Source organism: Macaca thibetana, chromosome 10 (assembly GCF_024542745.1).
Source record: "Macaca thibetana thibetana isolate TM-01 chromosome 10, ASM2454274v1, whole genome shotgun sequence".
Taxonomy (NCBI): domain Eukaryota; kingdom Metazoa; phylum Chordata; class Mammalia; order Primates; family Cercopithecidae; genus Macaca; species Macaca thibetana.
In genome coordinates this window covers 39,726,666-39,798,754 of record NC_065587.1, presented here as the reverse complement: position 1 = coordinate 39,798,754, position 72,089 = coordinate 39,726,666, and the positions used below count along the sequence as shown (strand labels likewise).

At 42.1% G+C, this 72,089-nt stretch overlaps 1 long non-coding RNA gene across 1 annotated transcript; it reads left to right on the top strand.

Annotated features, from left to right (window-relative positions):
• The first annotated feature begins 25,390 nt into the window (after nucleotides 1-25,390).
• LOC126964004 (uncharacterized) lies at nucleotides 25,391-53,788 on the top strand. Its single transcript, XR_007729283.1, has 3 exons — nucleotides 25,391-25,580; nucleotides 41,546-41,635; nucleotides 48,671-53,788. It is a non-coding gene; the product is annotated as an uncharacterized LOC126964004 (long non-coding RNA).
• Nucleotides 53,789-72,089: the final 18,301 nt, after the last annotated feature.

Genomic DNA, 72,089 nt, shown 5'->3' with positions numbered 1-72,089 from the left:
TTAATTGTCCATCTCCCCTTCTCGAATGTAATGCCAGTGGAGCCAGCGGGTGGTGTGGGTAGTTGTTTTGTTCATTTGAATTCCTAGTGCTTCATACAGTACCTGACTCCCGGTAGATGCTCTCTAAATATTTTTTTTTTTTTTTGAGACGGAGTCTCGCTCTGTTGCCCAGGCTGGAGTGCAGTGGCTGGATCTCAGCTCACTGCAAGCTCCGCCTCCCGGGTTCACACCATTCTCCTGCCTCAGCCTCCCGAGTAGTTGGGACTACAGGCACCCGCCACCACGCCCGGCTAATTTTTGTATTTTTAGTAGAGACAGGGTTTCACCATGTTGGCCAGGATGGTCTCGATCTCCTGACCTTGTGATCCGCCTGCCTCGGCCTCCCAAAGTGCTGGGATTACAGGCGTGAGGCCCCGCGCCCGGCCTCTAAATAGTTTTTGAATAAAGAAGTGAATGAATGAGTGGATGATATGCAGCAGTCACTTGGAGCCCCCACTGTGCACCAGGCACTGTGCTAGGACAAGAACCACACTTGCCCTCAAAATGGTTGCCATCTATGGGGGCTGGAAGTGAAGTCAACAGGAAGTTGCATGAAGCAGGTTGACTCTCTGGTGGGGCTGTTCATGGTGAGGAAGCAGCACAGGGAAGTGTGCCTAACCGGGTGGCAGATGGGGAGGGCTCCTGAGAGAAGTGAGTGCAAGCTGAGCTCATACCCTGGCAGTCTTTTCCTGTGTGTAGTGGGTGATAGCTGTGCGGGAGGCGTGATCTCCCTGGAGCATCTGCACAGTGAGGACAGACCGCCAGGGAACTCCAGGAATCCTGAGTCTCTCTCCTTTCACTGAGTCCTCAGACCCAGTCCAAGGAGAGAAAGTGAGCCAAGGGCACAGTCAACCACGTGACCTGGTGCTCAGCAGGCAAGAAGGAGCAAGAGAAGCATGGCCACTCCTGGAACAAGGAGGCTGTGCTGGGGGCCGGGTGGCCTAGGCCAGACCGCCGTGCAGAGAAGAAAGTGTTAAAGGCAGAAGCAGACACAGTGAGGTTGGGGGCTCTCCAGGGTTGGCTGACAAACTTTTCACATGGTCTAATCCCCACTTGACCCAGTTGAGACCGAGGCTGCTCAACTGGACGTAGGTCGGCCTGGCTTCGAAGCACGAGTTATGTCACTCTGAGAGTAGGTCCTAAAGTACAGATGTCTTTGGGTGATACTTTCCAGTAGCCTGTGGGCATGGCACCAAGTGACAGTGACTTCTGTGCCTGAGGAGTGTTCTGAATGCGGAACAGGGAGCGCCTCCTCCGGGTTGGGAGAGATGCCTCTGCCCCACCTGCCCAGGGTCTGCCTCTGTGCATGGGAGTACCAGACTTTCCTGGAACCCGTGTTTCGTGACAAATGGGGCTGGAGATGAAGTCAGCAGGAAGTTGCATGAAGCAGGTTGATTCTCTGTTGGAGCTGTGCATGGCGAGGAAGCATCAGCCAGGGAAGTGTGCCTGACCGGGCGGCAGATGGGGACGGATCCTGAGAGAAGTTAATGCAAGCTGAGCCCACATGTGCACTGATAGGCTCCTCACCACTCTACTGGGTCGAACAGTGTCCCCCCTACAATCCATGTCCCCTCAGAACCTCAGAATGTGACCTTATTTGGAAACGGAGTCTTTGCAGATACAATTGGTTAAGATGAGGTTGTACTAGATTAGGGTGGATCTTAATTGACCAATGTCCTTGTAAGAAGAGGAAGATTTGGATGCAGAGATGGACTGAGAAGAAGGCTGTGTAACAACCCAGGCAGAGACTGGAGAGGCGTAGCTGTAAGCCATTGTTAGAAAAATGGAGTCGCTACATCAACCGTAGTAAAACGGGGTGCACCCCCCCACCACATGCCTGACTTATCACAAGACGTCCCTGCTTGTATGCCTATGACAGGAACTATGCAAGGAACTCCTCAGAAACACAAGATTCCAGGTACGGCACTTATGCATGCATATGCACTTGTCCAACACTGGCTGCTTCCACCAACGAGCTAACACCAACTCCCGCAACAAGCCCCTGTGATCAATGGTCTTCATTTCACAACAACCTACTATGGACTTCTCCCTTTTATCTTTAAAAGCTTCTCCGGGTCCCAACCTCTTTGGATGTGCCTATGGCTCACCAGAGAATGTATATCCTGGATTGCAATGCTCTGCTATTCCCAAATCAACTCTTTGGAAAGTATCTCTCTGTGTTGTTATTTTACAAGGCCAAGTAATACCAGGGATTTCCAGCAACCACCAGAAGCTGGAAGAGGCAAGGAAGGACTCCCCTAGAGTCTTCCGATGGAAGATGCGTGGTGGACACCTTGATTTCAGATTTCTGGCCTCCAGACCTGAGAGAGAATAAATCCCAGATGATTCAAGCCACCTGGTTTGTGGTGCTTTGTTGGCAGCCCAGGAAAGTCATATCATGCCTTTTGCGAATTGACCAATTAATGATTAAGAAAAATGGCCCGAGATGGTAAACCAATGAGCGTTTTGAAATTCACAAAAATTTGTTTTCACGTTTGTTATCCTGGGTGAATCTTCTGAAGCCGTGTGTTAAACACACAAGATTCCTATGTAAACCGTGATGTCTTCACAATGTGGAGCATATTTTATCTTTTAAAAAAGTAAATTACCCATCCTTGCACAAAAAAAGTAGATTTCTGTTGATCTATATTTTTATTTAGAATAAATTTGATGAAATCAGGTGGTGGGACAGCTGGCCCAGCTTGGAATAATGATCCCTCTGGATATATCCTTGTCTTGTTCTCATTTACAACATTTGAGGCATAAAAGCATATTTTCAAAAAACCAACGTTTCTATATGAAAGCAGATTTATCATTCAGATCCATCATTAATTTCCCAATGACGTTCTCCCTGCCCATAAAAAAGACTTAGAGCTCGTTAGGAAAATTTTATTCCAGAGAAAATGGTCTTGGGACATGGTTTGCACCGACCTCTTTTAACCTCTGGTTCCCTGTGTTATTATTATTAAGTAATAATGTTGCTTCCTGCCAACATAACTCTTCCCTCTTTGTACTTCAGGAATCTAGGGATGGTTTCGGTTGCGGAGGGCAGATCAGCACTTTGCCGTCGCCCTGCGCTCCTGGCCAGTCCCCATGCAGCTGCTTACATCATCTTTTATGAGTACATCAACTTATTTGCAATTAAGTTCAGATTGTCTAATAAAATCTGGTGACATTTTAGCTTACAGTTTATGTCCCAGTAAAAGGCTCCAAATGTTATTGCCGTAAGAATCTATGTGTCAACCCAACATAAACCTTTTATTTCTAGCTGGACAGCTGACTCTGCGTTTAGCAACAGGAAAGCAGGGAATTGGAGGACCAGGTTTGGTGGGGCGGTCGTTACTGCAGCCCCCTCCTGCGGGTTGTGTTTCCTCTGTCGGGTTCCCCTTCTAGTACTCAAAAGCATCCAGCACTTTCTGAAAAGGAGTCCTGGGAAATGTCTGGACATGTCTCTGTTGTGGGCTTTGGGTGTGAGCCACGGAAGTGAGAGTTGAGGAAACCTCAGAGACCGTCAGGCTTCCTCGTGGGATGGTTTTGGGTCTTTAGGAAATTAGGCCTTGGCACGCAGCGTAGGTGACTTCCATTACAGTCCTATAGGTGTCAAATAAACATCTGGCTTGGAGGTTCTCCACTGAGAGCCACCATGGGTCAGTGTCTGGAGACCTTTTTGGTTGTCACGCCTGGGGGCAGTGCTGAGAATAGTGTGTGCACATTCATCTAGTGGTTGCAGGTGGGATGCTGCTGACTCGTATCATGCACAGGGCAGCTCCGCCACAGAGAACGATCCAGCCCCGAATCTCAACATGACAGAGGCTGAGAAATCCTGATCTAAGTGATAGCTTACTAAGCAAGGCCTTGGCGTTCGGAAGTGGTTGCCTGACTTCCTTCTCTTTCCCTTTTGAGTCATGGTTTTTGTTGAGTTCTTGAAAGTGACAGGCCTGCTGTAAGTAAAATCACTGGATAAGGTTGCGAGAGTGGGTGGCCAGCCAGCCTCCAACCCTTGCCTGATGTTGGGGGCGTGGCCGGCCAGACTCCAACCCCTGCCTGACAGGGGAACACAGTGAAAAGCAAAAAAAGCACCTGGTGTTTTTAGGAGACAGGAGACACAAGAACTGAATATGTGGGCAGATTTGGGGGAAGAAAGAAATGAGCCCCAATCACCTGCTTCAGTTTTCTATTGAAAGAAATGCAACTTGGAAACTTTTTTTTTTTAAAGCACATCCTTTAAAAAAAATTGCCCAGTGCATTTGGAAGTAGCCTCCCAGAAACCCGTGGGATTTATGACCCCAAAGTATGCTTACAGGTGCTCCCAATGAACCTTTAGGTGTAATGTGGATGAAGTGTGGAATGTGCCGTGACTCCTTTCTCTTAAAAGCTTACAGATTCCAGAAATGAAACCAGTTCATGCATAAAATACCTTCTCTGAGAGCACGGTCATTTTCATGCTTCCCCTTGTGTGGGGATCAGGGTTATAAAGTATTGTGGTTATACCAGAAGATCCTCAACTGTGTGGAAAGAGGCTCCTCTATTTATAGCTCTCCCCATCGTGACTTACAGCATATGCGTTAATCTCCCTGTGAATTCTGAGCTCCCAAATGCCAAAGGAGATATGCTAAACCCTTTCCCCATGGCGTTCTTCCAGACAGAATTTAAGAGACACCAGAGGATGGCACATTTATACTGAGCTTGCAGTTTCCTAAACATGAAGAAGATGAACGGCTCTCAGTTAAGCAGCACGGGTCAGATAGGAGCTTGAAATTGAATGTTTGAGCTGACAAGGGAGAGAAATACTGTGAGTGGCCCCATGAAGTTAGCTGGATCTCTAAGCTTCCTAAGACACCGTGATTAGAAATAGATTGAGGTCAGGGTATGTGGTCCTATTTGAATTAATGAAAAGCCAAATTGCTCCTCAGAATGCTGGTTTTTGTACTGCATGTCAGACCACTGGATTTTGTGGGGGTTTGAATTGCCCTTTGCAGAGGTCGGGGGACCAGCTGGGCTCTGTTCTTTTCTTACCTTTTGCCTTCTATCTCTTATAATTTGAGATTCCTAATATGATTTCCTTGGAAAATAAAAAAAAAAAGGACTCTGTTTTTAATTCAAAAGGTGAGGCATGGTTAATTAAAAGATTGATGTGAACTGTTTTAAAAGAAAAAATAAGTTGTTTACTTTTGAGTGCTGACGAGGCTTGGCAGAGTGGAAAGTAAAGGGCTTTGCTATTGATCAGACCTTGGTCAAAATCTATGTGCCCCTTACTAGTCCCATGACCTCAATCCTGCTGATTCTAGTTTCCTTGTCTTTAACAAGGGGATAGGAATTAATACTTTCAATGGGCACTGGGAGGTCATAAAGAATGACACCCACAGCTCCCTTTGATGGCAGCTGTGGCAGAGGGTCCAGGCGACAAGTCTGCTTAAACAAAGAGCTGGGTAATGATGGCAATTGGTGAATGGAGGTCTTGGTTCCCCCACCGCAGGTCCCTTCTGACCTTTCTAAGCCCTGAATCGTTTAGAGGTCTTTGGTAGCAAGCAATAGAAACGAGTTCTATTTTAAGCAAAAATGAATTTGCCTACAGTCTGCTGGGTGGCTGGAATGGACAGGAATGCTGTAGGATCAGGCTCTCGAGCCAGAGAGAAACCAGGGCAGCTCCCTTCAATGAGCGGAACAGATGAGAGTTTCTTGGGCATTTCCAATGGAAACAGGCTGATGCCCTTTAGTTTCTCTTTCTTTCCTGACCTGACTGCTTCTGACTTTGTTTGGGTCACAAGCCTGGTTCTTAAGGGAGGGAAGAGCACTTAGACTAAAATGCATGAAACCTGTGCACAGTGGGGCAGAGGTGAGCTCTGCAAGTACACCCAGATGTTGTTAGGAAGTGGGAAGGGATGCTGGGAGCCAAAATGCTAACTGTGCACTGCAGGCTTCATCTGTCCCGAGCTTCAGAACACCTTGCCTACCCAAAGCCATCCTCCTCTCTTAAGTTTGCTTACTTAAGCCACCCTTGGCTGCCAACTGGATACAAAGTATGGTCAGTCCCAAATCAGCTGCCCCTGCTTGTTTGTCGGAAGTCAGGATTTTACAGAAGCATTGGCTGCCAAGGCAAATATTCTTGTCAACGCCAGGCAGGCAAGTGGCATACGCTACCGTCTCAGGGAGTTAGGGAGTCTTTCCAATGATGCACTCCAAAAACTTGATCTGAAATCTCAAAAGTTTCCAAGTTAATTAATAACCAGGGTCCCCAGAAACGTGAACAAACATTCATTCCCAGCATCTTTCCTAAGTAGGCCCTCAATATGTGGATTTGGGATGAAACCTGAATAAATGATTGGCATGCATGCTGTGATGCAAATGCCCAGCTCCCCTGTGTGTTCCCTGTGCAATGATAGCTTTAGTATTCTGTTGGAAAACGCCTCAGATTTGTTTTAAAGGTATCTTATTCTGTAAGACAGTAGGAAGCAATCTAGGAAAAAACGAATAATACAGGCATATAGGCTAATTAAAAAGAGCTTGCAAAACTAAGAGAAACAAACAGCCTCTGAGTTTCATGCTTATGAAATATTTATTCAGTGTCAAAGAAGACACCGAAGTCGGAAATGAACTTTGCAAAGTAATTACTTTTGATCCCGGCAAAATCCATTCAAAGGCCTTCAGGTAAACATCATCTTTGACGGGCGGAAGTTGGGTTGTAAAGCAACATTATATTTTTAAAGGAAACAAGGAATGTGTCCAAGTAAGCCACTTGTCCAGGGCACTGTGGAAACTGTTCCTGGGCGGAACTTCCTAGATGTGCTCCTTGCTTGCCGCGCAGAGATATAAATAGGAGGAAGATGAGATACGAGCAGATGGCAAATAAGAAAGCCACAGGCAGCAAGACCATGAGAGGGGCTTCATCCTTCCTTAAAAGACTCTAAATGATGCACACATATTTTAAAAGAGAGTATGTGCCACTAATTTTGATATAGATCTTTAAAATGACATTAAAATGGAAATACACTCAAACTAGGCACCTCCTGGGAAAATGTCAGTAGTTATATTACCTTTGTTTTCCGTTTCGTTCCAGTGCTCCTGTGAAAATAGCTTTATCTTCAATACTCCCAGTGTGGGAGAATATAGTTGTAGGGGAGAGGGGAGTATTCATTTTTTTTTAGTTTTAAATGAATTCTCCAGGGAGGGTTTGCTCTGTGTGATACGTGCAAGCCTTTTCGAGGACCGAACTCACCTGGATATTGATTCCTGTGTTTGCCTGTATTCTTTTATCTTTAGATTTTAGGCCCTCTTAGAGGAGGCCAGGGTCTATTCCCAAGCTTTAGAAGTAACATCATTGACCAAAGAGCCCTGTAACAAAACAACCCAGGGTTCTAAGTTCACATGTGGTTTGTACCCCATAAGACTTAGTTTCCCGGCTCTGAACCAGAGTCCAGATGGAGATGACTTGACAGCTTCAGGGGATGTCTCAGGGCTATTCATTTCTCTTTAAAAATTTTAAATCTATTTATTTTTTTCGAATTGACAAAAATTATATATGTTTACCATGTACGACGTGGTGTTTTGAAAGATGTATATGTTGGGGAATGGCTAAATTGAGCTAATTAACATATATATTACCTCACACCCTTATCAATTTTTGTGGTGAGAACACTTCAGATCTACTCTCTGAGCAAGTTTTCAAAGTCCAATCCATTGGTATAACCATAGTGCTGTGTTGTACACGGGGACACTTCTTATCTAGGTTCACGTAGCCACCACTTCACCATCTCATTCCGGGGGCATGTCAATGTCAAGTCTAATGGAAGTAGGTTCCCATCTATAAATTCCCCATAAAAAAAAAAAGAGTAAAACATTCGAGCCCACCTCTTTGCTTTCATAAAACCTCTAAGACATTTTCTTATAATTCGAAAGTCATTTCTAGAATGCTGCTCTTGAAACCCTCCTGCTGAAATCCTGGGGCAGCACTTAAAGAAAGAAAAAGAAAAAGAACAAGAAAGAAAGCCGAAACTCTCTTTTCCTCCTCAATTCATAGGAAGAAGTGAAATTCTGCCTAACCTTTTTAAAAGAAGAGCCTGGAACTGGCCTATCTGTCTTTTTCCCGGTTGGATCACAGAGTAGAAAGGAAGGTGAGCAATGGTAATATTCAGAATAGGAATAATAATAGTAATAATAATTCAGAATAGTAATAAAGGTCAAATCATCCTCCAAAAAGGGCTCGAGACTGATCTTGGCCTTTGTAATTGGAGCAGTTTTAGATTTTGCGGGTGTGCTTTGGAAGGTCTGGAGACAAAGCTGGAGCTGTTTTCTTTGGGGTTATCCCATAGAGCTGATCCTCGCTACTCCTTCAAAGTGGAGAAGTGGTGAGGGCAGCTTCCGTCATGTGATGAATGCCACTGAATGCCTAATGCAAACCAGCCCTGAGCACCAGCTCTGTGCCCAGAGGAGACATTAGGAAGCTCCCAGGGGCTACTGGTGGGGGATCGGGGCAGTGGGACAGAGAAGGCCAAGAGGCCAGCCAGGGTGGGATTTGCAGTTAGAAGCAAAAATAGGAAGAAACCTGGGAGTGCAGGGCCACAAGCAGAAACAGTCAAAGACCAGAGGAGATCTGGATACATCTCCTATACCAAACATCACATCCTAAAAAGACAGCCAAGGGTAAGAGGCAGGGCACCCTCGTAAGAGCTTACATTCTCCCAGAACGTCCTCTGTGGAGCTTCTGTGGTATGCAGGCCACTTGCTGTTCTTGATACTTTGCCCCCAGCCCCCATCCTCCTGATACTGTGAGGTAGGTCTTGCTCTCACCTCTCACAGATGAGCTAACTGAAGCTAGAAGGCTGAAATCACATGCCAAAGGTGTTAAAGTCCCATTGGTCTTACTGGAAGGGCCCCAGCCTCTGTGTCCCACCACCCTGCCTTTCAACTTCAGCCAGATGTCCTTTAGGCATTTTGTTATAAGACTCTTGGCAAAACCCATTTTCTCCCTGAGATTAAATAGATTCTCTCGCTCACCTTGCTACTTCGTATGCTTTGCGGAATCCTGGATTGTGTGTTTGACTACATCCTTCTCTTCCATGAGGAAGACAGGAAAGGACCCCATTCTCCCCCAGCAGATGTGACAGTCTTGCTAAGTGACAGTGAGAAGTAATTAGCACCCCGAGTCCCACTGCCTGCAACCTGTCCGCAGCGGTTCCCACGCACCCTGTCCAAGGGGGCTTCTGAGCGCGTGGATAATTCATGGTTACGTTCTGCATACAGGTAGAGATTCTGCTTCGGTTGTTATCGGAAAAAGCTCAGCTTAGTGGGTGAGGCAGGTTTCCTTCTGAAAGAGGGTTTTGCACATAGAGCTCACAGGCTGATGACCAGCTCGGATGGGCTCTTTGGGACACACAGAGACACCCCAGCAGCCAGCCCAAAGCAGAGCCCCAAGAAGGGCTAAATTGGTTTGGGGGTTCCCCCGTTTGTCCTTAAATGTGCTGTGGTAGCTTTTCCGGTTTATTCATTCGCCCAGCATGTTTTTAAGGAGCATCACGGAATGAATGATGAACCCGGGACTCTGCTCCTCAGTCATCAATACGGACAGACAGACATCATCTCTTCTTCACTGGGACACTCTGTATTTCTTTTACTTCTCTCGGGCCCCTTGCTGTTCACTGCCTCATGATTCAGTTGGTCGAGTACCTGTCTGTTTCCCTGTGGCTGTGTATATATTCCATCATCATTATCCTGTCACTACTGCCCCAGCCTCTGCTCCTCCAGGTCCTCCCAAGCCACATTGTAGACATGGTCTCATTCACCACAGCTCTCCCTTGGAAGGAGACCTATCACCATCATAGGTAGCCTAGGAGACTGAGGCCACAGTCCGGATGGAACTTGCTCGAAGTAACGTGGTAGCTCTGAGATGCAGTGAGGACTTGAACCCAGGAAGTCAGCTCCACAGCCCACGCCATTTCCACCTTCTGCATTGTCTTTCTGTGCCCAGCATCCTGCCAGGTACGTAGGACACATTCAAATACCTATTGACTATAAACAAGTCTATTGAGTATAAACGAGTCTGAGTTACTGGGTCTCTAAAGGCTAACATGTTACCCTTCCTAGGGCTCTCTTGTAGGAAGTGATTTGTTTGTCAACAAAAAAACAAGGGAAGGAAATGAAGAGCTTTCCCGGTAAAAATTACATGGGATCAAACACATCCTACATTGTTTTTTTGTTTTTGGTTAAGTCAAGAGACTCCAACCAGTTGCCTGTCATTAAGCACTGAGTCTGGGCCAGGCACGGGTGTGCTGTTCACATTCCTCAGCTCAGCTAACCCATGAGGTCACGCTGCTACCATCACTAGACACATGAGGAGGCCGGGCTCAGAGTGGTCAAGCTGGCCCAGGTCCTACGATCAGTAACGGCAGAACTCAGAGTCACTGGAGCTCTCCCCTTGGCATGTTCATGTATTGACCAAATATTGATTCAGCTGATACTATGTGATAAGTTCAGGGACTATAGGATCAACTTAGTGTCAACACCTTCACCCTCTCCCAGGTGGGCGTTTGCGTTCTGGGTGTTGTCCACGCTGGACGTGCCAGCATCTCCCACTAAGCCAGGTCTTCCAGAGCTAAGGCCAGCTTCATCTGAAGGCACAGCCCTACTATATCGTGTGTGTAGCAGGTAGTTGCCTGCAGGTCAGGGGGCTTATTTTCTAGACTCCTAACCTGTGAGTGGGTTGGTAGAACATCTGCCTGCAAATGTATTGAAAAGCTTTACCTAGATAAAAATGGAGTTGTAACATACACCCAATACCTTTCTTCTCTGTCTCACTACCTCTAGATTAATCAGATGCCAAGTTTTTGGATGTTATGACTGTTTAACCTTTTATTTTTAATGACTGTTTAACCACAATGAGTAAGGTAAATGTTCTTGAAGTCATAATTCATAGTATGGTTGTTTTCCCATTGGAAGGGTTTGATCTTCTTATTCTTTCTTAGATAAGCATCAATAAGAAAAAATGGGCAACAGAACATTTCTCCTTAAGATTCTGCATGGTTCATACTATGGGTCACATTCTCAATGAGCCTAAGTACAATTTCCTCCACTTAATGTTCTTGCTCATTGGTTGTTATTTGGAAGAATAATGATGAGAATTTGAGAAGTCTTTCAGATGGAACTTAAAAATTCACATTTAATATTTATAGTGTAGAAAGGCCTAAATTGGAATTTCCAGAGTCAGGGTATATAGGAATGTAGAAGCTGATTCTGGGCATTGTTCAATCTGATATAAATCAAAGTGGATGCTTTTTTTTTTTTAATTGTGCATTTCATCAGGATGCAGGTTGAACCCAGAATAATAATGTGAATGCTTTACACTACTTGCTGACTTGAACAGTGCATTTCATTTACTTTAAATATTCTAGAATTCAGAGCATAGACTTGATACTTATTTATGTTGCGCATTGTATCATTTAGTTGCTTTTTCTAGCTCACTGAAAAAAGTCTGAGCTCTGAAGCCATGGGCTCAACTCCTGGGTCAGTTCCTTAAAAACCCTCTGATCTTGGACTGCCTCATTATCTGTGCCTCAGTTTCTCCATCTGTCAAATGGAGATCATAACCATATCCCATTCACAGGGTTATGAGGATTGAAGGAGATAATTTGTGGGAGGAACCCACGTTGTGCCAGCACCAACCAGGCCCTGAATCAAACTGCTTGTTGTGGTTATTCGCTGGAGAGACTAGACTTGTGTAGAGCAAAGAAGGGGTGGTTGCAAAATGCTGTGTGTGAGATGGACCAGTCAGCGTGAACAGGAGAGTCTGGGAAATTACTTCTTAGAGAAGTTGAGGTTTGTGGAAGAACTGGAGGAATAGGTGGGATTTAAACCAGCAGGGAAGCGGGGGCTAAACTGGGCTCAGTTCCAAGCACAGTGTGGGTGGTGGGCAGAGCACAGGCCATGTCAGTAGGTGTGTATATTCCCCTCTGCATTTCTATTGTGCAGGATGGCTGATTTGACTCAATGTACATTTATCTTTTTCCTTGAGTCACATGGCCCCCACTCTCTCTGCATTTTGAACATGTGTTTCTGTTCATTTGTGTTCTGCATACAGAGACCTGGCTCCAGAAAAAAATTCTGTATATTGGTTGCCTGCCACATGCTGGTGAATGGGTCCGTCAGAGGTGCAGGGGTCAACCTTCCAGGAATGGAGAAAGAGAATTCAGGCTGTGGTTGCAGATGCAGTTAGGGTCTTGTAGAGTAGAGGCGGGGCTCTGTGCTGGGGGTGGAGGAGGGGGTGCTGTCTCTAGAGTCTGTTTGTTATTCATAGAGGAAAACAAAATTTTGCAGAAATAAGATAAATGTTCCATGCAATTGCACAAGTTTTCTTGTCAAATTAAAAACACAAGTGGTGTAGCAGCAGCCTAAATATTTTCTGCTTGTTGTGCCACCTCCAGCAAAAAAAAAAAAAAAAAAAAAAAAAAAATGAGGATGGGATGAAAAGGGGAAAAAAAGAAGTTCTCAACACAGGTGAGACTAAGCTTGTTGGCTTCACAGATCTACATATTCTGTTCCTGTGCAGCATGGCAGGCTGCCAGGAAAGGTGTGAGAGGGTGAGATTGTTTTTGAAAATAATCTGTCGCAGCTTCTAAGAGCATTTTGGTGCTGTTTGCTTTCATTATGCTGTTGGAGGTGAGAAAACTGTGATGCAGTCGACTGGCACTTAGCATTGCCCCTGTCTAGAACATCTGCAACCTGGATCTGTTCTGATGAAGTAGAAGCTGCAGATCTTATCCGGAAACAGGCCAGGTGCAAGCATCCTCTTAGAAGGGATCAACCATGGGATGCGTCATCGAGAGAAGAGAGAAGGACATCCTTACAACTGTGCCTGTCTTTCAACTCAGTCATGCACATCAGGCTTTTATCAGTGAAAGTGCAGGCAAGAAATTTCAAGCAGAAAGGGAATCAGGTGCTCATAGCATTGCTGGCGGAATTGAGAGCGGCGGGAGCCGTGGGGTGGGGGTGCTGCCTGGAAATCAGGAAACTGGAGGAACCTGCTGGAACCTGCTGAGGAACCCATCGCTGCCTGTGGCCTGCAGAAGATATTGCCAGTGGACTGTGGGGGCCAGGAAGGTGCAGGAAGCCCCTGCTGCTGCAGGAGCAAGGATGGCGGATGGTTATCTTCCACCTTCCAAATCTCACGGGAGCACCTTTTCTAGGTGGAATCTGAACCGGATTCCTTCTGGAAAGGGATTCTGGAAAATGTAGTTCCTACACTTCCAGCCTCCGAGATAACCAAGGACAATGGCTGGAGGGGAGGGTGTCATTGAATACCAAGGAAGGATAGCAGGTGTAATTGCCCACATGGCCACTCAGCATCCATGTCGACATCCTACCCATGCTAATTTCCAAAGAACTATCATAGAAACATCATCATGCTTCCTCATAAAGAAGAAATGCTCACCTCCACTCCTAAAGAAAGGGTCCAGGTATCATCTCTGATTGATGATCACCCTCCATATTTAGTAAAAATCACCCTTGGACAGACTGTGGTAACCTAAGGGTACCTAGGTTACCAGGTCAGTATATCTTATATAAAATAAGAGCGGTGGGGAGAGCAGGGCAAAGAGATACTGGGTCATGTATGTAAAAACATACACAGTAAAGCAAACAAGAAACGATGTGTAGGTCCTAGAGTTCTCATCTCTGTAAGTGGTCACAAGGCTTTTGTGATGGGTAATTAGGTGTCATCTTGACTGGACTGAGGAATGTCTAGATGGTTGGTGAAGCATTGCTTCTAGGTGTCTGTGAGGATGTTTGCAGGGGAGATGGGCATGTGAGTGGACCGAGAAAGACCCCCCTCAGTGTGGATGGCCACCGTCCAATTGACTGGGGGCGCAGTTGGGACAAACAGATGGAAGGAGGTATTCTCACTTTCTCTTTTTCTCTCTCTCTCTCTGTCTCAGTCTCTGTTCCCCACTTCCTGAGTGGGACGCTTAGTGAGGATATAATTAGCTGGTGAGGATACAGAGAAACCTGATCACTCATACCTTGCCCGTGGGAATATAAAATGGCACAGCCACTCTGAAAAGCAGTTGAGCAGTTTGTCACAAAACTAAATATGCAATTCTCCTCCTACCTTTGAACATCACATTCTAGGTTCTCTGGCTTTTGGACTCTGGGACCTGCACCAGTGGCCTGGGAACCAGAGAGCCTTTGACCTCAGACTGGGGGCCACATAGTCTGTTTTCCTGGTTCTGAGGCCTCTGGACTTGGACTGAGCCACACTTCCAGCTTCTCCAGTTCTTCAGCTTGCAGACAGCCTGTTGTGGGACTTCTCTGCCCCTGTGATCATGTGAGGCAATTCTGCTAATAAACCCCTCTCAAATATCCCATGGGTCCTTTCTCTCTGGATAATCTGACTAACATAGCCCCGTCTGGTATTTATAAATCCCTGGCCAGGCACGGTGGCTCACACCAGCAATCCCAGCACTTTGGGAAGTCAAGGCAGGTGGATCACCAGAGGTTGGGAGTTCGAGATCAGCCTGGCCAACATGCTGAAACCCTGTCTCTACTAAAAATACACAGATTAGCTGTGCATGGTGGCATTTGCCTGTAGTCGCAGCTACTTGGGAGGCTGAGGTAGGAGAATTGCTTGAATGTGGGAGGCAGAGGCTGCAGTGAGCTGAAATTGTGCCACTGCTCTCCAGCCTGGGTGACAGGGTGAGACTCTGTCTCAAAAAAAAAAAAAAAAAAAAGAAAAAAAAAAAAAAAAAAATCCTCTTCCCACTACATTCCATGCTCTTGCTTCTCTTAGCCATTGCAGTTCCACTCAACATCTCATTCCTGAGGGGACTGTGCTCTCAGTGGTCTTGCCTGTTTTAAGATTGCTATGGTTTTCCATGTGCAAGTCCTAAGAAGAACCCCAGAGAGTCCCTGGGCTTACACTTTTCTCTTCCCTTCCCCCAGGGCAGCAGCCACGTTCCTGTCGTAGAACTACCCTCAGTGGGCTCAGCCAGCGTGGGGGAACCTTCTTTTGCCTTTGGAGGCACAAGGAGTCTCAGATTCTTGCACACAGTCTTAACTCCCAACATTGTTTCTTTGGAAACCAAGACCACTAATCTACAGGGTTGAGAGTTGCTGAGATAAGAGGTAAAAATCTGTTGAGTGGAGGGTTTAGTGTTATAGGGAGAGGGGCCAGTTGCATTTTCACCCCTTAGTTCCCAGATCCACTTATTCTGGTGAGGGGAAAAACACCATCACATATTGGTCACTGGTCCAGAGCTTACACTGCATCTTTTACAGATACAGACTTCAATTTGGCAAGGTGCTGCCTCCCATCGGCCTCATCACTGAGTCTTTAAAAGGCCATTGCTCACTCTAACTGATGATAAGACTTACAGTGTAGCTGCCATAATCAAGTCAGTGCGACACTGGCAGAGATATAGACATATGGATCAATGGAAAAGAACAGAGAACCCAGTGGTTAGGTCCACATAAATATGCCCAACTGACTTTTGGCAAAGATGCAAAAGCAGCTCGTAGGAGAAAGAACAGACTTTCAAGAAAAGGTGTGAGAGCAGTTGGACATCCATAGGCAAGAAGAAAAGAAAGATAAAGATAAAAAGAGAACCTCTACCTAAACCTCATCACCTTATGCAAAAACTAACTCAAAATGGATCATGGGCTAATGTAAAACTAAAACCATAAAACTTCTTTAAAAAAAAAAACCATAAAATAAAATCTTTGGAGTTGAGGGCTAGGTGAACATTCTTAGACATGACACCCAAAGCACAACCCATAAAGGAAAGAATGGATACATTGAAGCTCATCAAAATACAAAACTTTCATTCTGTGAAAACCCATATGAAGAGGATGAAAAGAGAAGCTACAGGCTAGGAAAATATTTAATAATTATATATCCAATAAAAGATTTATACTTAGAATAGTTAAGGACTTCTCAAAACTCAAAAGTAAAAAGAAAATCTAATTAGAAAATAGACAAAATACATGGAGAGACATTTGCTGAAGAGAATATACAGATGGCAAATAAGTATGTGAAAAGATATTTACCATCATTAACCATAAGGAAAATATAGATGAAAACCACTGTGAGAAATCACTCCATACCTGTCAGAATGGCTGAAGTAAAGAAACAGGGACCACACCAAATGCTGGTGAGGATGCAGAGAAACTGGATCACTCACACCTTGCCCGTGGGAATATGAAATGGTACAGCTACTCTGGAAAGCAGCTTGGGAGTTTCTCCTAAAACGAAATATGCAATTACTATACCAGACACCCAACAGTTGTGCTCTTAGGAATTTATCTGAGAGAAACGCAAACTTAAATTTGCACAAAAGCCTGTCCGTGAATCTTTACAGCGGGTTTGTCAATAATAACCCCAAACTGGGAAAAAAGCCATCTGTCTTTTAGCGGGTGAATGGTGAAGCAAGCTGTGATATATCAGATGGAATACGACTAGACAACTGAAAGGAATTAATTGTGGATAGTCATAAATGTGAATGAATTTCCAGGGAATTATGGGTGGGAAAAAAGTCAATACCAAAAAGTTATGTATTTTTGTATGCACGAGTCTGTTTATATAACATTGTTGAAATGACAAATTTATAGACATGAAGAACAGATTGGAGGTTGCCAGATGTTAAGGAGCGGGGTGAGGGTGAGAGGTGGGTGTGGCTATACAGGAATAGCTCCAGGGATGCTCTGTTCTCTGCAATGACTGTGACGGTGGAGACGTAAACGTGCACACGTGATGCAATTGCGTAGAACTAAACGCACACGTGCACACACACACGCACACCACCCATGCAGGAGCACAAGAAAACTCATGGAATCTGAGTCAAATGGATGGGTTATATCAACGCCACTTTCTTGGTTGTGATATTTCCTTTAGTTTTGCAAGATTTTACCACCAGAGGAAATGGATAAAGTGTACACAGGATCTTTGCATTACTTCTTGCAGCTGCATGCGAATTTACAGTTATCTCAAAATAATTTAATTTAAGAAAAAGGATGGTGAGATAGGTGGTAAGAATGGTCAACCTCTAAAGTGGCCCCAATGACTCACTTCTGCTATAAAAACAAAAAAATCAGTGTTTCAGTAGCTATTTTTTGGCTGGATGGCTGGATGGCCGGATGAATGGCCGTGGGAGGCTCACACCCTTCTCTCCCAGTGTCCGCCAGAACCGTGAGTTTGATCTTGCTGGTGGACAAATCCTGGTTGGTCTGCCCTGAGTTTTAAATTTGCTGTTAAGTTTAAATCATTTTGACAAAATAAGTGAAATATTTTTAAGAATAAAAAGTAAGTAATTAACTTGTATATATGAAGGCTGTTGACTGTAGTGTGATAAATCTCCTGCTGCCTTAAAGCATTACCTTATTATTTGCATTTCTTCCTTGGATATTCCTTTTAAAGGAGGTTTGTATGAAAATAACAGTATGGCTAGTGGAAATATAAATTTATATCCTTTTCTTGAGAGGTAACATGACAACATGAATAATAAAAAAACCCCTGAAAATAACAATAACAAAAAACTGCTTAGTCTAGCAATTCAACATCTGTGAATTTATCCTAAGAAAATAATTGGACAAGTGTGCAAAGATGTACGTGCAGGGTTACTGACTAGTATTGTTTATAATGGTGAAAAAATGGTAATAAGCAAAATGTCCAAAACAAACAAACACAACTTAAATGAGTCGTGGTACAGTGAAACAATTGAGAAGGAAATAGCCATTAAAAGCTTAAAGTATAATAAAAAAAAGAAAGAAAAAAGAAACAAGCGGAAATACATGTTCCTGAAACTCTCAAAAAAAAAAAAAATGGTACTGTGGTTCTGTATTTGCCAAAGTGAGAGGTTGTTTCAAAATAATGATCTGAAAGAATCCATCGTTATTTGCAAAATACAGAGGTCGTGTGTGGGGGGATACATAAGCTGAAAATAGGACATCATATGAAAGGCTAAAGACCCCACTGCAACTGTGGGCGGGGAGAGTTCAGCTAATTACGTAGTTTGCAAATGTATCCCTTTGAGTATTTATAATTATTTTCTGTAATAATTACTTGCATACATAAAAATATTAATGTCTCTTGAGTTATTGTGCATGAGGAATTTTTGTTTTGTTATCGTCTATATTTTCTAATTTGTAATAAGTTTACTACAAGGAAAAACTGAATAAAAACAGCAACATTTATTAAATACAATAAAGAAAGACAACCTAATTCTGACTTCAGAATGAGCCTTGCTGCCAACATCTAGCTGAGTCGGTCCCAGTTTCAGGCAGGTGTATTCAGGGGGCACAAATGAAGAGGTAGGGTTGATGTCCATTCCTAGGAGCCGGACATTTAGTTAGGCCAAGAGAAAAGGATGGGCCCAGAGCTCTTTGAGGGCAGAGAACACACCTGCCTCATTCACTAGTGGGTCCTTGTGTGGAGCTCAATACCAGGCTCACCAAAACGTTTGTTGAGTGAAGAAAAGAAATGATGTCACTTGCTCAGGATGGACTTCGGGCTGCCTGCTCTGTGCCAGGCATGGTTCTTTGTGCTTAGGAAGCAGCTGTGAATAGGGAAGCCATGGTCTTGGCATCCAGTGGGGAAATAAAGAGGCCAACCACAGAGAGAGGTATGGGAATAAACTACCCGGGGCGTGAGACAGACGGCAGTCCTGTGGGGCCACTACAGGAAAGGACTTTCCAGAGAGGAAAAGTTCAAACCAAGCTGGCCTCCTGAGTCACCACCAGACATGGGATGACCTTGGAGGGGCACTTTCTGGGGAAAGCAAAGAGAAAATGCAAGAGCTGCGAGGAAGAAACGACTTCAAGGCCTGGAAACAGGGAGAGGCCGGGTGTGGCCAAGGTGCTGGGGTGACAGATGTAGGCTGCACTTGGCCTTGTGGAGTCTGGGCAACTCCAGCAAGGAGCTGGACTTTATTCTGGGTGATACGGGAAGCTGTTGGAGAGCTTAAAAAATATTTTAATTTTAGAATGGTTTTTGGATTGACAGAAAAATTGCATATATAGCACAGACTTCCTACATACCCCTTACCCTGTTTCCCCTACTATCAACTTCTTACATTTATATGGTGTGTTTGTCACAGTTAAGAAGCTAACGTAGGTATGTAGCTACTAATGAACCCCTAAGCCTTATTCTGGTTTTACTCATTTTCATTAACGTCTTTTTTTCTGTTTCAAGACCCTGTCCAGGGCACCGCCTCACACTTAGTCATCGCGTCTCTAGACGCCCCTGGGCTGTGATGGTGTCTCAGACTTTCCTCATTTTTGATGGCCTTGACGGTTTCTAGGCATCCTGGCCAGGTGTCCTTCAGTTTGAGTTTGACTGATGTCTTTCTCATGGTTGGACTGGGGTGACGAGTGTTCAGGGAGAGGCCTACAGAGGTGGCAGGCCCGTGATCATATCCAGGCTCCTGCTGTCAACACGCCGTTACTGGTGATGGGAACCTTGGCCACTTTGCGAGTGAGGGCAGACATTGGAGAGATTTAACAGGAGAGGTGACCTGGTTTGCTACATCCTTTAAAAGGGTCAGTTGGGCTGAGCAAACTAGGTAATGTGAGTGAAGCATAGTAGAATGAAAGCAAAGCTGTGTTGGTGACAGTGGGTGACCAGGTGGACCTGAGACGCAGATTCATGCAGAGGTGTGTGCAGGGGTGAGTCAGTGAGAGGCTCTGAATGCCAGGCTAGGGAGTTGGCATTTTATCTCAGTAGATTTCAAACACGGGCCTCAGAGTTTTGCATTCAAATAGAACTTTACACAAACATTGCCAAAGACAATACAAAGCCTAAAGATGAATTTCCTGTGATGGAAAGTGAGGCCCTGAGTGCAGCATCACTGGAGGCTCTAAGACCTAAATGGAAGCTCCTGGGTGGCTGAGGGCAAACTGTCAGCAAGGCATGTGACGGGCACAGTGAGCAAGTGAGGGTCCTCCCCTCCTCCAGGTAGGAAGCACCTGTACCTGGATCAGGTGGGCAGAATGGAAAGTGTGAGGAAGGCAGGAAGGGCCGAGGTCAGTGTGCCTGTTGGCAGAGGTAGGGGCCAGGACAATGCCGATATTGACAGCAGTGAGAAGCCAGCACCCGCACATGGGGAGGGTGGTATGGGCAGCGAGGGCCCTTTAGAGGCAAATGTGGGACACCTCTGTTCCTGGGCTCCCCAGGCTTTGGGTGTCCTCTAGGCCTGGTCTCATTGGGTAGTTCAGGCTGGAGACTCAAGACTGCAGAAGACGCTGTGGCGGGGGGAGATCCACCTTTGTGTGGAGTTTGGCCATCAGTGATCTGTGCATTGAACTGAAAAACCACCTCCTGGACCCACGTTTCTTTTCACATGAGCGTTTTTGTGATGTGGTGGTAGACAGAGCCAGATAATGATCACAAATGATTGCTCAAGAGGCGATCTGTTAAATATTTAATGTGCAGTCACAACTGCTTGCTGTGGAGCTCCTTCTCCGTCTGAGATGAGTGGGGTCTGTTGGCAGGCAAGTTCCAATTTAGTAATGAGATCATTATAATCCTAACCTCCTTGGAAGGATCCTTCACACCAGAGCAAGCCACTTCTCCGAATCCTCTCCATCTCTTCCCAGCAGGAATTTCGTTCTCACAACTCTCAAAGGAACTCCCATTTCCTGTTTCTCGTCTACTCCTGACCTCACTCTCACTCCCCTTAGCAAAGTTGTTCCGTCCTTCCAGACTCCTTCACGATGCCTTCGCTTCGTCTCACAGATGAGACGCTGAACACCTGCTATGTCCACATACTGTGCTTTGTCCCTTCAGGGACAGAGCTAGAGCCTGGTTTCAGCTCATAAAGAGCTCACAGCCTTGTGCTGGTTCTTAGACCAACAGAGTCAGAAATAGCAGAGGTGCTTGTGAGCACATAGAATGTTCTGGAGCCCATCTCAGATCTTTGAATCAGACATTTTGGGGTCAGAGTCTGGCCTCCTCCTTTTAATACACAAGACCCCTGGCTTGGTTGGGGTTCACCCTTACACCAAACTCCTGGAGTGCTTGGTGGTTTCACCCTCTGTGGTGGTTGGTCTTAGGTGTCACCTTGACTGCACCTCTGGGTGCCCAGGTTAAACGTTGCTTCTGGGTGGGTTTGTGAGGAGCCTTCCCAAAGAGATTAGTATTTGAGTCGCTGGACTCAGCAGAGTAGATTGACCTGCCCCATGGGCATGGGCATTACCCAATTTGTTGAGGGCCTGAATAGAACAAAAGGTAGAGAAAGGAGGAATTCGCCCTTTTTCCTGCCTCTCTTCTTGAGGAGGGACATCTCGTCTTCTGCTATCACAATAGCATTTACATCTCAGCTCACCTGTGTCCTGCGTCTCATGGCTTTGAACTCCAATTATACCATGGGTTTTCCTGGGTCCCCAGCTCGCTGATGGCAGACTGTGGGACTTCTCAGCCTCCATCACTGCATGGGTCAATTTCTTTTTTTTTTGGAGACAGAGTCTTGCTCTGCCGCCCAGGCTGGAGTGCGGTGGCATGATCTCTACTCACTGCAACCTCTGCCTCCTGGGTTCAAGCGATTCTCCTGCCTCAGCCTCCCGAGTAGCTGGGATTACAGGCGTATGCTGCCACACCTGGCTAATTTTTTGTATTTTAGTAGAGATGGGGTTTCACCGTGTTGCCTAGGCTGGTCTCGAACTCCTGAGCTCAGGCAATCCGCCCGCCTCAGCCTCCCAAAGTTCTAGGATTACAGGCTTGAGCCACTGTGCCCGGCCACGAGTCAATTTCTTATAATAAATCTCCCCACACCCCTGTGTGTGTGTGTGTGTGTGTGTGTGTGTATGTGTGTGTGTGTATATATATGTGTATATATATGTATATATGTATGTATGTATGTATGTATAATATCTCCTATTGGTTCCATTTCCCTGGAGAACCCTGACTAAACCACCTTCTTGGAGAATCTAGAAAGTAGATCTTGCAGGAATATTTTCTCCCTTTTGCTAGGTTGTTTTGTCTTTTGTGAACCCTGAAAGAGCCTGTTCTCCAAAACAGCTTCTGAGCATCTAACTGGGCCGAGTTTCCAAACAGAGCCAAGCAGTCATTTGCTGACTATAGGTCACACACATACTCTGTTCCAGGAAAACTCACACCCTTGCAGTGTAACTTAGGGACATTCAGAGCTGTCTTTTCCTGTTCGTGCCACCTGAATCAGTAGCTGTGGGAAAACCTTATTTTGCCTCCTGGACCTGAGCAATAGACTGTGACAGCATCAGCCAATCAAAACTGACCAGTTTACATCCCACAACTGCATAAGCGGGCCAGAGTGGGAAGCTGGGTGGGAACTTTCTCTATCAAAGACAACTACTCTTTTGGTTCTCTCCAGGCCCAGCTTTGTTTTGCACTGAAGGCTGCATCTCCCCAGTTTGCAAACTGCTTGTGGAAATAAAGTCTCTCTTAACCTGATGATGCTTTCTCAGGTGTGTGGTTAACACTTGCACATGGTAGGCAATCCGTCCATATTTGTTGGGCAGATGTGTGCATGGACGGCGGCTAAACTTTCCCAGCCAGAGTGGGCATCTCTTCTGGGGTAAGGAGTTGGTGACATGCAGGCACCTGAGGCCCTGCCGCAGGTGCATGGGCTGTGATTGTCCATGGACCACGTTAACTGAAACTTCTGGTCTAACACACAGGGTAGGCATCTTCCTAGGAAACCCTGGAAAAGCAGCAGATAGGACTGGCTCTCAGCAGTGATGAAAAGAAATAAGAGGACAAAATGTGGTACTTTATATAACGGAGTACTATTCAGCCATAAAAAAGAATAAGAACCTGTCATTTGCAACAACAGGGATGGAATTGGAGGTCATCATCTTAAATGAAATAAGCAAGGCACAGAAAGACAAACATCACATGTTCTCATTTATTTGTGGAATCGAAAAATTCAAACAATTGAACTCATGGAGATAGAGGGGAGAAGGATGGATACCAGAGGCTGGGAAGGGTTGTGGGGGTGAGAAGGACGGACCTGGGGATGAATAAGACCTAGTGTTTGACAGTACAACAGAGTGAGTAGAGTCAACGGTAATTTAATTGTACATTTAAAGATAGCTAAGAGTATAATTGGATTGTTTGTAACACAAAGGACAAATGCTTGAGGAGATGGATACTCCATTTTCCACGGTGTGAGTTTTGTGCATTGCATGCCTGTATCGAAACAGCTCGTGTTCCCCATAAATCTATACACCTACTGTGTACCCATAAAAATAAAAAATGATGACAAGTCTAGATATAATTTTAAAAGGAGGAAATGTCTTTGTGCAGAGGCTGGCTGGAGACAGATGCTGCATCAGGCACTTGGCAGCCTGGTTTCCAGTAGCTTCTCAGCCCAGTGGAGTAGACTCTACGGCCCCATTTTACAGATGAAGAATGGAGGCTCAGAGAAATCACAGCTCCAGCTTTCTCAGGAGGACCATAGAGGTCCAGGGGCCGGAGGTCTGAATATTTAAGAGGGATTTGAATAACCATGGAAATTAGCTTGGAGAGAGATTTGGGAGGCAGATAAGCCTAGAGTTCACTGTGGGGGCAGATGCCTTCCCCATTTGTGCAGAAGATTGGCCCAAGTGGCCGTGATGACATGGCTCCTACCTGCTTCCTAATTAATGGACCTCAGAGAAATAAACAGCGAGGACAACAGCGAATGTTGTCTCTCGGACCTTCGAGTTTCCCAGGACTGCCTGACCTTTCTTTGTCCTCGTTCAGCTTCAAGTCAAGTCAGCTCAACCCTGATTGAGCCCCAGCAATGAGTCATGTCTGTGAAAGCGACATGGCCCCTGTCCTTGAGGAGCTTCGAGTCCGGTGACTGTCACTTCAACGGAGTTGGGCTGGACACAGTCATATGTATATGCCAGACATGAGGCTTTGTTCTCATTAAAATAATTGCCCTGCATGATTCTACCAATTAAGCTTCTTGATGTGTGTGGATGCGTGTTCCCAATTTTTTTCTGGCCTCTACCGAGCCCAATGTTAATATTTGATAGCAGTCCTAAAAATTAAACTTAAATAATTATACAAACTGAATTAGGATAGCATAATATTACCGATCAGAGTAATATGGCTTTGTAATCCAGTATGATGTCATATGAATCTACAAATTAGGAAGCATGTCAGAGGAGGAAACCACATCCTTTATTGCTTTGCCTTAAATAGCTTAAAACTAATCTTTTCCATGAGCCAACAGCTATCTCTCATGTTTACTAATGCTCCTCCCTGCCCAGATTAAGCTAACTAAATGATGTTGCCCCATGCACCTGCAAATGCCTGGTGCCAGGGCAGGGACACAGGGAGTGGCAGAAGGGGAGACCAGATGTTGGCTGAGGCGTTGATTTATGGGCACGACCTTCCACGTGCCCTGAGGATGGCTGAGACTGGGGTTTGATGAATGCGGTGCTCTGTATGAGAAGTTCTAAGGTGACAAGCAACGATTCTATCATCTGGAGGGGCAAGCCCTATTCTTAGTTTGGTGCAAAAGTAATTGCAGTTTTTGCAGTTGTAATGGCAAAAACAGCAATTACTTTTGCACCAACCTAATACCACACAGAGGAGGTGCAAGTGTATGCCACCAGGGCAGGTGCAGGTGATGGGGGCAGAGAAAACTCAGATGTCTCCAACCTGTGCAGAGTAGGGAAACAGAAAAAGCTAAGTGAGGAAAGTGAGATTGTTATCACACAGATGCATGTCTTAGGTGTTCTGATTCCATTCCCCGTGAATTTCATTAAGTAATCAAAGTGCTAGGCATGAAATGTGGGTATGCTGTCACCAGGTGGCGGCAGCATCCACTCTCCAAAATGCATTTTGTTCAAACCTAGTATGTGCTAGGTATTCTGAGCACATAGTGGAGACTAAGGCAAAGAGTCCCTGGCATTGTGGAGCATAGAGGCTAATGAGGTGGCAGGTGCTTACATTTTATAATCTGTTGTGAGGAATAGCTAGTGGTAGTTAAATGATATAGTGATAGTTAACGGAGAGAAAAGTTTTCTCTCACTCCAAGTTATATTTTTATTATTGCTATTAACATAAATAGAAAATAAATATTAAAATAGTTATTAAATAAGCAAAAGATAATATTGCATTTAGTTATACAATTAAGTAGAGGCTTTCAAATATTTTTTAGCTTTGTGCAACCAAAATTATATGAGAAAGCAAAAACCACAAATACAGAAAATAAGAACTTCTCTGTTTGAATAGAAACGAGGAAGCCCTTCCAATGCAGGTCAGACCTTTAGGGGCTCGACAGAATACAGCTGGAGAAACACCCACACCACGCGAGGTTTCACCTGCCCCACTTCCGCCCGGATGCCCGGATGGCTGTGTGCGGAGACTTAGGCTCGCGGGCAAACCTCTTCCGGGTTCCGGTCAGGGTGCTGCCTCCCCATCCGCTGGGAGCCGTTTTGTGTTTCAGATGCTCCCAGGCTCTCCCCCAGTTTAAGGACTTCAGCGTCTTTCAGGGCCTGTGGTTAAGCGGCTCCGAAAACACTGTTGCTGGTGGACCGGCTCGGGGTCTTGACTTCGCCATCCAAAAGAACTTGAGAGCACGTCCAAAGTAAAGGTAAGCAAGGGAGGTGATTGCACAGCGAAAAGTGCGCTCTGCCCTCTGATCAGAGTGGCCGCTCAAAGGCGAAGCGGTGCGGGCCCACACTGGGGAAACCCCCTTTGTGGGAGTCTTACATGATTATTCCTGAAGGACTGGGAAGGGGTGTTGCCATTACGCATGTTCTGGGCTGTCTCCCGGTGGCACATGTGCTGTGGTTGTGCTTGCTAGTACACACATCGCATGTCTCATTAGCATCGTAAATCTCCACCCAGTTCTTTAGTATTACAATGAGCACAGGTCAGCCCAAGGACACTAATCTTTGGTTTCTGCACTTGGATGAATTCGCGGATTTTTCCTTCTGCTCTTCTACCTCCTTGATGCAGGATGGTCTAACCACGAGCCTGGGATGAGGCTTGTGCACCATCGGGTGGCTTGTTCTCGCCATCTATTTAGCAAGTTTGCTATCCTCTAAGTGAGGCTATGACCACCCTCTCTGACCTACCTCAGAACCTGTTGCTTAGCTTCAGAAATCCAGCCTGGTGCTGGGCTTCCTTACAGCCTGAAGTCAAGCAATGTCCCTGAGACTTAACTGCCCTTGGAGACCAATTTTCAGCAACAGAAAAGAATGAAAATAAAGTTCACATGAGGGTTAGTGCTGCTGGCGATAAGAGGTCCTGTGACTATTTTTATTACCACTTCAATGAGAAGGAGGTAACCTTTCATTCTCATTTCTCTCTCTCTAGTATTTTGCATTCTCCAACTATTATCTGTAAGAACATCTAAGAGCATTTGAAAAGCAGAGAAAACATATAATAAAACCACAACCAACCACACCATCTTAATGATAGCACTATTATTTTGTTGTAATTTCTTCCAGTATCTTTGCCCAAGGTTTATTACTTGTTAAATATTTGCAATTGTCCTCAGTAAAATTCTGAGACATGATTTTTAATTTAATATATCTTAAGATTTTTATTTGCAGGTGGCTGAATTTTTTCAGAAAAATTATTTTAGAGGCTATTCAACACTGAGCAGTTAGTATTTATTCAGGTGGCCATTCTCTGACGCCTACATTTACAGATGGAAGCAATGCTTCCATCTGTAGGGAAATGAACCCAGTGGAGAATATTGTTTTTCTTCTGCTAACAACAACATCCGTTAGGACAGATTTCCACATGTCTGATTGCTGGGGCCGATGACACAAACATTGACAATAGCGTTTCACGCGTGTTGACTGATGATTTCCAAAAAGCTTCTTCCCAGTTGGCAGTTTGCCAGATGCTTCCAGAAATAGATGGGAATGCCAATTTCATCACACTGTTGCCAGCATTAGCTGTGTCCACTACATTTTAATGCTAGTATAATAGGCAAAGGGGACCTGCTGTCTGTTTCACCATTCATTTCTTTGCATGGCTGTCAGGTGGGACATTCCATTCTCCTGGAGCGGCCAGATCACTGTCTCCAGGGAGGCCCTGGCAGAAGCTGCTCTGGTGTCCAGCTCCTGTGTGAAGCCTTCTCGATCCTCTGGGAACAGACTTCTTTTCTGCCCTTTAAACACCCCTAACATCATGCGTGGGCCTTTGCTATGACACAATGGTTCCCCATTCTGCATCGTCTTGAGGCTGTCTACACACTTTCTCCTGGGCAGGGCTCCGGCTCTGCAGGGGATGGGGACGTCACCTGCCTTGTCCAGCACAGCATTGTACATGCCACAGAGGCCCCACAGAGTTTGATCATAAACTATGATTAAACCAAAATTATGAATGGATGAAAAATTTCCATCAAGAAACCTCAACATTTTAATGTTCATGAGGGGATATAGGGTAAATGCAACTGATAGTAATAACTTAAGCACACCCTTGAATGACCCTGTATGGCAGATGTGCCTAAATGTATGTTCCGCGCTAGAGAATCCAGGAGTGGCCAACCCGAGAATCATTCCATGTCTATGATAAACATCTGAGCCCCTGGCCTGTTCCGTGGAACATGGACCCTTCAGGGGATTGAGGCCCCGAGTCTGGGACTGGATGAAGGTTGCCAGGTGGAGGTTACCAGGAGGGTGTTAAGTGAAAATGCTGTGTACACGGCATGCTGTTCAGAAGAGGCTACGGTCTTCCTGCCCGGCCCGCCACCACTGGACTATTTCTGTACATGAGGTGATTTCCCTGTTCAGCCCACCACCACTGGACACTCTCCCTGCATGTACGCCCCTAATAAAACCCCATGGCTTGGGTGCTAGCTCTGGGTCTCTTTTTCAGCCTTCCTATTGAGCTTAGTAGGGGTTCAGCACAACCGTGGAACAAAGAACAACAAAAAAAATTGGGGATCTTAGCTCTAGTTTTCTTTCCTCCCTGAATCACACATGGAGTCATGTGACCTTTCAGCCTTATCCCATTTGAAAACAGAGGCTGTAGGATCAAATCTCAATCCCCTTAGTCCTATGTTTGGGAGTCAAACTCTAACTTGTTCATGGGGCTGTCATCAGACAGCAGAGCACACAGGGCAAGGTGGAGCAGGGAGCTGCTGGACGCTCTGCCTTCCTTATCCAAGTACTGAGGTTACATGGGGAGAGCTGTGGTCCTGAACTTATCGATTCACTTGAGTATTTTTTTTTTAGCGACCTACTATGGGCCAAGCATTGTGCTGCCTCTGATAGTGAAGGCAGAATGTGATCAAGAATAGGTGTGTTTCACAACACTGTTGTCTGAGCTGCTTATAATGTTAGAGCGTGATGTCAGGGAAGCCAGCTGATCAGAGTTGCCACTCAGTATTTGGCCTCACTAGTAATGTCTTCATTCTATAAAGCAGTGCTTCCTGTGCACTAGCAAGCATCAGCATCACCTGGAAAACTTGTTAAAACACAAATTTCTGGGCCCACTCACTGAGTTCCTGCTTCAGTAGATCTGGGGTGAGAGCTGACAATTTGCATTTCTAACACATTTGCAGGTGATGTTGCTGGTCTGGGGAAACCACAATTTGGGCGCCACTGCTGTCAATTGAAATAATAACAGTTTCCATATGTAGGTGATTTCCCTGTGCCAGGTGTTATGTGGACAGCTTTACTTGCCTTATCTCAATCTCCGGAGAGACTTACAAAGGAACTATTGATAGCTTTAATTTCTGAGATGAGATTTCTGAGAGCAAAAGCTGTGAAAACCCTACCGAAGCTGGCCAAGTGAGTGAGATTGGGGCTGAGCCCCCGTCTCTCTGGCTCCAGTCACTGTTATCCATGCTTGGTGCATCCACCCAGTTACCACGCCACTCTACCTCCTTGGGGACCCTTCTCTCCGATTACCAATGAGTCACCTTCAGATAACACTGTGCCTCCCACAGACAGTGCAGATGCCACCTAACAGAACATTCCCAGTTCCTCCCTCAAATTCTTGGGATGTTGTTGCCTTCACCCCACTTCTCCATGTGCCATACTAACTCAGTAAATTGTTCCTGTGATTTTAAAGGATTGTCTTTCAAAGATCAATAAAAAAGTTCAAGGATTATATTTTATCTTCATGTTTCCTTCATGATGCCCTTCCTTTCTTTATGGAGATCTGTATTTCTGACCTCTTCCTTATTCCTTCTCCCTGAAGAACTTTCAACAATTTTTTCAGAGCGGGTCTATGGGCTGTGAATTCCATCCAGTTTTTGTTTGTCTGAGAAAGTCTTTGTTTCTCCTTTACTTTTGAAGGACGATCTTTCTGGATAAAGAAAGGGTTTTCTTTTTTTTTCTTTCAAGACTAAATGTTTCATTCCATTCTCACATGGCTTGTGTGGCTTCCGATGAGAAGTCTGCTGTGATTCTTATCCTTGTTTCTCTCTAGGTAAGAGGTTTCTCCCCCTGCCTTTGTCTTGTTTCAAGATTTTCTCTTTGTCTCTGGGTTTTCTGCAGTTTAAACCTAATATACCTAGGGGTGTGTGTTTGTGACTTTTGTTTATTTGTTGCTTGTTTTGTATTTATCAGTTCTCTGGGTCTATCATTCATTTTGAAAAGTTATTAGTCATTATTTCTTTGAACACTTATGTGCTGTTCTCTCTTTTTCTGGTATTCCAATAACACATATGTAAAGCCTTTTGATGTTGTTCCACAGTTCTTGAGGATTCTATTGTTTTTTGTTAAATATGTTTTCTCTTTGCATTTCAGTTTGGGAAGTTTCTGTTGCCATATGCTCAGGCTCACTGGTTCTTTCCTTGGCTCTGTCTAGGCTACTGAAGAGCCCATCAAAGGCGTTCATCATTTCTTTTGCAGTGTTTTGATTTTTTGTATTTCCTTTTGATTCTTTCCTAGTGTTTTCTTCACTCTGCTTATATTACTTATCTGTTCTCGCATGTTGTCTAGTTTTTCACTGGAACCCTTAACATACTAACCATAGTATTTTAAATTATCTGGCTAATAATTCAGAGCAATAGGAACTGAGGTCAACAGGCCTTAGTGTGAGGGTTTATGTTCATCTGCCTCAGAGTTGGGCTGTGTTCAGTATTTGCTGTAGGTGCCAGAAGCCTCACCTCTTGACCTTGAGTCCTGTTCTTCAGAGCCTCTGTCTGGAGCTCTTTCAACTGTAATTTACTGCTGTTATACTGAAGCCCTGTTGATGAGGTGGTAAATTGCAGGGGAAGGGGAGTGTCCTATAATCATCATATTAAATCTCAGTCTTTCAGTGGGGCTCTGTGTCTGGCCTGTGATTTCACAAGTGTTTCCCCCAGCCTTAGGTGAGACTGGAAGGCTGGAGGGAGCTGCAGTAGAAAATGTCCTTCCCCAGGCTGGAATGAGGCTGAGAAGTTTTTCCCCTGGAGAGTGGGCCTTCCAGGGGAAAGGAGAAGGCTCTGGTGTATTTCACAAGGAATGCTCTTCCTTTCCCTACCAAAGCTAGGAGCAGCTCTTTCTGGGATCTTCACCATCAGAACCTGAAGGGCTCCTGGAGATAAAATCCACAAAAGCATGAGGTCTCCCCAAGGCTGCAGTGCCCAGTCTTACATTGCCTTCCTCAGTCTCACACATTCAGTTCAGAGCAGTGTGTCAACTTGATCCTCTAAGTGTTCCTACCAGTTTATGTCTACAGCGGCTTCTGCTCCAGGGAGGCAGAGCTCAGCCGTGATTTTCTGGACTCATCCAGAGATGGAGAGCTTCCAGATTTCTGGGTAGTGACTTACCCTGTTATCAAAAGGCAAACTTACAACAAGCTTAGAGGTCTTAATGGGCTTTTATTTGCAATTTGTCAACACCTCATTGTATAGAGTCCGTGTTCTAATGAGCTGAGCATAGGAGGTTGGCTTTATAGGCAGAAATGGGCTGAAGAAAGCAGAAACAGAAAGCAGACTGCTCACTTTGAAGATATTTTCCTTGTAGGACTAAAACAAAGAAAACTTTCTTATTACGCTGACTGGTCATTTTGAAGATATTTTCCTTATGGGACTAAAACAAAGGAAACTTTCTTATGCTGACTCAGGTTGACCAGAATCTCCCCTTTTATAGGAAAACTGGTTAATTTCAAAGTTCAGTTTCATTAGGTAGCCCTTAGTACATTGACTCTGTTCTGGTCTGCCAGGGGCCTAGTGCAGGAGGCCAGTCCTAAACAGTGGCCACCCATGAACTCTGTTTCACTGTGAACTCAGTTCTCCAATAGGTTCAAGAAAAGTCATTGATTTTCAGTTTGTCCAACTTTTATTTGTTGGAAGGACTGGAGTAATGACTTCCAAGCTCTTTATATATAAACTTGAAACCTAAACTCCCTTATAAGTAAAGGAAAAATGCCCCCTTTCATGAATATATCAATGTATGTCATCCGTCAACTCTTTGACGTAGTTTACATACTCGGAGAAACCCAAGTTTTAGCATTTTCTAATTGAGCAAGATACTTATGGTTTTTTTCCTAGGACATGTTGTGTTCACTTCTCCATTTCCTTGCATGAGATTTTTTTAGGGAAACAGGAGCCGAGGAGAGCCCAGGTGACACCATTTTAGAATTAATGCCATCTTAAAACCAGCAAGGCACATTCCTTGCCAATCACAACCCATTGTCATAAGATGTCCATGGCTAAGGAAGCAGTTTACAGTGCCTGCAAGGACAAACTCCAATGACAACAAAATGTCCAGATGCCCCAATATACATAATAATATATGCCTTCAAGTTAATTCTTATTATGCTTTGATGTACATATGCACTAAAATGCCAAGGACAGTTTTCTTTAAATCAGCAGAATAATAAATTTTGTCACGCTGTCAGCCCGTCTGCACATAGTCATAGCTTAGCTTAGTTTTGCATAGATAAGACTGCTATGGAAGGAAAATGTAAAACAAAGATGTTACGTTCCTTCTCTTGCTTTCTGAGGATCCCTACTCTAACTGGAGTAGCTTTCAATAAACGACCTCATTTTACTGTATTCTGTGACTCACCTTGAATTCCTTCCTGCACAAGATCCAAGAACCCTCCCTTGGAGTCTGGATTGGGACTCCTTTTTCTGGTAACAAGATAATACATGAGAGATGGAATTAATTCAAAATACCACTTGTTGGAGTAACATTAAGGGGTAAAGATCATAGGAAAGTTGGGAGAATCACTTCTTGCTTGGTCCAAGATTGGAAACACTGTCATCAAATGAGCCCCGGATATTTTCATATTATTTAAATGACTTACTTCTAGCCCCTAGATTTTATCTTCCCAGGAATGTATAAGTAACTTTAACAACATGCTGTATTAAAACACGTCGACACAATTATATTACAAAATGAGTGTATTTTTTCAATACATTGGGATTAAATACATGATCAAAGTAACAGGAATTTTTTCCACTCCTCCTTCCCCTCCTGGCAACCTCACCTCCAGGATTTGTAACAGAGCCTCTGCCCCGAGCAGCCCTGTCCTCACCAGTGCTTGCAAACTCCAAATTATATGCAAGTTGTTAAAACAGTGCCTGGAGGCCTTTATCAGTCTGCTAAGGCTTATACATGTTTTGTTTGGTTGAGAGGAATAAAGCAATTAAAATCGGATGCGTTCTGTTTATATGTGAGATTTAACGTAACATCACCAGTGCCTCTCGATGTCTTAAGGCACCGTCTGATACCAAGAACACAGAGCCATCTTCTCTGAACTTCTCCCAGGAAAAGAGTAAGGCCTCTCATGGCGTTTGGGAAGCGTCTCTTCCTTTCTCCAGAATCATGTGCTTTGTGGGCAGAGATCTTCACTAGATTTATCTAAACAACTGTGTGCAGTGGGAAGTCAAAGACAGTGGATTTCAGGGAATTAAATACCTGGGGGTTTCAGGAAGAAAAAGAAGGCAGTTTGAGGCATTTGGACCTAATGAAACTTACTCAGATGGTGACAGCAGCAGTTTTTTGGATGCACAATTGGCCACTGGGGATTCTCATATAGCATTTTTTTTAAGGACTTGGTGGCTTCCCAGACAGGAAGAATTTGTTTTGACTAATTGTGTTCTCTAAGGAACCCCTAAACACACTTTCTCTGATAAGCCCGATGAAGTGCTTCGCCTGGGAAAAGTCTTGGTGCTGATTTCCTCCACCTGGCTCTCTGGGGCGCACTTGAAGCTAGCCTGGCTTCACGCTTGCCAACTGATTCTCCTTCCTCCCCCAGACCCAAATCACTTGTTTCATGCTGGCCAAACGATTGACAATGATCCAGACAGGGCAGCCATAAAGCCATGCACATGTATCTTTGAAACCTTTGATGGTTGTACTTTGGCAAGGAATAAATTATTTGTATTACTATTGGATTTTCCATTCTTTTATTCCATTGCTTCACTGATCCATCTGGATGTCACACAAGCCCCAAATTTAACAAATGTGAAATAGAATGCTTAATGCTACTCTCTACAACTTATTTCTCCCCCATTTTCTCCATCTGTTCACCTACTGTTCCTCTTTCTGCAGTGGGCTTTCCCCAGAGTTTCAGATGGCAGGTTCCTTCTCATTCTTCAGGTCTCACCGTAAGTGTCACCATCCTAGAGAGTTTTCTTGACCACCTGTTATGGAATGAATTGTGTCTCTACTCTCCATCCCTCCACCATTCCTGCAACTCACGTGCTGAAGCCCTAATCCCCCAGTGTTACTGCATCTGGAGATGGGGCTTTTAGGAGGTCATTAAGTGTCAGGCCTCTGAGCCCAAGCTAAGCCATCATATCCCCTGTGACCTGCATGTATACATCCAGATGGCCTTGAGTAACTGAAGAATCACCAAATAAGTGAAAACGGCCTGTTCCTGCCTTAACTGATGATGTTACCTTGTGAAATTCCTTCTCTTGGCTCACCCTGGCTCAAAAGCTCCCCCACTGAGCACCTTGTGACCCCCGCCCCTGCCCGCCAGAGAACAACCCCCTTTGACTGTAATTTTCCTCTACCTAACCAAATCCTATAAAATGGCCCCACTCCTATCTCCCTTCACTGACTCTTTTCAGACTCAGCCCGCCTGCACCCTGGTGAAATAAACAGCCTTGTTGCTCACACAAAGCCTGTTTGGTGGTCTCTTCACATGGACGGATGCGAGAGAAATTAAGGTTAAATGAGGTCATAAAAGAAGGGTCTATGAATTTGCAGACTTATTGGTGGAGCTCATGCACTCTCTCTTCCTCCCGGGATGTGCACAGAGGGAAGGCTCTGTGGGGTTTTGAAAAAAAGAGTCAAACTCTGTAAAATATTTGAAGGATTTATTCGGAGCCACAAGTGAGTGACCAAGGCCTGAGGCATAGTCTCAAGAGGTCCAGAGAACATGTGCTCCAGGTGATTGGGTTATAGCTTGATCTCATAAATTTTAAGGTGATAGAAGTTATAGATGAAAACAGAAATGAATACGTGCAAGGTGTCCATTGGTTTGGCCTGGAGAGGCAGGGGCTCCCAGGTCATAGTTGGATTTAAAGATTTCCTGATGGCAGTTGGTTGACAGGGTTAAGCTCTCCCTGAAGAGTTGAAGTCAGCAGAAAGAAATGCTAAGATAAGGAGGGTTGTGGAAGCCAAGGTTCTTGTTATGTAGATGAAGCCTCTGGGTAGCAGGCCTCAGAAAATAGGTATTAATAGTAAATATCTTTTATCAGATGCGAAAAGGTGCAAGACTCTTAGTTAAATCTCTCCTGGGTTAGGAAAATACCTGGAAAGGGAAGGGGATTCTCTACAGAATGTAGATTTTCCCCGTGAGAGACAGCTTTGCACGGCCATTTCAGAATATGTCAATGAAATATGCTTTGGGGGAAAATGCTTTGATGTCTTTCAGGGCCTGCTGTCTGTCCTGTGACGCTCTGCTAGAGTCAGGTTGGAATTTGGTATCTTATTGCTACATGGATTCTCTTCTGTCAGTCTTAAGATCTACATTTTAATGTTAAAGCTGGTCAGTGGTGCCTGAATTCTGGGGGAGGAGGGTATAAGGAGGCATGTCTGACCCCCACTTCCCATCATGGTCTAAACCAGTTTTTCAGGTTTAGTTTGAAATCCCCTTGGCCAAGAGGAGGGTCCCTTCAGTCAGTTGGGGGACTTTGAATTTTAATTTTGGTTTACAGAGGACGTTGTGACAAGGTAGCCATTTGCAACCCAGGAAGTGAGGCCTCACCAGAACCCGACCATGTTGGCACCTGATTTTGGACTTGCAGCCTCTAGAACGATGAGAAAATCCATCTCTTCTGTGTAAGCCACCAAGTCTGTGATACTATGTTATGGCAGCCTGAATGACTAACATCACCTGATGTGAAGAAGTCCCCATTATACTCTTCATCAGGGCACCCCATGTTTTCCCTTTATAGCAACCGTCCCAATCAGTTGGAATTTTGCTGATGGTCCCTCTGAAGGTCAGGCTTGGCCAGGTCAGGAAAATGAGTCTTTCATGCATCATTCACCTCGATGGCCCTTTCCCCACCCCATGGACAGCACTGCAGAACAAAAATAGGTGAGCAACAAAGACCTATTAGAAAAATAATTTCAGGATGTCAATCCTGTTAGATGACTTTAAAATTAATACTTCCTGGATTTGCTTAAGGTTGGACTATATCCAAAACATTTGTACTCACGTGGTCTTAAAATAGCCACTCAGAAACGCTATGAAATGGTGGGCCAGCACTGAGGCATCCAGAGAGGTATGTCCTATTTTGGGAGGAGAAAGCCAGACATTCAAAGCAGAGAGAAACCTCCCTCTTCAGTTTTCTTTGTGAAGAGAGCACTCTGAGGATCGATTTCATAAATGATAAAGAATGAGAGACAGAGAGAGGGAGAAGCAGGAAGAGATACAAAGACAAAGAGGAAAGGGACAGCGGTGTGGAAGAAAACAAGCCAGGCAGGAGCAGGAAGAGAAAGTGTGGAAAGTCGCAAAGACACAAAGGCCATGGGTTGGAGAATGAGGCCAGGGGGAACAAAAAAATTAAGCATGGAATGTCGCAGAGATGCAGGGGCCGCGGGGTGGAGAGTGAGGCCAGGGGCAGCATGAAGGGTAAGCATGGAAGGTCCCAGAGATGCAGGGGCTGTGGTGTGGAGAGTGAGGACACTCATGATGGAGTGGGAAGTTCAAAAACCCACAGGAGCGGTCCTTTCATAATAAGATGTTTGGGACATCAGACTGTTAGAGTTGGTATTTAGGCAGACGTGAGCAGGGCGGAAGAGGGCCCCTGCCCCAGGGATGTCACGTGACCATCAGGTGCTGGCCAGGTTGTTGTTAAGCTGTCTCTAATTGGCTTCGCCTGGCACTAGGGAAAGGCTCTCTTCCAGTAGATAGGAAACATCCGAAGCTGGTGATCAGCTTCCTGATAGGATCTCAGGAGCTGGACAAGTGGGCCCAAGTATGTGCACTAAGAAGCAAAATGAAGTTTAACTGGTATATGATCTTCCTCTAGAAATGCTTACCTGGAAAGGGAAGAGTGCCTCAAATGAGCTTGCACACCATTTCAGCAAACACACTGCGCATGCTCCTCTCCCAAGTGCTGGCAGGCCACTGGGCATGAAAGCAGCCTGCTCTAAGGAGAGAATCAGGGGAGAAGAAATGTGAACCCTGGCGTCGTGTCATCCAAGACCCCACCCAAGTTGAGGGTCAGACAGAGCACTTGGATCTCTCAAGTTGCCTGCTTGGCCCTTTCCAACGGTACTCCCTTTCATTCCTGCTCTAAACTGTTTAGTGAACTTTTACTCCCTGCCTTCTGCCCCTGGCTGTATTCTTTCTTCTGCGAGGCAAGAACTGAGTCGCTGCAGACTTGTACAGATCCACCCCTGCTAACAAGACTAGACTGCAGCCTCCAAAGGCAGCCCCCACAGTGGGCAGCTGCTGGCAAAGGGGTCTGGGGAATGATGACCTCAGTCACAAATTTGCCTTAGGCTGGATATATCATTTGCACTTAAATATTTATAGAATGGCTGGTAGGTGCCATAACCCAGGGGAAAGGAAAAGCTTGGGTTGCCCCAAAGTTCAGAACCTCAAGAGCAGTTCTGAAGTAGATGGTTCTTTCTCTTAGCATGGTGGCCAATTCCAAGGGAAGATGCTCTGAATAGGATGGCCTCCTGTATTTGGGAGCTGAGACTGCTTGGGTTTGCTCAGCCAGTTCGCTTGCAGACTGGAAACAGAAGCTGTGTGTGTGACCTCCAGGACAGCCCCAATTTCTATGCCCATGACCATGTGTTGCATATAGTTCCTTTCTTCTCCATTATCAGGAGATCCTTTCTATCTGGCTCGACAGGATAATATGCCCCATCATGTGGAGATCAAACGTGTTCCCCGAACGTTTAGTATGCGGTGTGTGCACACACACAACGCGTGCCTTAGATACATGACTTGTCTTCGTGAATAGTGAAAGCGTACGTTTTCTTCCCTCAGCTTGCCTTTCCAGAATAACAATAACGTAAGGCCCACATGACTCCCAAATAGGATCTTTGGGGATTCCAATTATCTGATAATTGGCACCAAAGCGATCCTCCCGACTTGAAGTAGGAGGAAATGTGGATTTCTAAACTAGGGCAAAAGCTGCTTATGAGAGCATCAATGTGTGTTGTTCCCTGTTTTCTTTGCTTTAAAAAATAAAGAATTGTATTTCTTTTTCTTCAGGCAACTTTGCAGACTATCAAAATACATAGATATCTGAAAACTCTGTCTGCCTATTCCCTGTTAGCCATCATTTGGAAATAAATTTGATCCTTGGTTACTGCTTGACATAACCTGCAGGTGACCAGCGGGAGGGAAAGCAAAATATAAACAGATCCAGTTTGTTGACAGGGATTGAATGATGCAGCAACTTGATTGCATTGAGCCATTTAAACTTTTTCTTTTTTAAGCTAGAGCTTGAATTAAAAAAATGAAGTAAACTCGAGAAATCCATTCAGCCAGATTAGTATTGAACTCCAGTCAAGACCATCATCTGTGGTCATTAGATCTGGCTGTGGGTAAAAGAAAAAGTAAAATAAAGTCTGGCTCCTGCTTCTCATATCTACACTTACCCAAATCACCTGGGATTAAAAAAAAAATCCTTTAACTGGTGTTAGAGAGGGGACCTAAGGTGGAAGATGTAAAGCATGAACGACCCATGGTGATACCTTGACACCATAGAACCAAAAGCTCCAGACCTCTGCTTTGAGGATGGAAACGCGGTTCAGCTGGACTTAACTGTGCTTGGAACCCCGCGCTGGACGTGTGTGGTTCCCCTAGGAGGACCACTAGGGAGGCTTACAGAGAGGAGCCACAACAATAGAAGGCAGTGACTGCTGGGCTAATTAATAACCATAACTGTGAAAGGTCATGAGTGGAGAACTGAAGAAAAGAGGAAACTAATATTTAAATGCCTCACAATGTGTGATGCTTAATTCAGAGAGCAAAGTCCGAGTCTGCAAGCAGTAGATTTTGCATTAAATGAACTGAAATTGGAATAGGACTCAGTGGGTATTTCATTTTGCCTTGGTCTTAGGGTAAGTAATTAAAATCAACATCAGGTTGTGCCTGAAAGGTAGAGCAGCTGAGCAACGGCTAATTGTTGTAGCGGCAAAATTAGCAGAGGATCAAAGAGAATTTCAGAGTTTCTCCCAGAGTAGATATGCATAAAATTCTATCCTCTGGTCCAACAGAATACATGCAGGGTACAATTAAATTTAGCTAATTAAATTAAGTATAAATTAACTGATTTTTTGTATTTCTTACACTGTATTAACATTTATCAAGACTTTGACCAAAAAGTAGAGATTTTAAAGTTGGAAGGGACCCAGGTGATTAGCCTATCCCCCATCCTCCATTAAGAGCTTCACCCTCACCATTTCTCATTTCCCTAGACACTTCATTGTCCCCACTCTACTTGAATCATTCCAGAGACAGAGAACTCACTATCACTCCCCTCCCCTTTTGAAATGACAGTCGGAAATATGTTGAATTCATAGAAGAGAATATTAAATTGTCAGATTTAAGAAAGACATTGAAAAATGAAAAAGTTATGAAGAGAGGATTTCAGAATGAGTGCATTCTAGTGATCACACATAAGGTGAACCCCAAAACATCACAATGCGAGAAAGTGGAACACTGTGTGGCCTATGCTTTCGGCATCATTTTGCAGGAAGAAACTGGGAGAAGGGCGATCTCATTCTCATTCTTTGAAGGGTGGCTTTTCTAGCAAGGATTGACTTCCATTTCTTTGCTTCCAGTGAAGAAGGTTGAGCTCATCCCAAAAGGCTAGGATGGATAGAAATGGAATTTCTTTGAGAGCTTACATTGTTGAATGGTTTGGATCATGGCAGTAGTCTCCTAACTCACCTGCCATCAGTTCTGCAAACTCTCTGTTAAATTTTATCCATTCAGCATCTAGAGATTAGATATTATTTTAAAGTATTTTTATAATAAAGGATTACTTTATGAACAATAATGTGCACAGGTCTTACAGTCTTAAGTATCGATTTCAATGAGTTTTGTCAATGGTGTGTGCTCCTGTAGTCGTCCACCCAAGGCATGAGGTAGAATACTTTTGCCATGAACCCCCCAACCAAGAAGTTCCCTAGTCTCCTTTCAAGTTGATACCCTTAGTCTAGAAAGGCAAGCACCTTCTGATTCTGTCACTGTAGATGAGTTTAGCTGTGTTCTTCGATCTCATATACATGAAAGCACACAGAATGCCTACTTTGGGAGCCGACTTTATTTTTGTGACTCAATCATGGTATTGTGTATTAGCAGTAGTCCTTGCCTTTTTATTGCCAAGAAGCATTTTATGAATATACTTCAATTTGTTTATCTACTCATCTGTTGATGGACATTTATGTTGTTTCCAGTTATGAGCTATTATAAATAAGGCTGTTATGAACACTCTTGTACAAGTCTTTTTGTGGACACAGATTTTCATCTCTCTTCGGTGAATCTCAAGAGGGTAGACTTGCTGAGTTATAAAGGAATTGTATATTTAACTTTATAGGAAACTGCCAAAAAGTTCTCCAAGGTGCTATTCTACCCTCCTGCCAGCAACATATGAGAGTTTCTGTCACTCTATGTCCTTGCCAACATAGGGCAAGTCACTTTCACTTTGGTCTTACTGGTGAATGTGAAATCATATCTTGCTTTAATCTAGTTTTTCCTAATGACTAATGGGGTTAAGTGCCTTTTCATGTGCTTACTAGCCATTTTATGTCTTCTTTTGTGAAGTGCCTGTTAAAGTCTTTTTCCCACTCTTTTAATTGGAGTGCTTGTCTTTTTATTATTGATTTTTTGGAGTCATTTAAACATTCTGGATTTGAATCCTTTGTTAGACAAATGTGTTATGGATATTTTTTTCTTCTCTGTGGTTGTGTGTTCATTTGCCAAATGGGGTCTTTTAAATAGCACATTTTTTTTTTTTTATGAATCCCATTTAACCTTCTTTTACATTTCAGTCTATTACATGTTTTGTTATTATTATTTTGAAGTGGAGCAAGGTGGGGGTCAAGCGTTTATTTTCCCCTGGATACAGCTGTCCACTTGTTTCAGCAGTATTTGCTTAAAGCACTTTCTTTTCTCCATTGAGTTGACTTGATGCCTTTCTCAAAAATCAATGTGTGGGTTTCTTTCTGAATCTTTCATTCTTTCCACTGATGGATGTGTATTCTATTTTTGTGCCAATATCAACTCATCCAGATTACTATAACTTTATGCAACTCTCAAAGCAGAAATTATAAGTCCTGCAACTTTGTTTTTTTAAGATTATTCTATTTTAAATCCTTTGAATTTCCATATAAATTATAACATTCACTTTTCAATTGATGCAAAAATCCTGATATGATTTTCACTGGGATTGTGTTTAATCTATGAATCAACTTGAGGAGAATAGACATCTTAACAATATTAGCTGATCAGCCTGTGAGCATTTATTTAGTTTTTATAATTAATTTTTATTATTACAATACAATGTACAGTTGTGTTGCATACAGTGTTTCAGTCCATGAGGAAGCACATAATCAATGGTGATCTCACAAGAATATAGTACCATATTTTACTGTTGCTTTTCTGTATTGAGATATGTTCAGATACACAAATACTCACCATTTTGTTACAATCACCTATAGCATTCAGTATAGTTACATGCTTGTAGCCCAGAAGCAATAGGCTCTACAAGATATAGCCTAGGTGTGTTGTAAGCTGAACCATCTGGGTTTGTGTAAGTGTAGTCTATGATGTTTCTGTAAGGACAAAATCATATAATGACCCATTTCTCAGTAGGTATCCTCCTTGTTAAGAGATAAATGACTGTATTACAGTTTTCAGTGAGGAGGTCTTACAGATCTTTTGTTAGATTATTCTAGGTATTTCATGTTTTGGGATGCAACTATAAATATATATGTATATAGATTAAAATGTTTTCCCATTGTTATTGCTTATATACTGGAAGTACACTTGAGTTTGGTGTATTCATATTCTGTAACCTTTCTAAATTCAATTAAGTCTAGTACTTTTTCTTTGCAGATTCTATTGCATTTTTTACATATACACAATTACGTCTAGAGTAGGGACAGATACACATTGTTTTTCCCAGTGATTATAGTTTCTTTATTTTTTCTTGTCTTACTTCAACAGCTAAGACCTCTAGTACAGTGTTCAATGGAACTGGTGAGAGAAGACATGCTTGCTGTGTTCCTGATATGAAGAGGAAAGCAGTCCTTTTCCGTAAGTATAAAACCATAAACCTTAGGTTTTTCATAGATGTCCTTTATCAGATTTTGAAATTTCTCTGCTATTCCCATTTTGCTGAAAGTTTTAAAAAATTATTTAAATAATGGATTTTGAATTTTGTCAAGTACATTTTATGCATTTATTGAAATAATTATATGGTTATTCTTAATTTCATTTACGTAGTGAGTTACACCAATTGAGTTTTGAATGTTGAAAACACTAGAATTCCTGGGTTAAGCCCTGCTCAGTTATGATAAATTGTATATATTGCCATATTTGATTTGCTAATACTTTTGCAATTGTACTATGAAGGATATTGGTCTGTAATTTTATTTGTTTGATTTGTCATGTTTTGCTACTATGGTTATGCTGCCCTAAAACAAGTGGAGGAACTGTTCCTTCTTCCTTTTTCTCCCCTTTAAAGGAGTATATACATTTGGTATTGTTTTCTTTCTCAAACATTGGATAGTATTCATAGTGAAGTCATCTGGGATTACATTAGCTGTTGGAAAGTTTTTTATTACAAATTCAAATTCTTTAAAAGGTATTGGTCATTTAGATATACTAGTTCTTGTGTCATTTTTGCTGGCTGTGTTTTTCAAAGAATGTTTCCATTTTATCTGACTCATTAAGTTTGTTGATAAAACATCATTCCTCCTGTTATTCTTTTAATGTCTGTAGAATGTCTGGTAATATTGCCTCTTAAGGTCTTCATATTGGTGATTTATATGTTCTCTTTTTTTCTTATAAGTCTTCATAGAAGTCTGTGAATTTTATTAATCTTTTCACAGAACCAAACTTTGACCTTTGATTTTCTCTATTGTTTCTTGGTTTTCTATTTCTTTGATTACCACTCATTTTAAAATCACTTGCTTTATTTAACTCCCTTCAGTTAAATGTGTTCTTTTTTCTAGCTAATTAAGTTGAAGGCTCGGTTCACTGATTTTAAACCTTCCATTAAGTATATATATATACATATATAAAGATATAAGTTACCTCTAGACATCAATTCAGCAGTATCCTAAAATTTTGATATTTCATTATTTGTCTTGTTATTCAGTAGATTTAATTTCAATTTTTCCTTGTCATTTATTCTTTGATATGCATTATTTAGAGGCATTTTTAAAAATTTGAAACCATTGTAAGGTTTTCTAGAAATCATATTGTTTTCTTAGGCTATATCATTTTAATTAGAGAACATACTCTGTGCGTTTCAATGCTTTGCATTTACAGGGGCTTTTTTTTATGGCCCAGCACTGCTCTATCTTGGTAGCTATTCAATGTGTATTTAAATACTTAAGTTGATTGAGAGTTTTGAGCAAATTTTTATAACCTTATAAATTTATCATTTAGTTGTTCTAGTAATTACTGAGAGAGAAGTGGTAAAGCCTGTAACTAATATTGTGGATTTGTCTGTTTCTCTCATTTCCCTGTCAATTTTTACTTAAATTTTCACAATCTCTTTTATTTTTTGCCTAATATCTAGCACTGTTACATCTTCTTTATTAATTAACACTTAACATAATTATGAAATTTCCCTCATTGTCTTTATTAATATCACTTATATAGAAATTTTTTCTGATATTAATGTAATTTTCTTATGTTTATTTTTTGCCCAATATATGTTTATCCACACATTTCCTTTTAACCTGTATGTTTATAGTTAAAGAATGTTTCTAGTAAATAGCATATAGTTGTATCTTGATTTTTTTTCCTTGAAACTGACAATCTCTACCTTTTACATGTTTAGTCTACTAACTTTCAGTGTCGTGGTCAGTAGGATTGTATTTCAGTCTATTATTTTGTCATTTAAAAAGATTGTCCCATTTATTCTTTGTTGTTCTCTTCCTTCTTTCCTATCTTCTTTTGGGTTAACTAAATATTTTTGTAGTATTCCATTTAATCTCCTTTTTTTTTTTTTTTTTTTTTTTTTTTTTTTTTTTAGAAAGCAATTCTTTTAACATTTTTTAGTGGTTGTTCTAGATACCACAATATTTATCTTTAAATTATCAAACACATCTTCAAAGAATAATTTGCCATGTCATGAACAATGTGAATTTTCTTTTTTTCTTTTCTTTTTTTTTTTAGACTGAGTCTTGCTCTGTCACCAGGCTAGAGTGCAGTGGCATGATGTTGGCTCACTGCAGCCTCTGCCTCCCAGGTTTAAGCAATTCTCCTGCTTCAGCCTCCTGAGCAGCTGGGATTACCGGCACCTGCCACCATGCCCAGCTAATTTTTGTATTTTTAGTAGAGACGGGGTTTCACCATGTTGGCCAGGCTGGTCTCGATCTCCTGACCTTGTGATCTGCCCATCTTGGCCTCCCAAAGTGCTGGGATTACAGGCGTGAGCCACCGCGCCCAGCCACAATGTGAATGTTTTATAGCTACATACTTCCATTTACTTCCTACACTACTCTGTCCTCTTAGTGTTGTGTATTTTACCTCTGTGTATCTTATGGACCTGCAATAGTTTTATTCTGCTTTAAGCAGCTCATGGTGTGGTATCATTTCTCATAATCCTACATGTTAGCATTTTTTTTTAGCAGCACATATGTGCTGGATGTGAATTCTTTCAGCTTTTGTCTACATAAAATAGTCTTTATATTTCTTAATTTTGAAGTATATTTTAACAGGATAGTATACTGTAGATTAGGAGGGTTTTTTTCTGTTAGCCTTTTAAAAATATTGTTTCATTGTTTTGGGTCACCACAGTTCTTGTTGTGAAGTAGCTTACATTCTTTTTAGTGCTTCACTGTATACAATATCTTGTTTTTCCCCGTGGATACTTTTAGATGTCTTCTTTGTCTTTGATATCATCAGTTTGAGTATGTTATTCTTAGTTGCAGGTTTCTTTGTATTTATCCTGTTTGGGGTTTGCTGAGATTCTTGGATCTCTAGATTGATGTCTTTCATCCCTTTTTAGTAATTTCAAACTATGATTTCAAATATTTTTCTTCACCATTCTTTATTTGTGGTTTTGGGGGGCTTCAATCACACTTATATTAAGTACTTCATATTGACTCACAGTTCTCATTCTCTAACATTTAAAAAAATTGCTCTTTTTGGAATATAAATCATTCTATTACAAAGGCACATGCATATTACATTCATTGCGGCACCATTCACAATAGCAAAGACATGGAATCAAACAAAATGCCCATCAACGGTACACTGGGTAAAGAAAACACTGTACATATACACTATGGAATACTATGCGGCCATAAAAAAGAATAAGACTATGTCCTTTGCAGGAACATGGAGGGAGCTGGAGTCCATTTTCCTAAGTGAACTAACATGGAAACAGAAAACCAAAGACTGTAGGTTCTCACTTATAAGCAGGAGTTAAATGGTGAGAACACATGGACACATAGAGGGGAGCAACACATACTGCAGCCTATTGAAGGGTGGAGGATGGGAGGAGGGAGAGGATCAGGAAAAATAACTATTGGGTACTTGGCTTAATACCTGGGTGATGAAATAATCTATACCACAAACCCCCATGATACAAGTTTACCTATACAACAAACTCGTACATGTACCCCTGAGCTTAAAATAAAAATTAAATTTAAAAATTGCTTTTTTTCTCTTTGTGTTGCAGATTGAATAACTTCTAATGTCCTCTCTTCAAGTTTCCAAATCCTTCCGATATCCAGTCTATAAAATCAATAAAATATTAATTTTTCATATGGTGTTATTCAGTGATTGCATTTCCAATTGTTATTTAAGGGCTTGAATATTCTGCAAAATTTTTCTACCTATCTACTGGACCTTTAACACATTTTTCATAGTTATATTAAAGTCCTTGTCTGTTAATTCAATGATTAGGTTATCTATGCATTTACTTCTAATGACTGTTTTCTCTCTTGGTAATGAGTCACCTTTTCTTCCTTTTTATGTCTCATAATTTTAATCCTATTCCAGATATTGCCTATATGAAGACAGTAGATACTGAAGAAATAATATTTACCCCTGGAAAGGTGGTGTGCCTCTTCCTTTGTTAGGATATAAGTGTTGGCAGCTGAGTAGATCCGATCTGCCTTAGAGCTGGGTCCAGGCTTTCATAAGGCTCATCCCCATAGGGAATTAATTCATTTAGGCTGGTTTCATTTTTACCTCTCTGGTGGGTCTTTAAAAACTGATTTTGTGGTCCATCTGTCTTGTTCTCATTGTTCACGTGGTATCAACTGTCTCTTGCAACTTTCTGTATTCTTGTGATAACACATTTCTGTTATCTTTGTTGCTATTAGGATGTGATGATTTTACCAACTGCAACAACTATTTTAATCGGTGTTAAGTCATTAAGCTGTAACGTAAATCATAGGCAGAGTGTGTTGCTCCATGAAAATGGGGATGGGGCTATAAAAACTTGTAGGCTTGGAAGAGAACTGTGCTATTTCTTATTGAACAAAATAATGATTAATGGCAGGGACTGTTGGAAACCAGCTGGTTTCCATGCCTACTTTAAAAGCAACACTCAACTTTAAGAAGCCGTAGACTGGATAAAGAAAATGTGACACATATATATCATGGAATACTATGCAGCCATAAAAAAGAGCAAGGTCATGTCCTTTGCAGAAGCATGGATGGAGCTGGAGCCCATTATTCTTAGCAAATGAACACAGGAACAGAAAACTAAATACCGCATATTCTCACTTATAAGTGGGAGCCAAATTACGAGAACACATGGACACTTAGAGGGAAACAACACACATTGGGGCCTTTTAGAGGGTGGAGGGTGGGAAGAGAGGATCAGAAAAAAACTAATGGGTACTAGGATTAATACCTGGGTGATTAAATAATCTGTACAGCAAACCCCATGACACAGTTTACCTATGTAACAAACCTGCACTTATACCCCTGAACTTAAAATAAAAGTTAAAAAAAATACAAAAAAATATTTAAGAAGCCATATCTCTCACCCTGCATTCAACCTGAGCAGTCTGAGGGCAGTTGTAAGTCCATATAATAATTCCCAAACAGTACGTAAAATTTTAGTGTAACTGAAGCCCCAGGGAAAAGGGCCTGGGGCCTCCGTGGGGATACTAGGAGAAGCTGATGGGAGATCTTTGCATATGGTTATTAAATAAGCTGGAATTCCAATGCAAATCATGTGCATTTTATAGGCATGTGACAATAAATTGGGGGGTAACAGGAAGCTATAAGGATTAGAGTTTTCTAAGAGGCTCCAAGTGGTGAATAAAATCCATTCAAAAACCATTTATTGAACATCTACTACATTTCAGATTCTGGGTTAGAACAGGTTAATATGAGATAATGTTTCTTGAACCAACATTTTCCCCAGGAACTTTGCTAAGCATTTTGTGTACATTATTTCAATTTATCTTTATCATAACCCCATGAGATGGTTACTACCCTAATGCCTGTTTTATAGGCTTAGAAATGCACAGAGAGTAAATAACATTCTGAAGCTTCCATGGTTAGTAGCATGTAATGGTGGTATAATTTGACCCTTGGCTAGCTGAAATCACAATTCTGCTTTACAAGTGAAGGAATTGAGGCATTGTCCGTGACATCATGCACTTCACGGAAGCAGGTACTGTCCATTAAACCATGGACTTCCCATACACAGATGGCATTTGTTTGGTTTTATTTCTCTGTCTCCTGCGCCCAGTATCATATCTATACATTGCGGAGCCTCAATAAATATTTGAATGAAGAAATAGGTTTATTAATGAATGCTAGGTGCTAGGAATAGTAGGATAAGGCAGTCATGCTCCTGCTCCCACTCCAAGCTAAGGTGGGCAAGGGAAGCAAGCAAATGAGCAGATCCCACGGATCACGGAGGATTGACGGAAAGCTGGGCACCGTGTACTGTCCTTGTCACATCCTATTTACTCAACTGTCTCCCGCTTTGGACTCTGAAGTTCTTGATGGTGTGTCTGTATCCACTTATCATTTTGTGCCCATCCTTTTATTTGACAGGGACCAAGATGCTTGATCAGTGGCTGATGAGTAAGTGCTAAGTGGAGGAAGCAGGGGTGAACTTATTTCACCATGGGAGGAGGTTTCACAAAGGCAGTAACATCTGAGCATAGTGTATTTTAGTATAATTCAAATGGGTTTCCCCTACTGGTAAAGAAGAGTTTTTGTCTAGACTAAGAAATCGGATCGCAAGCACTGGAGGACATAGAGTCTTAAAGAGAATAAGGAAGTATGTCCAAGAGGAGACGAAGTAGGTAGGGGAAGGGAAAAAGGCAGAAAGGAAGAGGAGGAGGAAACAGAGAAAGAGAAAGAGGAGGAGAAAGGAGAGGAGGAGGAGAACTGATGGAGGGAGGGAGAGAGAAAGAGAACCTTGATACAATTGAAACCCCTACACTGGTCATCTCTGAATGCCAATCCTTTGGGCTTCTCAGTTATGAGTTCTTACATCCCCTGTTTTGACCGAGACTGGTTTGAGTTTGGTCCCAATTTAGCAAATGAAAGCATTTTAACTATATATCGATTACTTTCTGTTCAGTGGTTGTATCTTAACCTATTTTTACATCCATTTAAAGTAAAAGTTGGCAAATTGTAACCAATGGGCCGAATCTGGCCCACTGTCTGCTTTTATACAGTCCATGAGCTAAGAATAAGAATAGTCATTGCATTTTAGAATGGTTGAAAGATGAAAGAATATGACATTCGTAAGGCATATGAAATTCAAATGTCAATGTCTTAAATAAAGTTTTTTGGAAGACAGCCAAGCCATTCATTAATGTATCATCTATAGCTACTTGATTCTCATACACATGAGGCAGAATTGAGAAGCTGAACTGAGACTGGATGGCTCACAAAGCCTAAAATATTCACCATCTGCCCCTTTACAGAAAATGTTTGCCAATCCCTGACCTAAAGAATCTACTGCAGAAAGCATTGGCATTTGGGGGGGCCATTAAGAAGATGCCCTTTATTTAGGGATGAGAAGGGGGCAGAAAGCCCCATGTTCATTCTAGAATTGCCCCTTAAAGCCCTGACCTCCCAGTCTCTGCCTCCCTCACCTTTCTTTACCTCCCTTTGTTTGGGCACCAGGCATGTTCCAGGCCCTGCGGGGGGCAGTCACGAGTGAAAATTGCACTTGACCGAAGGTCCAGAGACCATTTACACACCGCACAATTCCTGAGGACTCGCCCAACGCCTCTGACTTCCAGGCAGTGAAGTGGGGTACTTAATGACACCCTTTTCCTAGGTTAACCGGGAAGATTAAGTGCATCATGATACAGGTCTGTTACATAGAAATAGGCAGCAAATGCTTCCTCTCACTGTTATTGTGAGAAGCAGTGAGATAAACTTTGGGAAAGCACTTTGTAAATGATAATGCACAGCTGAAGGGAAATAAATATAATGTTATAATAATGGCTACATGTGCAGTTAGGACCTAAATGACTTCAGAGTCACTACATTTCCCCCCCTTCGATTACATAATTTTATATTGCAAACCTAATCGATGCCCTTGAAAATTTAGAATAGTGCAAAAACATAAACAATGAAAAGTAAGAGTCCCCTGTCCCTCCCACATTCTTCCCAAAGGCAGATGAGGTTGTTATTTTTATACACTTCAGAAATGGTCTCCACATATGTCACTAGTGAGTATTTGGGGTGTGTGTATGTATTTCTGTGTATGCGCCTGTACCACCATCTCTGTTTCATATCAATGACCATAACATAACCTGATCTTTACTTGACTGCATTTACTTAAAAAAGTTATTACATTCACCAGGGATATGTTCAAGAATGTCTAAAGCAGTACTGTTTGTAATAGCTAAAAACTAGAGAGAAACTAAATATCTGTCAACATGGGAATGAGTCAGCAAATTGTATATTTATACAATAGAATGTTATCCATTGATAAGAACGAACAAACTACAGCTGTCCCCGACAAAGTGGGCAAATATCACAGACATCATCTTGACTAAATGAATCCAGAGGTGAAAGTGTAAATGGCCCCAGGACTTAGCTGTGAGGTCACACGTTAGGATGGTGGTCATCCTGTGTAAGAGAAACCCTGGGTGGTTGCCTACAATGTCCTGCTCCCTGGTGTAGCTGTTGGCTGCCCAATGTGTAGACTTTGTGAAAATTCATCATCACATATGGTTTGTGCACATTTCTGTAAGCATGATTTTCTTCCATAAAATTCATGCTAGAAATTTTAAAAAGCATATCTTGGAAATCAATTTGAGAACATATGGGTTTGCCTCCTCTTTCGTAGCTGTAGACACCTTTATTGTACAGACGGATGGCGTTTTCCCTCAGACTCCCACCTTCTCATGCACATTTGTTTCCAGCTATTTGCTGTTGCATGCATTTTCCAAGATATTTTCTAATCACCCTTCTAAACAGAAGCAGGTTGTTATGAGCACAGACAGATGATACCATGGGGCATGGAACCAATTCTGCCCTGCAGATGCCAAGAGGGAGCTCAGCCTGTTCCAGGCCACCACACAGGTGCATGGAGCCCTGACCCTTCCTGACCCAACAATGGCATCGTGTGGGCAGACATGCTGCCTGCACGGACGCATTGCTGCCAATGGTATTCCCAAGGCATGGGGTTGTTACTTGCATTTTCTCGTTGTCATGAGCACCCAGTGTTCTGAATATTAATGAAACCATTTGCAGCCTCCTTTGCAGCCTTAAAATATTCAGCATCAGACATACTGTTTTGTTCCCATTTCAGCCAAGTTTTATTTCTCTTAACCAGCTTTGTTGTTGTAAAGAAAAATTAATGTATGATTTCAGTGTTTAAATCTCAATTCTCAGCAATTCACGACAGATTGCAAGTGAATATGATTTGTTCGTTAACACCTAATGGGTTGAAATAATTTATTGCACAAACATTTCCAGGAAAATGAAGCCACTTGAGCAAGAGCAAAGCAGGAAATGTTACTTGTTTATCTAATAAACTACCCTAGGGTGAGTGAGTACATTAGCATTGCACAAACTTTGTGACTTATTTATCATCACTATTTATTATTAAAACTTTATCTGCTTCAACTTAGTGAATGGCTGCCTTGGGATACACCGCTTGGAGCAACAACAACAAAATAAAGTTTATGCAATTTGCATAATATTGTACAAAGAATATTAGCTTAGAACAATATGAATCCCTGGATCATTTGCACAGCCCTTTGGTGTTTAATGTTGGTAAATATTTAAATAACAGCAAGCCTGTATCATTATAAAGATTTCTCTTTCTAAGCTGCCCTGGATGTACAGCTGTTGTAAATCACCACAATCACGCGATTTGACTTGGAGAATGTTAGGGATGATGAAGAAGCGCTTGTTGCTTATGTTGGCAAAGATGATGGAGACAGAAGCACCTGCAGGAGACGTCCGAGACAAGATGCTGAGGTCTTGCTGTATTTCCTTTTGGATCGTTAGTGACAGCGTTGGTGTTTCACATGAACTGGGTTCTGCATAGAGTAGGCATGCAGGAGATGGGTCTCTGCAGTTCCAGGTCCTCCTTCACGAATGGAGTATTTGCCTATTAAGAAAAAATATGATTCATACTCCTGGGCTTTTGCACATGCTGTTTTCTCTCTGGGTCATTCTCCCTGTGTGTCACCTGCTCACCTCCTAGTTGTGGCTCACTCATCCTTTTGGTCTCAGCGTAAACCCCTGCATTCTTTGTGATGCCCACTTGCCCCGGCTGTGTCTAGCTTGGTCTTGCTGTTAAGCACCTTCTTGATGCTTTGCATTGCTCTCCCACAGCTGAGTCACTCAAATGTCTTTTTTCTCCACTGGACTCTGAGCCCCATGAAGTGGGGGGATGTGTCTATGTTGGTCAGTGTGGCAAATGGTGAATCCTGATTTACAGTTTTGTTGAATTAAAAAATGAATAAGTGAATGCCTATAGTAATCCATTTAAAGAAGTGTCTACATAAGCCACCATCACAGGCTATGTTAACCTTTCACATGAGATACATTAAAAATGAATGCTGGCCAGGCGCAATGGCTCACACCTGTAAACCCCGCACTTTGGGAGGCCTAGGTGGGTGCGTCACCTGAGGTCAGGAGTTCAAGACTAGCCTGGCCAACATGGTGAAACCCTGTCTGCACTAAAAATGCAAAAACTTAGCCTGATGTGGTGGCATGTGCCTGTAGTGCCAACTACTTGGGAGTCTGAGGCACGAGAATTGCTTGAACCTGGGAAGCGGAGGTGGCAGTGAGCTGAGATCGTGCCACTGCACTCCAGCCTGGGCGACAGAGTGAGACTCCATCTGAAAAAAAAAAAAAAGCTATGCTAATATGCTAATTCCTTATGTTGGTGAGAGTCTGCAGATGTGGAAACTCTGAAATACTTCACAAGAACACTTTAGCTGCATGAGGCAAAAGTCTTAAAGTGATTATTTTATTTTATTTTTATTTTTGGCTCAGCAAATACGTTTGTGGGAATTTACCCTAAAACAGTAAAATTTGGGAATGTGTGGACATATTTGGTTCCAAGGATATTCATCACAATGTCATTTAAAGTTGTGAGAAATTGTAAACAACTTAAATGGTCAACAGTAGGGAATTAGCTGAGAGAGTTGTAATTTATCTAAATGGTAGAATACTATGAAGGTATTAAAATAATGATTTAGAAATATGTTAATGACATGGGAAGAGGTTTATGATACACTCTGGGGTGAATAAAGCAAATATCAAGCCTTATGAAAATATGGTTCCATTTTTTTGAAACAACATTTATGTAGGCAAATGACTAGAAACACATATATTAAAATATTAAGTCATTTTCTGTGGTTTGGCATGATTTTGTTTTTAATGTGATTCTTTTTCAAAATCAAAAGCAAAGTGAGGCAAATAAACCTATGCATTGAGTTGTTGGTTTAACCCTCACAGAGGGACATCAGGTTAAGTTACTATAAAAAGCAGTTACTTGGCTGTACATCTTAATGGCATATATGTTAAGGATGTAAATAACATCAAATAAATTTTATTTTCTTTTCAGTAATTATATTGTGAATAATAACTTTGGTATTTTGTTTGGAAGCTACTTAAGTAAATTCTAGGAGAAATCAAATAAATTACGTTAACATGAACAAGAAATAATATATTTAGCTTAAGAGAGAAAAATATAAAAGAATTTAAATAAAATCCCTGCAACCTTAAATTTGAATTGAAAATATCAGCATAGATGCCCAATATGCTTTCACTTAAAAGATACATTTTCCACCTCTGCCAACTGAACAAGCCCTGAAAGAACTTAACTAGTAGCAATGGATGTACTTACCACCCACGCTGTGACTGCTGAGCACCTATCCACTAAAACAAAGCAGGGATTCTTCGAGTAATGGCTGACTCCTGATCTGGGGCACGAAATATATGAGAAGATCCCAGATCACCTTACTCAACCCCAGGAAGCAAGAAAAAAGGTTGCTGGGTCTCCTCGGAGGAGCCCCACACACTCGGGGCTTCAGTAAGAATAACGACGTGGAATGGAAGCACATCATCTGTGTTCACATCCATGCGGAAAACACAGACAACAGACAACAATGGAGCAAGACACATCAACCGTGTGGAAATCCACAGGTAAAGCACAAAACCACCGCAGAAGCTGCAGCAAATCAACACCACCATGAAATGGATCGAAAGAGAGACAGAGAACCAACTCACAATTTTGCAAACCAGCAAATAAAGAGAAAAAATGGAGCATTTTTTCCTGCCTTAATTTTGCAACTGTACCTCAGGGTAACACAGTGGTTTATTTGGGAATGTTTCTTTTTATATTGAAGAGTTCCAGCTCAATAATAATGATGGATGATAGAATTAGAATATCATAAATTTTCAGCCTCATAGGCAATAATGGAACCATGCTGTCATCCCCAATGACTGCTGGCATCACAAAAAAGAGCAACAGCCTGGTATTGTGTCTCTAGATGAAAGCACATGATACCAATTAGGGGTTTTCTTGAAAAATATTGAACCTGAAGACTGGGGATAGAGCAATACGTTAAATGATACCACAGGGTTGTAATCAAGAAATTTTAGAATGTGAGAGACCCTATGTCATCACTGACAAATAAATTGTGAAGCCATTAAAAAGAGAGGAGGAAGAACTTACAGATAGAGATTTAAGCGTCATATTAGGCAACTACAAGGTGAGGCCTTCTTTGGATCCTAACTTGAATAAGCCAACTATATATATAAACACATATACACTATATGTAAAAATATATATATACACCCACTATATATAATATACACTGTATATATGCATACACTATAAAATTTACAGTATATAAAAATATATACACACACAATTCTGTATATACACACCATATGTATAAAATATATACACACAACTGTGTATACACACACTATATATACTGTATATATACACACACATATATACATACTATATAAAATGAATGCTAATGCTTAGTGTCGATGAGAGTTTAGAGATGTTTTACACTATATAAAAAATATATATACACACAACTATATATACACGCACACATATGTGCAATCAGGGAAATGACACTCCCTGGATATTGGTCATATAAAGACGTTATTGTCATATGTTATGCTGATAATGGTATTGTGGCCATCTAAAAAATCTTATATTTTAGAGGTACATGTGAATTATTTCCAGAAAAAAATAAGCTCACCAGAACGTGTGACAGAGATATAGCTTCTTTTGACTTTCACTAATTTTTTAGGTCCTTGAGACTGTTCTGTTTTGAAGACTTAAGATGAGATTTAATTATTTTCAGTGCTCAGAAATTTTCTTCTATAATTTTACTGATCCTTGCCACAACTCCATTTATTCTGTTTCTCATTTTGAATTCCCTTGGGTAAATGAGGTAGCCTGGGCTGGTTCTCTATTTCTCTTTTCCTTTTTTCTCCAAATTTGTCATTCAATCATAATAGAATTAATTGAATTAAATGAAATTGATCCAAAGCAACTTATATCCCACATGGGATACGCCAACATCTAGATTTCACATAAGCCAGATATCACTACAATGGAAAGATTGAAATATGAAAGAAAAATACAAAGATCCTTCTTATTTTGTAGGAAAGTGAAGTTTAGGGGAAAAACTAACAATCACCTTTTATTCTATCGAGAAGCAGTGAGAGCTGAGAGCTTCAGACACACTGGAAATAATATGAAGTATTTGAATCAATTATATGACGGCAACAAAGAATAATTCTATTTTCGTGGGTCAACCACTAATTGCAGTATAATGTTCTCAGCACTTTCATCTGTCGTTGCTGGGAAATATTAATGGGACACTTAAGACCAAGGCTTCAGCACAACTATTGGGTAATTAGGGCACGAATCCCCATGCATACTTAATTGTATGATACAGGACCAGGCTAACTTTAGAGTGGGGGTGGTTTCAGAATGACAATACAGAGAAACACCTCCTCGGTTTCTACAACTCTAAGACATCAGATTAAATTGAGTACGTTAAAAAAGAATAGCACTGACATATCCCAGACTCTGTTTCTGTTCTAATTAGCTTATTTACAAAGTTTAGTTCATCTATTTTTCCAAAAAGACGTTTCTCTGGACTGCCCTACAATTCTGTTTTAGTCTTCTAGTTACTGAAATCCAGCTCAAAACATAGGTTCATTTTCCTTTTAAAAGGGAATTTATTGTCTCATAGTGGAAAAGCCAGAAGCCAGCATCCCAGGCATGGTGGATCCAGGTGCATAAATGGTGTCCTCAGGAATCAGTTCCTGTTCTCGTGTCTTTCCACCTGGTGATGAAGGTGGTCACCAGGAGTTTCAGGCCACATCTTAGCAGTTTAGCAACCCTGCTATAAAGAGCACTAAGGCTCTTGTTAGCCTAGCTGTGGTCACATTTGTAGCCCTAAACACATCACTTGGCCAGGGGGATGCTGTCCATTGGCCAAGCTTGGGTCCCAGGCCTACCTCTGAAGCCACACTATGGGTTCAACCTCCCATACGCCAAATGGCAGAGGGTAGTTCTTTGATGGAAACTTTGTCTCCACAGCCTGGAAAAGGGAATGAATGTTGGGCAGGCAGAAATCACAACAGACATCTTTCGTGGAATTTTAAATAACTTCTAGAATATTAATCACTACTCTGTCTAGCCTGACCATTTCCAGGCTTGCTAAAGGAACAATAGCAAGGCTGACTTGAAATGCTGGTAGAGGCTTTGCTGTTCTGTATTTGAGGGTAAAAGAAGGAGCAGTTTGAGGAGAATGTGGAAATGTTGAGCTGTCCATCTGTCTTTCTCTCTAAGGATGCAAAAGCAGAATGGTCAGATATACATTTACTGATGGATCATTGACTTTTTAAAATTACTATGAAAAAACAACCTGTAATCTTTTGAGATTTTAGAAATGATAAAATGAATCCCTGCTAGTCAACTATACTAATGTGAAATACAACAGACACTTATTTATTCTAGCTTTACATTAACAAAGTTTACGTGATAGAATAGCTTTCAAGAATGCTGTTTCTAAAACTTTCTGTTTGGTCAAAGAATGAATATTATACAGTCACAAACACATGGCCAGCCACCTGAGGAAAGGTAGCACCTAAATGACACTATGAGATAGGAAGTTCAAATAGTCAAGTGTTTATTAAGGTGGATATTCCGAAGTCTCATCAAACTTTAGCCCACGTATATTGAGCGCTGACTGTATGGTGTATGATTTGCTGTGCCTTGGGGATGCAGATATGTTAATGACATGACCTCTGGTGTCTAATAGGGATGATCTGCTTATAACAGGTTATACATGAGATTAATTCAAAGAAAATGGAGAAGAGGGCATACATAGTGAAATGTCAGGAATTTTATGTTTTTCAATAAATGGAGTTTCATTCCTAGACCTACTGATGGAATGAATAGAGTAAAATTCAATTTTAGGATTTTTGTTCCAAAACTCCTTACAGCTAGGGGGCATAGATGTTAATCTCTGAAATGGGTGAGTTTGCTTTGTCTTAAATTGTGTACTGCCAGGACATATGATGTCAGACAAAATAGATTCAGGCATTGATTGCCGGGTGAGTTTAATTGATCGCTGTTTCTTTCTGCTTGACTAGAGACTGAGGTTTGCTGATGTTTCTGCATGTCTAATATAATTTCCATTTGGTATTTGGCTTGCTTATATAAAGGAATACATATTCAATTGAGTTGAGAAAGACCAGACCATGGTTGTTCAAAACCCTGGGGATGTGGCTTATGCTTGTTAGCACTTAGTCTTCTCTGGTTTCTACACACAGTTTCATTGTGACACCAAGCTCCCTGTCAACTTTCACCACAAAATAAGTACAAAAATATTTACATGGGTGTAAAGACTGATGGTTGCCTTAACATTTATGGCCAGTGCAGGGAAATAACTCATTAGAAGGATTAGAAGACCTGGGCCAATTTAAAATTATTTATAAATGCCGGATTCTAATGAGCATTCCAACCACAGTGGGTGATAGTAAATTAATGTAAGCAAGGTTTTTCTTCTTTTATTTACTTTCTCAAATCTCAGTGGGAGGCATGTACAGTAGGGGCCTGTTGCTCCCATCTCAAGTACAAACATTTCTTTATGTCTGTGGCGAAAGTGGGGATCTGTTATTGGGTCATTTCAGCCCATCTCAACACATGCAGGCATCCAAGTGTGTGTGTGCAAGATGAAGACAAGCTGCATTCCAGAAAGAAAGTTTTCGGGCAAATGGCTTCTGGACCAATCATCAGTTATATCAGGACAAACAGGACTTCTTCATATTGAGGAAGCCCACGCACTTGTCAATTCCCGAAGCTTCCAATACATTGACAAATGAACGAATCTTGAAATAGGGTTATAAAAATTGGATATATTTATATTCTTTTCATTGAAGAAATTTATGCTTTTTACACAGTCAAGTGCAGTGACTAAATGCGTGATCTTACTTGAGGATACGCCTAGCAATTGCTCCCTGGACATTTGTGAGTATAAGGCCAATGCCATGAAAGACAGAGGGCAGAGGAAGAGGGAAGCTGGATTTTAGGCTGTCACTGAGCCACTGAATGACTCCTCACCTGAAATCCTCAGGTAGATGCCCTACTGCTGTACTCTTCATAGTTGAGCCAATAAATTATTTTCTAAGTCAGGATGAGTTAGGTGCTGGCTCCTTGCAGTTGAAATCATCCTAGCTGATGCGGACCTGCTTCCTCCCAGTGCCTCCACCCTTTAACCACTCTTAGCATTCACACAATGCTGAGGCTATCTTCATTTAATTGAAAGGTTAATTATAGGCGGAGGTCTGTTGTAGAATATGTGGTTATTTTGGTCTCTGTAACAGTAAACAGGTTTGACAGTCCTCTGACTGACTTGACTGGATGGATGGATTGTTGATATGACATAATTCTAGCGATTAGCTGTCAATCCTTTCATCCTTAAAGATGCTGTTTTCTCATTTCTTTACACTGGTTTGACAATTTATACAGCGTGAAATGCTTTCCTATGCATTATCTCATCTGATCATAAATCCACGCTTGGAGTTATGGAATAGACATTTTCTACTTTTTCAGTGGAGGAAGCTGAGACAGCAGCCGCCCCAGGCCACCCTGCCAACATAAACATAGAATCCAGGGCTCCCCATGAAATGTGTGTGACCTCCCTGGCTCCACATGGATGGGCCAGTCTAATCAGTGTCTGCATTGTTGGTCTGCATTAGACTATAAGCGACTGAACACAGTGACTCAGACCAATCCAAGCAACAAGGATATCCATGGTGCTGTGTAACAAGAAATCCGGAGTCAGAATGGGGTCTAGGCATGGATGTCAGGCTCTGGAGCCTTTATCTGCATTTTTCTGGGCTCGCATTGCCTTTGAGGGATTGGCATCATCCTCCAGAGATGGCAAGGTGGCCACAGTTGATCCAGGCATTATCTGACTCAACAACGTCCAGGAGCAGGATCTTCTCTTCTCCGGTTCTTTATTGGAGCCTGGAAACCTTTTCCCTAAGGACATGCGGCAGACATTTCCATTTTATCTGCACTGGGTCCAGGCCCACTCCCCCATCAGTCATTGAAGGGGAAAGGGAGCCCATAATCCTCTCAAAATTACCTGCTGATGAGAATCAGCTGTTAGATAGTGAACCACAGTAACCCCCACAGCATGGATCTAAAATGCACTGACCTAGAGTAAGCAGCAGTTGAAGAAAATTGGTCTGGACATGGTGGATTGCTGCTGTCACAGCCCCTCATTTGTTCATGCCTCTCTGTGTCCTGGCATTTGTGTCAGTGTGGTGCCCTCTCACACTGACTCAGAGCCTGGCCAGGGGACTTGTTTAGGTCAATGAGAAAAAATCAAATGTTACACAAAGGGCTTGTCTTCTGTTCGCTCTTGGGAACTGTTATGGACTGATTGCATCCCACTAAAATTCATAGGATGAAGCCCTAACCCTCAATGTGACTATATTTGAATGTAAAGCCTTTAAAGAAGTAATTAAAGTTAAATGAGGCCAGAAGGGTGGGGCCTACTCTGATAGGACTGTGTTCTCATAAGAGGAGGGAGAGATACCAGAGACCACTTCCTCTCCACAGGCTCACAGAGGAAAGGTCACGTGAGGACAGAGTAAGAAGGCACCCATCCACAATCCAGGAAGAGAGGCCTCACTGGAAACCAGTCCTGCTGGCCCCTTGATCTTAAATTTCCAGCCTTCGGTACTGTGAGAAAGTAAAGTCCTATTGTTTAAGGGCCCCCCTAATTGGCGGTATTCTGTTATGGCAGTTTTAGCAAACTCATGCAAGAACTTTACAACCATTTCCCAAGAACAAGCTTGGGCAGGCCTGCTGGGTGATAAAAGACAGGACACCTAGGTACCTTCATGGCCTCAGCCTGCAACCAGCCAGCCTGTGGGCAGGCATGTTAGTTCAATGACCACCAGCTGACCACAGATGAGTGCGTCTAGTGAGACCAGTAGAAGAGCTACCTACTTGAGCCAAGTCCAGGTTTCAGACACACACAATTAAAAGCCAAATAAATGCTTGTTTTAAGTCACTGAGTTGTGGGGAGGTCTGTTATTCAGCTCTAGGTAATGGACACATGTAGGCTGTAGAGGTTTTCAGCCACACACTCCACTGAAACAACTTGACTTGCACATCCTTCTGTTGGTCTGATTGGGAATGCAATTTGTTGACACTGTGGGTCAAAGCCATATTGACAGGGATCAGGTAGTCAGGCAAATGAGCAAGGCAGGTTGCATAGAAAAATACTCATCAGGCCCTTTTAGTTTGAGTTTTATTTTACGTATTTGGATAAATATACAGATACAGAAATAGCCACATACCATCGGAAATCAACTGTCTAAGAGAGGGGCCGGATGACAACTGGTACACAGGGTCTCAAGGATGGGGATTCAGTCGGGAGTGGTGGGGATCGTGGGGAGCTGGAATGAGCATGCCACCAACAGGGACAGCCACTGTTCCGCTCCAGGCCTTGTTGCCAGGTAGGCATGTGGGCCCAGGGTTTTGTTATGAGAATTTCAAATTTTTCAACAAATACCAGAAATCTGGATTTTTATGTAACGTTTTATATTTTTAAAACACTGATTCACTCAGAAGTAAAATACTGAACAGGCCAAATAAAGCTCATTTTAGGCTAAACTGCCACTTTGTAATGTCTGCTATGCACAAACTGGCTAATAGTAGAGTCAGAAGTCAGTAAACTACCCTGATGTCAAGTGCCTGGTTTGGCTGAGTTTTTCCTTTCCTGATTGTTTGGGATTTGCATATTTATAGTATACAGATGCAAATGAAAGACTTTGCAGAAAAGTGGGTCCCGAATCCAAAATATAATAGACAGGAAATAAAACAATGAAAAAAATACAGTCTTTGATTGCAGGTCTTTCTGCTGCCAAGCTCAGAGAAAACAAACAAAATGCAAAATCCTAGTATGGGTAAACCCAGTACAAAAACTTTTTCAAAATCAGAAAACAAATAAGTGGGGGTTTGGACCTTTGCATTCCAAAATTATTCTCAGCCAGATGGTGAATTTCTGGAATTAAGTCAGGGACCAGATTTTATTTATTTTTGTACCCAGGGCAGCTGGAAGCATCGAATCAAGTTTAAGTGAATGAATGAATGAATGAAAATTTCACATGGATTTATAGGTAATTAACATATGACGCATGTGTTGGGGAGTGGCCCTGTGTGCGTTACCACCACGCCCTTTGGAGTCAGGAGACATGGCTTTTTTTCCGACCTGCTCTTCCATTTTGGCCACATTAGTTATGTAACCTCTGTGTGTCTCCATTTCTGATGTGTGAAGTGAGGATAATAAAAAATGCATACCTGTTAGTGCTGTGAAGATGCAATGAAACCTGCCTGTGACTGTACTGCATGGCCTGACATAGAGCTCTTGTCCAGTAAATGTTTCTAAGGTGGATGCCTAGTTAAACAGTGGATTACCAGGGGAGTGGGCGGGAGGAGATGACACCTACTTAACTGCTCTTCGGGGACACGAATTTTGAGTCCAGCAGCCTGAATTTGGACTAGCTTATGCCAACACATTATTTCTATGGATTCTGTGAGAATCAGCTCAGGTCACCTCTTGGGCAGAGGTCTGAGGAATCTGGAAAGCAACCCAGTGCTGTTTCCAAAGCATTGTCAACAGCAATGAGGCAGATGCTGCCCTTGGGAATGATTCGTTGCTACAGAATTGGCCATTTTCAGCAGCACACAGTGATGTTGTAATAAGGAGATAAAACATGTGAGTCCACAGCCGGCCTTTTATAGGGTGTTCGATGCATCCCAGTTGTTCTTAAACAAGCAAAGAGAAATTGCATCCTCTAGGCCGGTGGAAGCTTGCGGCTTTTCATTTTCTGCCTCTTTTTGGGTATTGTTGCTTTCCTTTTCACTTTCCTCTAATAAGGGATGCTGTCTCTAGAGCAAAATGAATGCCAACCTTATGCATTTCTGAAGGGAGAACTATTGTAGTTGGAAACTACTGAATAATTCTCAGAGTATTATTTTGTCATTATTACTCAACCTTTACTATCATATTCCTGATGTTGGCTGGGACCTCCTGGTCCTCTGAGGCGACAAGGTCAGGGCCAGCTCCTATCACGTCCCATATTTGGAAAGGCAAAACCCTGCACTGAAATTTCTCCTCTCCTCTAGTGGGCAGCAGGGTGAGCGGTGGCTCAGAGGGTGGGAGCTCATTCTCTTGGTTTCTTTGCATCCCAGGGGACACCCGCCTTGCCTGTGGGCTATTGTGCCCCACATTGAGCCAGATGGAAAAAATCTTTTTCTTTACAAATCATAAATTGGCCCTAGTCACATATAAAGTGTGTGAAAACAGAAACCTTAAAAAAAAAAAAAACAAAAACTAGAGATAAGAATGATGAGAATGAGGGGGAAAATTTGTACTAGAATAAGAAGAAAAAGAAAAAAAGAAGTTCAAGTAGAATAGTTAGGTAGTAATGCTGTTGTTAAAATGCCCTTTGACCACCCCCAGTCCTTTGCCAGGGAGTTTCTCTGATTCATTCCATATTTCTTGCTCCTCCCTCAGATTTCTCCTAAAACTCCAAACTCTCAGGGTATTTGCAACCTCTGCAAGGTCCACACTGCAACCTAACAACAAATCCATGAAGACAAAGCAGGCAGCAAGGCACCCCTTCAAGAGCAGTTGAAGTTACAAGAGGAATCTTTTATTTCTGTTATGTTTTCAACAATCACATTTGCTGGTTCATTAGTGAGGTGAGCATATGTCCTGGCTTATGCCTGTTGTTCTAGTGTGATTATTAAGAATGCCTGTGGGCACTGTCCAATTGTCCCACTTTGGATCATAAATTAAATGGTCACTCCATATACTTGCTTTACTCATTGCTTATCTCGAGTGGCACTATACAATAGATATATGATAGAAGTCAAATGCGTAATTTAGATTTTCTGGTAGTCCTGTTAAAACACAAAAGGAAAAAGGTAAAATTACTTTTAATAATATACTTTATTCTCCTGCCTCAGTCTCCCAAGTAGCTGGGATTACAGGCACCTGCCACAACACCTGGCTAAATTTTGTATTTTTTAGTAGAGATGGGGTTTCATCATGTTGGTCATGCTAGTCTCGAACTCCTGACCTCAGGTGATCCACCCACCTCAGCCTCCCAAAATGCTGGTTGTAGTGAGCCAACATGGTGCCACTACCCTCCAGCCTGGGCAACTGAAAAAAACAAATATATATTATACTTTATTATAATCTCAAAAAAACATATATTATACTTTATTAAACTAATATATCCAAAATACTATCACTTCGACATGTTGTCCATATAACACATGTAATGGGATATTTTACCTTTCTCTTGTAGTAAATCCTTGAAATCCAGCAGAGTGTATATTTTAATTGTGGCACATCTCAGTTTGGACTAACTGCATTCCAAGTGCTCAGTAGCAAAATGTGGCTATTGGCCACTGAATTGGATGCTCAGATCTAGGTCCATATTACTCATTTTTATAAATGTTGTAATGGTGCAATGAATAATCGCAGAATAATCACAGAAGGTAGAAGCTATAAAATTGTATTTTGAGAGTGGGGAGGGGCACATAAGGACCTCTTTCCAAAAGTTGAATATCTTGTGGAACTTTAATGTCTTGTGGAACTTGTACTGTAAGATCAGTACAAATGGCATAGTGTTAGAATAAATTATTGTATATAAACTTAAAATTTCAATATATACTTAATGTACAAGAGGACTTCAAAACGTTCATGGAAAAATCGAATTAAGAGATAAAAATAAAGAATATAAACTTTCTTAACATAAGCTCCATTAAGGTCAAGATGCTTTTGTAAGCAGGAACACCAACCATTTAGACCATCCCCAAAGAATTGAGGGTCCTGGGAATTTAACCATGTCAATTCAGTTCTTTTTCCATTATTAACTGAAGAAAAATGGGTTTCCTTTACAATTTTTTTAATATTAGGAGACCAAAAAAAAAAAAAAAAAAAAAAAGTCAAAAGCAGCCAAATCAGGTCTGTAAGGTGCATGCCTAATGATTTTCCATCAAAATGTTCCCCAGATTGCCCTTGTTTGAGGAAAGGAATGAGCAGGAATATTCTCATGGTGGAGAAGGACTCTCTGGCTTTCCTGGGTATTTTTGCTGCTGACACTTTGGTTTTCTCAAAACACTCTCATAACAAGCAGATGTTATTGTTGTTTGGCCTCACAGGAAGTCAATAAGCAAATTTGAGCAGCCCAAAAAGCTGTTGTCATGACTTTTGCTCTAGCCCAGTGCACTTGTATTTTGACTGGGTCACTCTTGGTAGCTGTTGTTTGGTTGTGCTTTGTCTTCAGGATGGTACTGGTAAAGCCATGTTTCACTTCCTGTTACAGTTCTTTAAAGGAGTACTTCAGGAGCTTGATTTCACTTGTTTAAAGTTTTCATTGAAAGCTCTTCACTTGTCTGCAGCTGATATAGGTGCAACAATTTTGGCACCCATTGAGTGGAAATTTGCTCAAATATATTTTTTCAGTCAGAATTGTGCAAACTGAACCAACTATGGTGTTGGTGATTGATTGCACTGTTAATTGTCAGTGCTCTTCAATTACGGCATGAACATGATGCATATTTTCCTTGCAAATTAGGGGTGTGGTCTCTGCTGCTGCAGGCTTCATCTTTAACATTGTGTTGTCGCTTCATATAATGAGTTATGCATCTGTAAATTGTTGATTTGTTTGGGGTATTGTCCTCATACATTTTTTATAAAGCATCAATGATTTCATGCTCTTCTACACAAACTTCACCATAAACTTGACGTTTGTTCTTTTTTCACATTTAGCAGAATTCATGTTGCTCTGAGAGGGGCTTTTTGCAAACTGTTGTCTTATCCTTCTTAGTACTTCAAACTGGATCCTATTCAGACATGTTATAACAAGTTAGTATGAGTTTATTTTGGTGCAAAAATTGAAAATTTTCAAAAAAAATTACAAAATTTTTGAAATCCACACACAGTTTTTTAATAACACATATTTTCCAAGATTTTTTGAAGCCATCTTGTATATTTGATAAATATAATAAGAAAATTAAAAGAAACCATTTGTAAAATGTTAAAGTAATCAACCTCATGTATCTGTCGCTCAACTTCAACACTTACCATTCCCTGATAACCTCGTTTTACGGGTACTCCTGCCCACTCCCCAACTAATGGTTTTAAGATTTACATGTATCTCTAAGAGATAAAGATTCTTGTTTTTACACATAGCTACAATAGTATTTAAAGTATCAATAATTCCTCAATTTTATTCACTACCTAGTCAGTGCACAAATTTCCCCAGATACCTTATAAATTTTTCTTTTACATTTAGTTTGTTCAAAACAGAGTCTAAATAAGGTCCATACGTTGCAATTGGTTGATAAATTTCTCAATATTTTTTATCTGTATTTTTCCTCATCTCTTGTAATTTACTTGTTTATTAGTCCTGTGGAGTTTTTTTTGGCAGTTTGGATTTTAATGCTTGGTTCTCTGGGGTGTTATTTAATGTTCCTCTGTTCTCTGTGCATCTATAAACTGATAGGGCTAAAGGTTGGAGGAAATTCAGAATAGAAACTTTGGCCAAAAGGTTTCATAGGTAGCATCAAAGGGTACATCACATCTGGATGCTTTTTTCTTCTTTTTGAGTGTGTGTGTGTGTGTGTGTATGAGAGAGAGAGACAGAGAGACAGAGAGACAGAGAGAGAGAGAGAGAGAGATGGGTGGCGAGAGGGACAAAGGGAAGAAAAACGGTAGAGAGATTGAGAGATGGGGGGGAGGAACAGAGAGAGGAGGTAGAGAGAGAAACAGAGACATTAGATCAACCATTGTTGATCACTGCGTAAGACCTTAACTCAATACGTGTGACAACATTAGAATGCCCTTGTTCTGTCATTTCTTTTCTCATTTGTTTGGTGGAACATCTCTGTCAGAATACTTCTTCCAATTCAAGTCCTTGGTTACTCTGAGGTATAGTTTGTATAGGACATTTAGGATAAAAACTTAAATCTTTCCCCTTTTATTTACTAATTTTCAAAATAACTTCACTTCCTGGCATTCTCCAGAGATGACCAATCAGTTTTTATTTTCTTTTTGTTTTCGAGGTAGAGGATGGTATTAGTAACTTATAGGTTTGAATATGTTTGATATACTTCAATGGACTGTGATTATCTCTGGCCAGTGGGAGCTGCTGGAGGTTGATTGTGGCTTTGTCTGTTGTCGGGCATGACACAATGTCTAGGCTAATCTTGTACATTTCTTGACCTACAACTTGCACTCAGCCATTTCCCCATGAGGAAATTGAACCTGAGAATAGCATCAGCATTAAAACTGGGGTTGCATTATTTAAAACTCTTTTGCTTGCAAGTAGCAGGAATTCCAACCCAAACTGCCCAGGCATGGTGTCATTCATTGGCTCCCATGATATAAAGAGCTAGGACTGGATTTGGGGGCAGGCTGACACAGGGGCTCAAGCCCTCCATGGGAGCTGGTGTCTCTCCCTCCACTTCCCTGCTGCATTTCCTTTTGGTGGCTCCAGGGGAGATATTCAAACTGTGTAGCCACCAGGCACTGAGGAACCAGAAGGAACACAGGCCAAAGCATCGAGGGCTCCTGGAAGACCCCTGCTGTGCCAGCGTTACTTCTTCAGTTGCTGCATTGTGGGGAGATACAGGAGGACCAGGGGAGGGGCTGGGGCGACAGGTGGTAGAGGGATCACTTGGAGGGCCTGAGGCCAGTGGCTATTTGCCAGCAAGTATGCGGGTATTTTGACAATTTAACAACCAACTCAGTCTCTCCAGGGCTACCTAGTCTAGTTGGTTCCATTCTCTGACCTGCTCTTTGCTCATGGTGGCCAGATGGCCATACTCCTCACGTCCAGCCAGGAAAGCCAGGGCTAACCCAAGTCCAGAGAGTCACTTGGATGGACTGAGCTGGACCATGTGCCCGAGAATGAGCTGAGTTGATTAACTTGTCCCAGGCTCCATTCCAGAAGCTGGGGCCAGAGCTGCACATGTACCAGGACTGAGCATGGAGAGGTGAAGACCATAAACAAAAATTGGCGTTATGGCCAGGGGAGGGGGTACCAACTGTGGCAGGACAGCACCGTGTGCCCACCACAGAAGGGACAGAGGACATTTGCACCTCATGTTAGTTTCAAGGTCAGATTTGCTTTTGTGTTTTGTTTTGGTTGCAGAATATTAAGAATGTTAGGCTTCATATTGGTGTAGAGGTAAAAATTGTAGATGTTTTCAACACCTTGCCTTCCTATCTCATCAATTACACTAATCAGTGTGATTGGAAGAGAAGCAGTAGGAAACATTTTCCAACGTGAATTGAAACACTAACAATCAGGACTGGTGTATAATTTGTGGGACCTAATGCAAAATGAAAAGATGGATCCCTTGTTCAAAAGTTATTAAAAATGTCAAGACAGCAATGGCAGAGTAGTAAACCTGTCGGGTCCTGTGTGTTTGTACAGCATTGCCAATAATATCCGGTAACAGCCCACATTTCTTTCCTTAAATAGAAAGATCAGACAAGAAGCGCCCTAAAATTTCAAGTGCTGAAATATCTATATGTTCTAAGGTTCAACCTCAATGTGGTGTGCACTCACCATTGTGCACATTTAGTGCAGTGGTGAGGAGGCCAGGGTCTGGCCTCTTAATGCTTCTGTTTTTCAGTTCTCCCCACTCACTAGCTGTGTGGCCTTGGGCCAATGACTTCACTCCACCTCACTTTATCCTCTCCCTCTGTAAAATGCGAGAAGAACATGATCTACCTTGTGGGATTGTTTTAAGGATTTGATATGAGATATGAAAATAGTTTGAAATGAGATCATGGAAATTAATGTACTTAGAATGGGGCTGTTAGAGAATGACCACTCTACATAGGCTTTGGCTGGTATCTCAGTGACAAATGTTCTTGTTGTGATACCTACGGTGTACATACACAATGTGTCATACATGTAGGCATACTGCGTGTGATGCTGGAGCACGCCCCACACATGTGCTTCCCTGTCTTGCCTGGCATGTAGTTGAGAGAGGCATGTGTGTGCTTTATCAGCTTGCTTGCTTAGATAATTTTTTCTGAGTAAAATGGAAAAAGCACTGAATTTTTTAAATGTACAACTCAAAGTGACAGCCTTCTTAGGCAGTAAAACATGCTCAAGGAAATTAAATTATGCACAAAAATTGCGTGAGAATTTATTCGAAGTTCTGCACAAACACAGTTTAACCTGTGTTATAATTTGGTATATATGACATTTAAGCATGTTGCTCTTTATTTTACAGGTTTTTTGAAAATAGTTAAAATGCATTTTAAGAAAAAGAAATTTGAATACAATCTTGGCAGAACCTTTGAACAAAGGGTCCTTGGGACCCTAGGATATGGGGTCCCCAGAGAAAGGCTTCACAAGTTACTTCCTTACAATGGGCACCTGCTTTTTATTATTAAACAGTAAAAAGAAAATCCCTCCCCAAACCCAAACTTAGTTGAAACTTCATCTTAAAATAATGAAATGAAACTAGGAAGATATGTTTATCTTATAATTAATATTTACATTATAATCATAACTATAAGCTAATTTTAAAATAGAGAAAGAGTCAACCAAGTTGACTTCCTCCCAATTTTTTTAATTGTGGTAAAATATATGTAACATAAAATGTACCATTTTAACCATTTTTTAGCATACGGTCAGTGGCATTGAGAACATTCCCATTGTACAGCCATCACCTTCAAATATCTCCAAAACTTTTTCATCATCCCAAACTAAAGCTCTGTCCCCATTAACCAACAACTCTCCATTCCCCCTTCCCCCAGCCCCTGGCAGCTGCCATGCAACTTCCCCTCCCTATGTATTCGACCACTCTAGGTACGTCATATAAGTGAAATGACACATGGTGGTCCTTTTGTGACTGGTGAGTGTTATTTTTTGTAGAATTTTCCAAACCAGGTTGTATGACAGCACAATAAAATATCCTTCCCTTTCTGCTTGACTTTCACAGAACTATCAGGAAGAGGACATTTTGGAGAGTCATTCAAGGGCTTCATTCAAGGGCTTCATCAATTTTGCAAGAATATTCTTTAAACTTTTATGTAGAAATGAGTTATAGTAACGTATTACTTGAGCACAGTGCATGTCTTCTGTATTCAGCCCAGTGAACTTTCACATCCGGGTGCTTTCAGATGCAGATCTAGAACATTGCCACCTTCCAGAGTCTTCTCACATGATTCTTTGCAGATATTAACTCCTCCCCACCCACACGTGTCCGCTGTGCTGACTTTCCTTACCTCAGGCTAGTTTCCCCTCTTCCCCAACCTCATATAAATGGAATTGTTATCGTGAGTTCTTTTGCGTCTGGCTTTTCACCCAGCCTGTCTGTCATCTGTGAGGCTCATCCTGGCGACTGTTCTTTGCAACTCACTCATTGTTATTTCTGTGAGCTATTTCTTGCTATGCATGTACTATCATTTATTTATCCATTCCTCTCCTGATGGAGCTTTGGGTTGTTTTAACTGACTGTTATAAAGATGCTATAACCACTCTGCCAAGAACGTTTCTTAATTCAAATTATTTTTTCTTTGAAAATGTCTGCATGGTCACCATTCTCGTAAGTTCTCTTTTCAGTTCTTGTCTCGGCCGAAGAATCCTCTTGCGAATGCCTCTGTACAAGACTCTGTGTTTTCCAAAATCACAGTCATCTATTTCATAACACCATACATCATTTGTGAGATCTTTACACTTCCTCTGAAACCAATTTGTCTTGTCCTTTTAGATGCTGACAACATGAGCCTCCCGTGGTGGGAACGGGCTTGTGAAGGCAGTGCTGGGATGCACCAGGGCAGGAGCTACAGGTGAGTGGGCGGGGACATTTGAAAGGGGCTAATTTTCTCGTGGTCCTTTATAGGGGGGATGTTTGTATGTTACGACAGCTTTCTTCCCTATGCAACTCTGTAGCTGGGGTTGAGTGCACGTAAACTCAGCTAACAAAATCCTCTTGCATTTGGTTTCAAGTCTATTGCTCTCTGCAGAATCCCCAGGCCTGCCACTTTCCTGGCACATCTTCTCAGCCTTTAGGCTCAGGCTGCAGTCTTTGATTAGTGGTGCATGTATGTGCGACGGGGACAGTTGTCACTGAAATTACAGACAGCTGAATGGTGATTTGAATTGCATGAGCATTAAGGCCTTCCTTAAGAGAGATATGCAAAACCCACGGTTTGATTCTCTTGAAGCATTGGGAAGGCCTGTATAGATAAATCCCCTTGACATAAACACAGCGGGGACACTCTTAAGAACCTAATTTTAATGAATATACATTTTGACTTTCTAACTGCAAGGGAATGATGGGAGAAGATTTGTTTAGATCTTCCTAATTAATAGCCCAGGTTGACTGTACTTTTCTGTTTAATGTAACTGATTTCATCTCATTAAGAGACAGGTGGAAATTGGATGCATTTTCCACTTCCTGGTAAGAATATCTTCTTCTTATAAGCTAGGCATAAAAACCCATCATGGCCTGGGCATTGGGACTGCTGTGCTCTGGGTGGAGCCACATTCAGAAGTCCTTGTCTGTAATGAAATGGGATATTTTTCTGTACTTAGTTCATAATCTTTGGGCAGCATTTGATCATTTGAAAAAAGTCACACCATTCACTTGATCAGGAGGCATCTGTAGGGAATGCAGGTTGGGCCTGAGTCCTGTTGGCCCAGGAACAGGTAGTTGTGGCGTCAGACAGTTTTTGTTGTTGTTGTTGTTGTTGTTCGAGACAACAGCCCAGGCTGGAGTGCAGTGGCACTATCTTGGTTCACTGCAACCTCCGACTCCCTGGTTCAAGTGATTCTCCTGCCTCAGCCTCCCGAGTAGCTGGGATGACAGGCACATGCCACCAAGCCCAGATAATTTTTGTATTTTCAGTAGAGATGGGGTTTCCCCACGCTGTCCAGGATGGTCTTGATCTTTTGACCTTGTGATCCGCCCACCTTGGCCTCCCAAAGTGTTGGGATTACAGGTATGACCCACCGCGCCCGGCCTGAGGTGTTTTTTAGTCAGGTAATTGAGGTGTTTCCACCAGGATGGAACCTCTTGGTGGCTGAGAGGGACCCCGCTGAACTCTGCTGACCAGTGGGAGAGCATGCTTAGTGCTTAGGAACATTAGCACACACCTTGTGAAACTGATGTTTTTATGGTCAAAAAGGCTTGGATATCAGCACTTCCATAAGATACAGTGGACACTCAGACCCACATTTACTCCCGGTGACCCCCCGACTCTGTTCCTTGGTGCTCCGTGTCCCCAGCTCAGCCGCTCCGGGCTGTGGCTTTCTGCTCAGCCGTTCTCGTTCTGTTACTGCTGTTGTTGCCTTGGAGTGAGAAAGGATTTGTGTCTGCACACAGAGGAAGATGAGAAATGTCATATTTCTTTATGTTGTAAAAGACCGAATTAAATATGACTCTCAAGCAATATCCTGGAAGGCTGGTGGGAAATTCAATCTCAGACATTTTGAACTTCCTTGTGCCTTCCTTTTGGGGCACAGACGTTCTGGAGGTTTTGGTGAGTTCAAGGGTGGCTGTGCTGGTCTCCATCTCCGGTACTCGCTGCTGATGACCTTGCGTGTGCTGTATCATTATCTTGAAAGATGCTTTTATCTCAGTGTTTTGAAAATGTTTATTTTCCACTGCGCTCCAAGGGTCTCCCAGTGAACTGATGGGTGTTAGTTCCCAGGTGTGGGTCTTTGTGGAGGTTGTAGGCCCCATGAGGCAGAGGACCACACCTGTCTTAGTCACTACTTCGTCTCCAGAGCCTATAACAGCGCCTGGTTCCTAGTGTCCAATAATTATTGAGTGATTGATTTAGATGGAGAAAGCCTCAGGGGTAACTGAATCAGGAAGTTTAGGATTTTAGGAGTAATCTGGATACAATTCCTTCTGGACGAATAGACAACTTAGGTAGAGAAAACATTGTTGAAATGCGCTTACCTTATTCAGCAGAAAGAGACCTGAGGAATAATAAAATACTAGAAAGAAAATCAATAAAGAATTATCAGTCGACTTTCTGCAAGCAGTGCATTTGTATAATTTATTACTGGATATATAACAATATGATCTCTTTTAAAATATACTTAGTATAACATACATAAATGTACATAAATAATACTTTGTGTAGTTAATGGGTCTTTACCTACTCAAAGGAAGAAAAAGAAGGTTTATCAGCATCTGGGAAGCACACTCCTGCCCCCTCCCAATTACAGCTTTCTCAAAATCTAATCCCTATCAGAAGGTCTATCATTAGGAATTAATTCTGATTGTTGAACTTTACACACAATGTGTACACAGTGTGCTTTCTTTAGTGTTGGACTTCCTTCACTCATCATTATGTGTGGGAGATTCACCCATGTTGTGTGTGGTTGTAGTGTGTTCATGTTCATTGCAATGTAATATTCCACCAAAGAAGAAGATTTATGCATTATACTGTTGAGGGCCATTCGGGATGCCTACAATAAATAACAATGCTGTAACATTTTTGTT